We start from the raw sequence: 72,089 nt of genomic DNA on the forward strand, positions 1-72,089 counted from the left end.
ACTCAACATACGGCTGATAGAGGAGTCTGGATTCAAAGACACCCTGATTGTTTTGACACCCAAGCCTGTGTTTTCCTAGTATCTCATGCTGCCTCTCATAATTCACAAATTGTATACCATGGGATCAATAGCACTGTCTGCAATAACACAAGAGTCTAATTTGCATTTATTTGTTTATTATTTATTTACCCTCATTGCCTTTGGGACACAGCAGAACTTGCCTGATTAATTAAGGAGAGTTTAAGCATAGACCTGCTTCTCAGTTGCCCAGGGTGTGAATGGCCAAAGGTCTGAACTCTATTTGGATGGCTGGATGCCTTCTTTTCTGTAATTTGTAGCCAGGCTCTGTCCTTAATTAGAATGTCCCTGGGATTTTATGAGGAGGGAAAAATGCACTTGTGAGATTACAGATCAATAGCTCTTCCACAAGACATAGATATAGAGCAAGTAAGAGATTAGAAATTGCAATCCAGGCATGAAGGCACCTTGGAAAAACACATATTTTATCCCACCCACCCTTTGGGATCATTGAGTGTCACTGAAGCCAATACGTTAAAACTTAATATGTGAAGCTTAATGGGCAAAGCAGCATATTAACGGAGGAAAACGAGAGGCATTTCTTGACCTGGTAATTTGGAAGGAGAGTAGGTGAAGTGTGTAAATTAGAGAAAATTCAAAGGTGAGTCATTTTGGAAATGTATAGCAGGCATATATCACACTAACTGCAGCTTGGAATTGTGGATCTTACTTCTAAAATCCATTAGAGCGGGGCTTCCTAGCATTTTTACCATTTTAATACTTGCGTTGTTGTTTGCTTGATTTTGTCATATGTGGTCTATGTTTATTTAAAACTTCAAATGAATTAGAATGATTCTTTCTCTGAAGTTTTAATGATGTTCCCCTGAGGTAATTAGAGGCAGTCTGTGGTGGGAGGTGTCCCAGGGCTGGGAGTAATGGCATTATGGAAAAAAACCCACGTGCTACCTCTTTCCATTTTTAATTTAGAAGGAACAGCTGGACATGGTGTTTAAGTGCTGAGGATAAAAAGAAAGGAAACTCAGTGATTGAAAGGACTGGCCTGAAAAGAGTAGTAGAAAGAGTGGTTACCTTCAAGGTCCTTGCCCAAGTCGAAGTAGGAATTACCATTGTGATTGCAGGAAAGAAAAAGTCTATGGCATCTCATTAGGTCACGATTCCTATCGCTCTGCCAGTCTTAGGATGCTATCTCTAGGAGCTCATTCATTCAACAGCTGTTTGTTATGTTCCAGGCTCTGTGGTACTCAGTGGGCATTCAGCTGGGAGTCAGACAGGGTCCCTGCCCTCAAGAAACTGACATTCTGCTGGGTAGATTAACAACCAACAAATAAATAGAGTTTTATGTCAGCCGGTGCCAAGTGCTATTCAATAAAGAGGGAAAGAAACAGGATAAGGAAAACTTTTGAGGGAAGGGAGTTCCTGAGATGGTACTATTTGAATAAAGAATTGGTCTGTACCAAAAGTCAATGGAGTAAAAAATAACAAGTGCAGTGTGCTTGTGGACCTACATCATAGGATGGATAAGAGAGAGAGTTCATTAGAATTCATGTGAAGTCCAACAATGCCTTTGGCTGCAGTATGACATGGATATTCAGAAAAGACCCTTGAGTTCTCACTAAGGTCCCATTGCCAGAAAGCTACCATCTCCTTGCCTTGAAATGCTGTAGAGTTCAATAGCCTTGCTAATAATATGCATCAGGGATGATAAGGATCACTGAACAGTCCCAGTTTGGACACTGATTTAGTTTATCATTGCACCTGGTCCCCAGTGATGACAGGAACAGGCAAGGCAATTATCCAACGCCAGGGAAAAACAAATCAAGATGCTTGGACCACACAATATACCGTAGTCATTCTTTTTGACAGGTTGCCATGACGTGTTAAATAAAATTTCTCATCTACACATCTGAGGGTGAGAAGTGACGTGGCATAGAAGCTTCAGTGAGAAATCAACTGGCTATCTGGGGGAAGTTTTACGTTCAAGACAAAAATCAGTTGTTTACTAAAGCAAGCCATTATCCATCTGCTTTCTTATGTCTGAATCTTCTCTTATAGTCAGGTTTTGCCTGGGTTAGCATTTTTTTTCTTTTGTCTGTTAGAAGCAGAACCCACTCAAACAACTTTAGGAGGAACTTGAGAGATTTATTAGGGACATACAAGGCAATAGCAATGGAACCCAAGGAAGGAAGTCAGTCAGGGCTCACAAGATGCTGGAATCCCAACTAGAAAATCATAGAGAATGGAAGTTACTTTTCCTAGATCTCTGGGATCTCATAGTCTCTTGTCTTTGCCTCTCTCTGCTTCTTTTGTGGTTCTCTCTGAAGAGTGGCTTTCTAGGTTTCTCTGAGCACATGGTTGCTCTAGCTTCTGTCGGTACATTGCTTCCGTGTTCATTCTTAAAAAGAGACTCACTAGAACTAGTCCTATCCAATGAATAATTACATGTAAAAAGCAAGTTATAAATAAATATACATGGTGTAATCCCATTCTATAAACAGTTTCAGTACGTGTATGTATGCTTAGAAGAAAGGAAAGAAATGCATTAAAGTGTGTTTTTAATGGTTATCTCTATGTGATGGGATTATGTGTGATTTGAATTTTTTTTCATTGAGTATGCCTGTACTTTTCCATCATTACCATACAGTATTTTCGTAATTGTGAAAAATATTGAATAAAAAGATGAGGTTGAAATACATGTAGTAAATCCAGTGGTCTAGGACTAAACGGTGGGTCAGGCATCTGCCAGATCTATGGAGCAGGGAGGGGAGGGCTTGCCAACTGTACTGGGGAAGGTAGCAGGAAAGACTTCACACACAAAGAGGGACCGGCTCTTTATTTCTCCATTTATTTAATGGGTTTAAAGAAAATATCCTCAGATAGTTGTCAGTATCATTTTAGGAAGAGCATTTTCAAATAGTGATGACATGTTCACCAGGTCTTTGGATTTTCTTTTTCCTCTTGCTTTACTTGCATAGCTGTATGTTGTCTAAGATGCAGTCAGTCCTAAAGCACCCTATGTTGTAAGACTGAGCACTCCATAACATCCGGGTGATAACGCTGAGAGCCTGAGTTCCATCTGTTCTCTGACTTTCCTCGTTCTTGGAAGACATCAGAGTGATCTTGTTGGTTTCTCTCCCTCTACAAGATACCACATGAACAACCTGGTTCTTAGAGCCTTTCTCTAGCTCCGACCATCCATGGGGTCAAGGGCACATGGCTTAGCATAGCAAAGAAAACCCTCAGGTCCCCTGGCTCCTGCCTACTTTCCATCCCACCCCCACCCTCTCACTTCACCTACATCAACACTAAATTGCTTGCGGTTCTTTTAACACACCATAGCTTTTCACACTTACTTGCATTTGTATATGTGATGCCTTCCTTCTGGAATGTTCCTCTCCTCCCTTGTCTGCTTGGAAACCTTCTCTTCCTTCCTTCTGCTCAGATGTTACATTTTTGGATGGATTTCTTTGAAATCACAAATAGAAGCTACTCTCTGTGTACCTTTGTGCCTTCAGGCACCCCGATACTGCTTCTACACAGCCACATAGTAATGTCTTTGTTTACATGCCTATCTCTCCTCCTAGAGGGCAAGAACTATTTCTTTGTTTCTGAATCCTCAGTCTTAATACCTAATTGGCGCTCAATAAATGTGTCTTAAACAAATACATACATAATTCAAATCTGGGACTCCTGCAAAGATTGTGTATTAGAAGGTACAGAGGACTACAGGGAAAGGCAAGGGGTGGATAAGCTATGAGAGGCTTTACAGACATTATTTCCTTTAATTCCCAGAATAGCCATGTGAGATTTTCTTATTATTCATCCCATTCTACAGATTAGGAAACCATAGCTCAGAGAGGTTAAAAAACTTGCCCCAAGCCCTGCTTCTAGAAAGTGGCAGAACTGGGACTTAAACCTTATGCTCTTGTAACTGCAAAATCTGTGTGAATCTGAACCTTTGTCTGCTACTGATGAGCCACGTGATCTAAAGCAGTTCATCTCATGTTCATTATGGTCAGGTTTTCACATCCACCAAGCAAAACTAAACTCTACGGAATTAGTTCTCAAACCCTGGTTGCACATTAGAATCCCCTGAAAAGCTTTTATAAAATACTGCTGTGTAGCTCTCATAAAGAGAGATTGTGATATCATCGGTGTGGGTGTGGTGCCAGGACATCAGTATTTTTTCAAAGCTCCCCAGGTGATTCTAATGTGCAGCCAGAATTAAGAAGCATTGCCTTAGCTCAGTACTTCTTAAACTTTAATATGCATATAACTCATTTGGAGATCTTGTTAAATGAAGATTTTGATTCACTAGTTTGGAGGTGGGGCTCTAGATTCTGCAATTCCAACAGATTTTCCAACTGCACTTACGGTAGGGAGCCCTCATTCTATCTGACCAAATCTAGATTACCCAAACAAAGCTGCTATCACCAGCTTTACATAGTGAAATGCACCTTCTATTGTCCATTCAACCCAGCTTCTATGGACCTACAGTCTTTGACCTGGAGTGGCCCTGACCACCATCATCATTATAGCTAGGTGTAGTAATTGGCTGTAGTTCATCTCTTACTAGGTTCTCAGAGATTAGGAAGCAAAGTGGGAAAATACCTAGCTTGGGGCACAATTGAAATAGGACCATGGCTAGCAGTCAGGGCAGCAGATAGAATCAACCAAAATGCCAAGGAATTCAGAAGAAGGCACAATGGAGGCAATGGCAAGGCTGGTTGAGGTCTAGAAGCTAGTAGAGTAAAAGGTGTGGTAAGAGGGCAAAGGAAGGTGAAGGTAAGGGATAAGAGAGCTGTTAAAGTTTAACTAAGGGCTTTTAGGAAGAGACAAGATGGTGCCATGAGGCCAAGCTGTCAACAATCATTAATCAATCAATACTCAGCTGTTCACTATCTACTACCTACCAATCCTGAGCTGGGTGTGTGTTCTGTGGGAGGGTGTGTGTGGGATAAATGATTTGTGTAAATGTTTGTAAGTCAGAGAAGAAAACTGGCTTGCAAAGGCCCTACTTCCTTTGAGAGAGTGGACCCTCAGTTTCCAGTCAGTCCATGAAATCACTTCATAGTGAAGACCCACAGGTAATTTATTAGTGAAAAGTGTTACTCCTCAGTGGAGCAATTGCCTTGAACTGGATAGTCACATCCCTGCATGAGTGTGGTTGCAGTTGAGCACGTTTGGTGTTCATATTGCCAATGAGGGAGATTTGTTCCTTTATAGGGAAAAAGCAAGAAGCAAATTTAAAAGTGAATCAGACATTAGGGAGAGTTTCCTTCCCCTAAAGTTTGAAGAACCACTGATGGGCCACCGATGGGAGGAACTATTACAGATCCTTACTCTCTGCAAATTTCAAAGTTTTCTTTCAGGTTCAAATTCTGCTTGGCTCAGAAGCAGGGGAAGGCTCAGATGACCTCTCAGGGTGATCTTCCAGCTCCAAGTTTAGTTCTGTGTTAGTGGTTTGGAAAACCCAACACCTTAACTGCTCAGATATCCTAGACACTGAATGTTTTTCATAGATTTTGTAGCAGGAACACCCTACTTCTTTGTTTAGTCACTTGAAAAGGAGGATTAAAGACAAAAAAAAAAAAATCAGAGGCTTGCCACAAATAGATGAAACGGGGCTTGTTTTGTGAAACAGTGCCTCAAAATGTGCCGGTATTCCTTATGGAAACTGAACACAAAGGCAACTCTGCTTTGTTCAAATTCAGCAGCACCAGGACCCCTTGGCAGAAAGCCATACATATCACCCCTTGATTCAGGGATGTTTGTGCAAAATTTTTCTTGATGAGGCCTTGCTTCCTTCCGAGGAGCAAGCAGGGTAGAAATTCCTGATCTAGCTCCGTATCATCAGTAACCTGACCTGCAAGCTTGTACCTGAATACTGAGACCTTGGGGTTCACTGCTCAAATATAATACTTGGGAAAAAAAGAAAAGGAGTAAAGAGACTCTTCTTAACCTTTGCAAATGTCATGTACTATTTATATAACATTTACCACTTTTATTTTCTATAGCCCAGGATTTTGTGAGGAGAAAGGAACAGGCGTCTTAAGTTAAACTACATTCCTACAGGTTTTAAATTGCAGCTTCTCCTTTCTGAGGGCCCAGCTAATTGTATGGACATCATTCTTCAGGGTCTGATTGCCTCATAAACAACTTGAATTCTACTTTTTGGATAATTCCTGAAACTGGCTTTCTAATAGCTTCGGGAGAAAAAAATTTTTTTCTCCTAAATTAAGTAAATTACCAGTCCTAAAAGACAAGTTGCTATCTGTTAGATGGAAGTTTTAGAATTCTTTTAGTCTGTGTCATAATAAATACAACAAGTTTTTATTTCAAATTTAATCTTATTAAATAAAAATTCTCCTTTTACAAAGACTGGACGCAAATTAAGTTTCTATTGTCTTGCTTGTGTGACCAGTAGAGGCCTGAACTTGACTGAATGAGTTGCTACATGAAGGCTGGTAAGTAGTTAACAAATTCTAGAAAGGAAGAAGCCACAGTGTCTCAGTTTGACAACCTCACTAACTGTAGGTAGATAAGAAAAGCAAACAGAAGTTAATGCCACCCAGGGAAAAAGAAAACATGAACCTCTGGGAAATATGACAGAAAAGTGTATAAATGCTAAGGACTCACCAAAGGCATTTGTTTCAACTACAATGCAGGTGTCATAGACTTGATCTTTTAATGAAAGTAGACATTTTTAGACCAAGAGCTTCTAAATAGCTCAAGTGTTGGAGGGTTTTAGAACCAATACACTGTACCTTGTTTTAAAATGGCTGCCATGACTAAAAGCAGAGGTCGATGAGTGACAGTGCTCAGACCGTCTCTGACTCGAAAGTTCTATTTTGTCCCCCCCCCCACGTGTGTAGAAATGATCGCAACATCTTAAAATGAACATATTTCAAATAAAAATACAGATTTCTGGATTCTTTTGAAAAATGGGTAGGTTCTAAAAGAATTGGCCACGTCCCTATTTGGTCCTGATGGGCTGGTAGTGGGTAGAGGTTGCCCCTTAACTGGGTCTGAGACCCACTTTGCTCATGTATGTTGCCTCCTTGACCCCTCTAAGTATTTGGATTTTTTGACCAAAACCAAAGCCTGGGTGCCTCACTCTAGCCCAGGGATGGCAGCCTATGGCAGCAAGGCCCGAAGGTGCCACCCAAGACAAGTTGCCTCCATGTCTTTCATTCCCAGGTGAAGACAATTATTTTCTTTTTCTTCTTGAGGAGGCATTATAGCATCGATGAAGAAGCCCTGGATTGAGGGGTGGGGACTTGGCTCTAGTGATAATTTCTTTCATCTAACTGAGTGAATTCAGGAAAGTCACAATCTTTTAGAGTCTCAGTTTCTTCATTTGTGAAATGAAAGTTTCCTTGATTCATTTATTCATTCAACTAACAATTTAAGGAACCCCTGTTCTGCTCTATAGGTTTGAAGATGTACCAGAGTACTCAATTATAAAAAGAAACAAACTGATGTAAAGATGTGCTCCATGTCTGTGTCTAACACCTCTTTGAAAAGGCTGAAATTTTTAAAAATATTTTTCTAATGTTTATTTATTTTCAGAGAGAGAGCATGAGTATGGGAAGGGCAGAGAGAGAGAGAGAGAGAGAGAGAGAGAGAGAGTCCTAAGCAGGCTCCACACCGTCAGCACAGGGCCCCATGTGGGGCTTGATCTCATGAACCATGGGATCTTGATCCAAAATCAAGAATCAGATTCTCAGTCGACTGAGCCACCCAGTCTCTGAGTGGGTGCCTCTGAGAAGGCTGAATTTGAATGCCTGGTGGGTGTTCTCCCGCTGTTCCCTGCTGCTCCTGGGCAAGCAGCTCTCTATTACCTGTCAGGCCGGCAGTCATTTGAGTTAACGAATGACCTCATAGTCCAGGCCCCTTTCCTGCTAGGATGTTCTGTGTTTTTTCTCTCTTCTCCAACACTTGCCTCTCTTGCTACCTGGCCTCTCTCTTTTGTTCTCTCCCTGTTTGCATCTCCCCCAGCCTAAGGCTTGCCAGGGGCTTAGCTTTTAAAGTCTGCCATAGAATTTCTGGAGAGAGAATTCTTTTGGCTTCGTCCCTTTGTTGCTTTTCATCCTCACCTTGACAATAAGGACATGATTCTCAGTTTTACTCTGTAGTTTGGTTTACCGCACCCCCCCCCAAAAAAACCCTCTTCTTTGCAGCAGCTGTTCTTATTCTTCTAACCAGTTTTTAAAAGGCTTGAATTTGGAAATACGGTCGCTGTGCGCCTCTTCAGAGATTCATCCATAACTGTCAGAGCCTTTTCATTCCCTGTCTTTTGTATAGGTTTCTTTTATGAGCAGAGTAATTTGCATTTGTCTTTAATTCTTAATTTGTCTTTGCATTTACTGTGGATGTAACATGCAGCTGAATTTGCATTTTCTTTTCACTTCCCTTCTCATGGACTGGGGCTGTCTGAGGTGTAAACCATGGACACATTCAGGAGCATGTTTGCTAAGTGGCAAACTTGGCTGCGCTGGTTTTATCTTATTCTCCCCCTCCCCGTGTTCTGAGTTGTCTTATTATATTTAGATGCTCTAAAGTGTAACCAAACATAGCCGATGTTTTCCAAACCATTGGTTATTTAATCCCATTAACCTTTAAACTGCATTTGTACCCATCAGAAGAAGAAACCTTATGTATGAGGATCCTATTAGATTCTGAGTAAGGAAAGCTGGGGATTTAATTCTGTCCTCACCACTAACCATTTGGATACATTTCATGTAGCTTTCTGGTCCTCAGTTTCTTTGTCTGTGGAAGAGGAGTAATATTAGGTGTCTGGCTATTTCAGAGTTCTCCTAAGGTACACATGGTTGGATGGGTGTGGAACCTTTTGAGGACTGTCATATTCTAGACCCATATAAAGTGCAGTGCCTTGAGGACCCCAGAGAGCACTGCCCTTCGGCACTCTATTCAGCTTCTGCTTGGTTGATGATACAGCTTTGGCTCCATGGAGTTTCACCAACAATGGCCACTGTGTTTCAAATCATATCAAAGTTTCCCATTAGCAAAGGTAAAAGGACCAGGTTAAAATCCACCTACACCCTCACACTAGGGGCTTCTCTTCAGTGCTGTGAAATAACATTTAAACAGAAGGTTAATGCCTTACACTAAACCTGTAGTCCTAATGTGCCCACAAAAAGCATTAGTTCTAATTACTCTTCATAGAAAAGCAGAGACTAGAAGTGGCCCTATATATTCCAACATTCAATTAAAAGGTTGTTCTTGAGAAATAGGTTTTTTATAAAACTGTGTTGTAGAATGTGGAGAAAATTGTTAGTTGCTTCTATAGCACATTCTGTAACAATATGTAATTTTTTGCCTCTCTGAGAGAGAGGAGAGTTTTAAGTCAGTGTGAACTAATTGTAGGGTTTATAAAAGTAGTTTGCAACAAAGTCCAGCGATTCCTTCTCCCCACTTCCTTCATCAGAGCTTAATTACCAGAAGGCACTTGAGGTATTGGAGGGGTGTGTAGATTTCTTATAAAATGTACTAGGTCCCAGGGAAAGGGCCATCCCCTTAAACCACGAGCCTCTTCCCTCCTTGCCACCCACTCCTGCCCCAGAATTAGCTCTTTCTCTGTTGGAAATGTTTGAGACCTATGGAATTAATGGATTTATCTGAATCAGAGGGTTGGTTTGATAGGTTTGATAGAGAGTGGGACCGTTTATTCCCTGGCTAAGGATCCATTCCCCCTCAATTGTTCTTGTTACTCCTCTACTACTCTAGGAGCCCTTCTTTCTGGTTGAGGAAGAGGAGGGATCTCAGTTACTTCACAGAGATCTCTGCTCCAGCTGGTTCAAATGTGGACAATAAGGACTTTGGTGGGAATCTAACTCCACTGCTCTTGAGACATACCCCCAAACCCAGAGGCCAGATGCCAGAAAAGAAAGAGAAAAAGAACTCAGGTTGAGAGGTCAGAAAGGTGCAGAGGGAGGACATCACTAGGAAAAAAACAAAACAAAACAAACATGCAAATTTTAGATAAACCAAGGAAATGATTGCTTTTCTTGAAATGTTAGAATGAAAGGTTGGGTTCAGAGGGTTACCTTTTATTTTATAACCGATCAGCAATATTTCATTGTAGCAGGAATGTTCTTCACTACAATCTCTGTAGTTGCAAAAGACACTACTTTTCTCTTGGAGTTTACCAGAACTTTTTTGCCACTATTAACTCATAACTATGGATCAAAGCTAAGGAAATGGATTTATTGTCCTATTTACCCTTGCCCGAGTAGATGAAATGCAAACTTCATTTCAACTGATTTCCTTGGAAGCAGCTTCCCAATTTCTGTGGTTGGGAGGACAGGCCATTTCTTCTTTAAAACACGATGGGCTTCCATGGGGCAACTATCAATTCTCCTCTGACCTAATACCTCGCCTAGGGGAGGGTTACTTTCTCTCCAGATTGCTGACTGACTTCCTTCCTGTAGTGCTGGAAAGCCTTGTTCAAGGATCTCAAAGACTGGCTGCATCTCTTTCCTAATGAAGCACCCTTAGCTTGAAGCTGGGGGAGAAGGTCCATCTGGCTTCTGCCATATGTGTGTATGCTGTCAAACCAGTAAACACAGCAGAGTTTGCTGACAGTGAGGAGTTTCAGTTAGTCAGTCATAAATTAGAGATGAGATATGCTGTGTTCCTGCTGCTGCGAGCTTTCACACTCCAGAAAGGAATCCTTACTTACCTATCCCGAAGAAGAAGAAAATGTGGATCAAGGATGGCATCTGATGGGACACCCAGCATGTCCAATGCACATACACTATTCAGAGACCATGAGAATATGCACAGGATTAGGAAACCAAAATCATTTCCTGAGCACCTGATTTCTATCTGTTTTCGTACACAGTTGGTACATTGGCTCTTTTGTTTTAACACATGTATATCTAATTATGGGATTACCCCCCCTCCCCACTTGGGGTGGGTATTGGGGAACAATTCCTTGAAGAATCTTTAAAAACGCTCCTGTGCTGGGTGAACATATGTATAGTTTCCCCTCAAATGTGCCTTATTCTTGTCCGATAATCAGAGAGGGAGACAATAATTAAATTTTAATGCAGCTGTCTTTTTAAAGAGAAAAGTTCTTTCTGACTCCTAATGGCAAAATTTCATGAATATGATTTTAATGCTTTTAGACCAAAGGAGAGTTTACACTGAAGCTGCAAAGAAGCACAGCAAAACTATTTCTTTAAGACATACTTGTTTCATTTATGGGCTTGTGTTGAGGGGTGTTTTAATGCATTACATTTAAAACAGACCGTGATGTATTAGGCTATTTCAACATTTAAACCAGAATAGCTTCAGATAACATTGCTATTGGTATCTGAAGGTATTACCACAGGGAGGGTCATAATCTCTAAATCAGATTATCACACTTTTTATTCTGAGCACCCTTCTTACCAAAGCAGTCCTGTGACTGCCCCTCCCCCCAACCACATCTTCAAACCATCTCACTTTAAAAAAGAGTAAGATGTTAAGATACTTACAATGCTCTGAGAAGTGGAAAACTCATGGCCATCTATTTTATTTGATTAATTCAAAAATAGTCAGCCCCTGATCTCAACCATGTTTTGTTTCTTTGAGGTTGGGATTTAGGGCAGAGGAGGAAAGGTGTTGACAGATGGGGTAAGCAGAATAAGGAAGCTTCTAATTCATAATAAAAGGCTGTTTGGGAAAGAGGAGGGGAGGGGGCCAAGATTGTGGTTGGCAAGAAAAGGGGACTTTTATTGGTTTTATTCTATTCCTAGAAATAAACACTATAGGCCCTTTGAAATTCCCTGTCTGATACTTAGTATAAATAGGATTGACATATTTTTTTAGAAAATTTTCATATCTTGCATATGTAATTGGTTGTGGCCATTATTCAACAATACCCCGTATCGATATGTTGCTACAGTGGGTTGAATAGTGCCCCTTCAAAACTCTTGACTGCCTGGAGCCCCTAAATGCTGTCTCATTTAGAAATCGGGTTTTTGTGAATGTGATTAGTTGAGGACCAAGATGAAATCATTAGGGATTAGGGTGTGTCTAATCTTGTACTTACAATATTATAAAACTTGTCACATTTGGTTGTATTTATTTATTTATTTATTTAATTTTTAAGTAGGCTCTGTGCCTAACATGGGGCTTGAACTCATAACCCTGAGATTCAGAGTCATGTGCTCCACTGACTAAGCTAGCTGGGTGCCCCTGTAACTCTTTAATTAATTGCCTTCCCCATTAGAATATAGGCTTCAAGAGGTCAGGCATAACATCTAGTTTGACTCCATATTTTATCCCCATCACCTAACTTTGCGCCTGGTATTTTGTAGCTAATAAGTGCAAAATCAAATGCATAAACAAATGTAAATACATATGGATACACTGAGAAAGGTTCTTATTTGTTTTAGGCAGTCCATTTGAAGGGACTGTCCTCAAGGTGGCCTGGAATTCTCAGTCTCTTTCCAGAGTGAATACTTTTAAATAATTGTGCTCTCTTCAGATCAGAGACTCGCCCTGGGGCTCAATCTTCGGGACCCATTCTTCCCACCTGCCAATTTTTCCAATCACCAGGTCTTCAGGATACCTTTCCCAACCCTAACCTTGACCTGCATGACATTCTCTCTCCAGTGGCTATATGTCAGAATGTCTATGAAGCTTACATCAGAATGCCTATGTGAGCATTTCTTTTTTTTTTTTTAATTTTTTTTTTAATGTTTTATTTCTAAGAGAGAGAGAGACAGTGTGAGCAGGGGAGGGTCAGAGAGAGAGGGAGTCACAGATTGAAACAGGCTCCAGGCTCTGAGCTGGCAGTCAGCACAGAGCCCGAAACGGGGCTCGAACCCACGAACAGCGAGATCATGACCTAAGTGAAAGTCGGACGCTTAACCGACTAAGCCACCCAGGCGCCCCCCTATGTGAGCATTTCTAAAATATGCTTGTATAAACCTCTATTTTCCAAATTCTGATTTGGTAAGTTTGGGATGGGTCCGAGGCATTTATGTTTTATAAAATTCCCACAGATTATTCTGGTACACAACCTGGTCTTTCGTGGCTTCTAAATGTGTGATGTGACTACTAGGAAACCAAAAAGTGTGAAAGTCAAGTGGGAGAGGGCCTGAAGGAGAAAGATGTTGTCTGTAACTTCTGTCCACCAACTAAGCCCTGTGCCCTTAGTTGTCCCTATGGCACATTTAGGCATTCCTAAATGCTCTTCCAGGAATTATGGCTCTTCTTTTATTGCCTAATCCAGAGGAGTGACCTTACAGTGACTCTGTCAGAAGATTGTAAGGCCATGCAGACCAGGGCAGGAGATATTTGAGGTTAGTAGAACACTGTAGGGCTCTCTAAATTATAAACACGGCTAACCTCTTTTGGGTTTCATATGATGGGAAAGTTTTTCTCCCAGATGCCTAACTGAGGCTGGCTTCTGTCAGTCTGCAAGAAAGGGGCTCTGGCACTTTGCTGTGGTGTCACTAAGTGTTCCACTTTATGTAACACAGTCTTTAGAACATTACTCTTAAATATATGTTAGGGTTGGGCTATTTAAAGCTGAAGACTTATGCTGCTCAGACATGAAGCACAACACTCCAACATAGCTTTAAGTTATGCAAATTGTTTCTTCTCAGTTGCTGCAAGAAGCTTTGTTTTGTGATATTGGCCTAGGGCCAAACAGGTAGCGTGATATGAGTAGGCAGCCTTCCTACTACCTCTTAAATTGAAGGCTTCAGCCAGTGCTATTCTCAAACATCCAAACAGGGTAGAAACAAGTCTGAGTAAAGATGTGATGAGAGGCGGCATGGCCTGGTTACGTACAGCCAGAAGCTGACCAGGTCATAGGATGCCTGGGACTGAGGTTGGCTGTAGGACCAGAATGGCATCCACTGACTTCTCTGCCTCCCGGTTTCCACTTGGTCCAAGCTGGACAGGGCCATCCTTCTAAACCTAAAGATTTTCTTCTTAAAAGCTTTATTTTAACATTGGCATACATGAATAAATAACAAGCATCAATAGACATTACATATCTATAGCCTCATGTCAGCTGAGTCTCTTTTTCACTCAGAGATTTACTGTAACTCAGATCCTAATCTGTCCCAAGGCATGGAAATTCCAGAGTTCTTTCATGATTTCTATCAGTTCCACGCTCATCCCCTCATGTCTGTTTCGTCACCTCCATCTCTCTGGGTACAAACTCAGCCCAGTTTACGTAAGAAATCTACTTACTCTTAGCATTTTATACGCTTTGGTGGAATTTATTCATGCATATGGAGAGGAGACACTTCCTGCGAGGCATGGCCTCCTGCTACCCTCCTGGCTCCGTTCCCTTCCTCCCTCCTCTGCTCTCACCTCCTCTTTCTACACTCCCTGTGTTCCACTCCAAACCCCAAGTCATCCCTGTCATGCAGAGCAGTTTGGTCTCTGGGGCCAGTGGAGGGAGGTGGGGTTCGGCCTCTGTCCCTGAATCTGCAAGCCCAGCCTCGAACGACTTACTGCTTTTGTGATTCACCCTTCTTAGGGAGCAGTCTTGGTTATGGATGATTTTTTTTTTCTTCCTTGGTATATATTTGTTTGATATCTTACCATGAGGTAAGGTTTATCATGCATATGTATTCAGTGGAAGCTGTAGAAATTTTAGAATGTACAGGTGGGTTCTCCTGCAGGCAAGCTGTGTGATGTTATTAGCCCTAAGCTATATAAAACCAGCAAGACGTTGAAGCTTGAAACTGCACTATTTTGGTGCACGACAGAAAGCGATGTTGAGGAAGAGCGAGAGAAGAACTGGAGTCTTTAGGTATAGATATGCCACTTCCAAAGTGAAAGGTGGAAAAATATATAAACCACCCTATGAATATTAATAAGAATACTTTGTAAAGCACTCTGAGTTCTCAGAAGAAAGACACTACATAAGCACAAGCTTTACCTCATTAATCCTCACAGCATCCCTGTGAGAGGAGAGCCAAGGCAGATTATTCCATTTCAAAGACAAGGAAATGGAGGAAGGAGGAGACATGACTTGTCCCCAGCATCATCATTATCTCTGTTGCTGAGATCCTGCAGATCTCTCCTCTAAAACGTGTTCTCACACAGGCTAGCCTAACGGCTGTGTGCAATAAATCCTTTACTGCTGGACTCTGGTCACAATTTCACCTGGAAGGCAAGAGCCTGGGCCCTCCATCTCTTGCATCTCTCCCTCTTATTATGTCCAGCAAAGGATCAGGGTCTTAATAAGTACTTAATAAATGCTTGTGGATGGATGAGCAGTCACTGTGGTGTGGAAGTGACGGTGGTTTCACTAGCCTTCTTTTCTTTTCTTTTTTAATGTTTGTTTATTTTTGAGAGAGAGAGAAACAGAGCATGAGTGGAGGAGGGGCAGAGAGAGAGGGAGACACAGAATCTGAAGCAGGCTCCAGGCTCTGAGCTGTCAGCACAGAGCCTGATGGGGGACTCAAACCCACAAACTGTGAGTCACTAGCTGTATTTTCACTTTCCAGTTATTTTTCTTGTTCTTACTATGCTTTAAATAATTACAAGTAATACAAACAGTTTGCTTTTGTAAAAGAAAAAAAAAACTAAAGCATTCTAAGTTTTTTTTAAATGTTTATTTTTGAAGGAGAGAGAGAGAAACAGAGGGTGAGTCAGAGATAGGCAGAGAGTGAGTGAGACACAGAATCCAAAATGGGCTCCAGGCTCTGAGCTGTCAGATGTCACAAAGCCCAATGTGGGGCTTCAACTCAAGAACCACAAAATCATGACGTGAGTTGAAGTCGGACGCTTAACTGACTGAGCCACTCAGGCGCCCCTAAAACTAAGGCATTCTAGATGTTCCCTTTGTCTATCACCATCTTCCCAGATTTAATCAGTGACATATCATGGGATTAAGAATAGTTTTAGTAATATATTCTGGAAAAGTAACTATACATGCATAGTAGAAAATTTTAAAGGTTTTATAAGAGGATATTCTGTGAAAAATAATTATCTCTCTACCTTTTCCCAGGGCCACTTGGTCCCCCTTCCCAAAGACAATTGTTCTTACCAGTCTTGGGTCTTTCCAAGGATGCCTGTGCATATACAAGAATATATATGCATATAATTTTTTAACCTCAATGATAGTACATCCTAGACTTTGCATCATACTGTGCTCTTTTTGCTTAATAACATATCTTGGACATTGTTTCATACCAGTATTTATACTTGCACCATTCACAGTATTTCTTTGCATCATTTTACTGCTCTCATACTAATAAACAATAGGCTGTTTTCCATATTTTGCTTTTACGCACAATGTTAAAATAAGTGTTTTTCTACATATGTCATACTGCATATATGCAAATTCCTAGAAGTAGAATCACTGGTTTGAAGAATTTGTGCATTTAAAATTTTGATGAATATTGCTAATTGATCCCCATAGAAAAAAGTACTAATATACACATCCAACCACAATGGAAGAGAGCACCCTATATTTTAGAAAAGCCATATATAAGAGATGAAAACATGAAGGAGGTACAGAAATTAAACTGCAGCCTAGTAGCATGTTCCAGTGAAGATATTGATGGCTAACATTCATGTATAGAGCTTATTGTGTACCAGGCTCTGTTATGGGCTCTCAGATTCATTAACTCATAAAAGGTCTATAATTTTTAGGTGATTTTATTTGAAGGGGTGTTAACGTGGTACATTGCCTAATAGTTAAAGTAACCATATTTATTGGAAATCTCCTAAGTGTCAGATATAGAGATAAATGTAACAATTCTCTGTTATTTAATTCTATGAGGTAGGTATTATTATCCTAAATATTTTTTTGATGAGGACACTGAAATTCAGGTTAAGTAATTTGCCCAAGATGTGCTCTGGAATTAAAGAAGGCCTTTATAACTTTCTGCTATGCCACATGGGCTTGTGTGATTTAGATGACTAACAATACTCAATTAAGAATTGAAATGCATTTTCCTAAGGAAGAAGGTTATAAGTCCAATGGTATTGCAGAAGCATGTCCAAATATCTGTGTTTTGAACCTGTCCACAGAAATAGAAACCACCTGTTACCCAAAGGATATTTTCTGATGTAAAAATCTCAGCAATATTGCTGTTCTCTCCCATTTCGTGAGGGTCTGAGAGATAGATCTGTCATCACACATGATGACCCCACCTAAGAAGGAACAGATTTTAATCTCAGCATCATTTTAGAAATTGGCAACTTAAGGAAAAGGAACATAAGGGAGTGGAACACAAGTTTCATTTTCACATTAGGATACGCAGCTGAGCGGAGACACTATCAGTGACCAAAATTTGAGTCCTGCGGTTACTGCTGTGATGAAATCCTGTGGAAAAGGGAGTTTCACTTCCAGACACAGACTGACCACCAACAGAACCAAGAAAACCCAGGCAATCATCTGCTGGTTTTTCTCTACCAAAGAAAATTGGCTGTGGACCTTTTGCCAGAAGCCAGGGAGAGCAATGTAGACCTTCTATGAGTGTGTGTTCCAAAGACGGTGGTGCTGGAGCTTTGAGAGTACCTTTTTATTAGGGGTATCTTGCACAGTGCTCTTAATACTATTAGTTTAGTTCAATAGTTATGTACTGCGTTCTTGCCAACATGAGGATATCTCTGGGATGCATCAGCCGGAAGAGACAGGAAATGTAAATTCTTGTCTTTATGTACTATATGCAGAGGAACATTTAGTCTAATTGTGCAGCTAAAAACACATACACATGACAAGCCACAAGACATTCCTCCAACAAATGTTTGCTCAGAATCTACTATGTGAAAGGTACTAGGCCAGTTTCTCAGAATGCTAGGTTCACAGGAAAAGAGATACGGGTCGCTCCCCTCCTTATTTACAGTGTAGATGGGGAGACAGATGATTGAACAGTTACTCCAAGTGAGAATTACAGAAATAACTGCTACAGGTGTTCAGAGAGGTTATGTTATTCTGGGTTGGTGGAAGGAAGCTTTAAGTAGAGGGTAGATATGAAAGTCAAAATTGCATATTACCAAGTATCTTTATTATCTTTCTTCTGAGAGGAAGAAATTTTCTAGTAGAAGGTGGATATGGAATCATATGTGCTGCTGACCAAATATTTCCATCTTTCTTCTTTCTGGGCACATGGAGGATTAGACTTTCCCACCCTCTTTGAAGTTAGGCCTGGATGTTATAACTTGTTTTGGCCAAAACAAAAAACCCAGGCAAGATTGACATGTGTCACTTTTTAAATTTTTTTTTGCTTTTCATTTTAATTCCAATACAGGTGAAATACAGCATCACATTAGTTTCAAGTGTACAATACAGTAATTTGACAATTCTATACATTGTTCCATATGCATCATGATACGTGTACTCTTAATCCCCTTCACCTATTTCACCCACCACACCCTCCACTTCCCCTTTGTGGGAAGTATCAGTTTGTTCTTTCTCTCTAAGAGTCTGTTTTTTGTTTGCCTCTTTTTGCTTTGTTCATTTGTTTCTAAAATTCCACACATGAGTAAAATCATACGGTGTTTGTCTTTCTCTGATTGACTATGTCATTTAGCATGATATCCTCTAGATCCATCTATGTTGTTACAAATGGCAAGATTGTATTCTTTTCTATGGCTGAGTAATATTTTATATATATATATATATGTGGAGCCTGTATATATATATATATATATATATATACACATACATATATACATATATAAAAACACACACACATACCACTTCTTCTTTATATATTTGTCTATTGGTAGATACTTGGGCTGCTTCCATAGTTTGGCTATTGTAAATAATGCTGCAATAAATGTGGAGGTGCACCTATCTTTTCGAATTAGTGTTTTCATATTCTTTGGGCAAATAGTAGTGAAATTACTAGATCATATGATAATTCTATTTTTAATTTTTTGAGGAAACTCCATACTGCTTTTCACAGTGGCTACAATATGTGTCACTTCTTGCTGTAAGCTTTAGGAGCCTCATGCTATTAACCACACCTTGTCACACTGGTGTGCTGATCCTCACAGACACATGGGTTGAGAGAAAGCCTCTGTCAATCATGGTCCACAAAGGACCTCAGTAAGGTTCAATATGGGGTTTTAGTGCACTGAGATTCTGGCATCATGTGTTTCTGTAGCCATTTCTGACTACTCCATTCATTTACATTTTTTAAATAAAGATTTATTGAGAAATTCTAAGCATTATGTTAGATGCTAGGAATAAATCACAGAAAAATACATACAAAGTTTTTCCTTTTTTAAAAAATTTTAATGTTTACTTATTTTTGAGAGAGAGAATGTAAGCAGGGAAGGGGCAGAGAGAAAGAGGAAGACACAGAATCTGAAGCAGGCTCCAGGCTCTGAGCTGTCAACACAGAGCTCGATACAAGACTTGGACTCGCCAACCGCAAGATCATGACCTGAGCCGAAGTCGGATGCTTAACCGACTGAGCCACCCAGGCACCCCAGAGTTTCTTCTTCTTTTAAAGTTTATATTCTAGTTGCATAGAGGCTAGGAGATGGAGCTGCAGGCAAATAATAAACAATGGAACAAGTAAAAATGTAATTAGATTTCTATTATGATAATTCTTACTGTTGCTGAAGTAGAGAATGCCTTTTTTTAAAAAAAATTTTTCAGTGTTTTATTTATTTCTAGGAGAGAGAGACAGCGTGAGCAGGGGAGAGTCAGAGAGAGAGGGAATCACAGACTGAAACAGGCTCCAGGCTCTGAGCCGGCAGTCAGCACAGAGCCCGACGCGGGGCTCGAACCCACGAACCGCGAGATCATGACCTAAACGAAAGTCGGACGCTTAACCGACTAAGCCACCCAGGCGACCCCAGAATGCCTTTTTAATAGGGGATGTCTTAGACTGGCTAGTCAAAAAATACTCCTCTTAGAAAGTGATATTAGTAGCTAAAATCTGAAGGATGAGGAAGAATCAACATGAGAAAACCCAGCAGACAGTGTTCCTGAAAGAAAAAATAGCAAAAAAACAAAACAAAACAAAACAAAAAACTGAGGTCAAGAAGTTGGCTTATGTGGGCAATAAAAGAAGACCAGTATGGTTTAAACAGGGTGTTTATTGGAAGGTGAATGTGGTACCAGTTTAGATCAGAGAGTCAAGAGCCAGTGTGGTAGACTACAGTGAGAAGTTTTGAATTTTAGTTTAGGTAAAAATGGAGGTCATTGGTATATTTTATGCAAGAGACTGATGGCATTTATGTGTTAGAACGACCACTCTTCTCTGGGAGAAGGCTGAACATGGATGCAGGAAGGCCTTTTAGAGGACAGTTACAACATTTCAGAAAAGTGATGTTAGGGACTTGGTCTAGGGTGGCAGCAGTGGACATGGGAAGAATTGGGCATATTTGAGATATATTTTGCTGGTGTAATTCACAGGATTTGCTGATGGATTGAATGTGGGTAGATATTAAGATGGTGGCTAAGTTTTTGGTTTGAGTTAAATAAATAGTATCATTTACCAAGATAGGGAGAATTGGAGTAGAAACAAGAAGGAAATGGGAGAGGAGAATTAAGAGTTCTGTTTAGATAACTGTAATGTGCATAATACATATCCAAGTTAGGATACTAAGACAGAGCCTGAGATTAAAGTGGATGTTAAGCCTGGAGGGAAAATAAGGAGTCCCCAGCAAACAGATAGCATCTAAAGTCATGTGTATAGATAAGATCATCTAGGGAATGTTTGTGGACAGCTCTAGAAGAAGAGCCTAAGATTGAACCCATTTGCACTACCAAATTTAGAAGCCAAATAGAAGAGTCATGACAGAAGACTAGGAATGAGTTACCCATGGGGTAAGAAAAAAAGTGGCAGTGTGGAATGCTAGAAGCCAAGAGAAGAAAAGTTAAGAAGGGAGGAATGGTTAGACATATTGACTGCTACTGAGAGTTTGGTGAGATGAGAAGACAGATCTTTTCATTGATTTTGGCACAGAGCTGATTCTTAGTAAATTGAAAAGAGCAAATTCAGTGGAGCTGGATGTGAGATTGCAAGGGGTTGAAGAGGGAATGAATACGAAGTGAAAAAGTAGAGAAGCTGTACGTACAGAAGTTGTAAAAGCCAGCAAGGAAATGGTCTGATTGATAGATGGTGGGTAGATGAGGTGCATGTGGCTCAGTGGAGATTTTTTTAAAATTTATTTTTACTGATAAGAAATTCTAAAGCATGTTGTATGGTAATGGGGATGATTCAGGGGAGGGAAGGGAAGTGGGGGAGGGAAGGGAAAGAAAAGAAAGGAGAAAGTACAAAGTGCTTGGAAGCATGTAGAGTTATGAACACCAGTAGAAAAGAAGGCATTGACTTCGACCTCAGTGGGTGATTAGAATTTGTGTGGGCAGAGAGAGGTGGAAACACCATTAGCACAGGTGTATTTGTGGTATTTAAGATGATATTTTGGTGAAAAAAAATTAGTAGGATTGATTGATTAAAGCCATGGCTTTATTAGAGAAATAGTACAACTAAAATCGGAAATAACTAATACAACCATGGACTTGGAAAGGAAGTTTACTTTGCAGGAAGCTGTGCTACCACTGCCTTGACAGGCATCTATCCGGCCTCTGCTCAAGGTGAGGGTGGATGGCAAAGACACTTCTATCTGAACGAGTTTGGGAATTCATTATTTAGGCCATGAGAGGCTAGAGTGCATTTTAGAGCAGGGAAGCTCGATGAAAACAATATTTTAAGCAGCTTACCAAGGAAGGAGCATTTAGGAGGACTGAAGCAGGAAGGTTGTGGAGGTGGAAAGGCCAGGTGGGAGGTCTGTGGGACAGAGGCCAACAGTGTGGTGTGCTGGGATTGGATTGCAGAGGAAGGGAGGCAACATGGTGGATAACATTAAAGGCTGTAAAAGGAACCATTTAAGATGGTTGATATCTGTGAGGAAGTGTGAGGAAGGGGTGAGGGCATATATTTTTAAGCTTGGAGAGGTTGTGAACAAAACAGGGTAAGTTAGAGATACGGAACTGAGCGTTGGGGGTAATTCTCTTGTGACTGATTTTTGAGCCAGTGAAATTAGAAGAATTTGTAGAGAGAAAGTATGGGGAGAGGAAAGCAGGGCAGAGAGAAGAAAGAAGACAAATAGAGCAATGGAATAGAGAATAGAGTTTCAAGAAGAAAGCGTTCCTTGGGATCAGATACAACAAAGAGGTGATTCAGTTGGTGTTGATGATCACTAATGCTGTACCTGCTTAGCTTCTGAAGTGCTTTCACAGTGTTCCATTTCATTTACAAGTTTTAGGACTTCTTAGTAATTCTCAGAGGTAGGGAGAAGTTCAGTACTCTCACGGTCGGAAAATAGACTTGCTGAATGACGGTCGCATGATAGCTTCCTAGAGCTATGGGTCTCAAAGTGAGGTCCCTGGTGCAGTGACGGCAGCCTCACCTGGAAACTTGTATACGCAGATTGTTAGACCTCAATCCACACCTACTGTGTCAGACACAATGGGGCTGGGGCCCAGCAAGCAGTGCTCTAACAGGCTTTCCAGGAAATTCTGATGCACACTAAACTTGGGAACCACCATCTTCTATATAACAAGCACATGGCAGAAGGAAGCCAGATGCCACCGGGTTAAGGAGTGAACGGGAAGTAAGCAAGGAAAGCAGCTGCAGTGGTTACTTTCCCCAGTGAGGTCTGACCTCATTTCCTCTGCTTGTGGTTGGAGGGTGCTCATTTAGGACCTCTGGACTCTGCTTTTTCAGCACTATCTTGACTTCCATTTGACCATAAATTGCTTTGTTAATGTATTTGTTCAGTGCAATTGTATTTGTGGGAGTAGGGATGTTTTAATTAAAAATCAGAGTTTATTAGTGTAAGGAAGAAATATATATATATATATATATATATATATATATATATATATATATATGTTCTCACAGTGCTTAACATAGTGATCCATACTCCATGATTTCTTAGTAGAGACTCATTAACATCTTTGTGCATCTGTAGACTACAATGTCCAGGCATGATCGTGCTATAGCTATTTAGGAGAAACATGAAAACGGACTGACAGAGCAGTCTGAAGCGATAAGGGCCTAAACAAGGATGCGATCTGGTCTTGGGGATGTTTGATGGTCTTGAGGATCTTTGGGGAAAGTTGAAAATTAGGGCCTTTGAGAGCTGGTTAATAAGAGGTGACTGTCTGTTTGGCACAGGTTAGTGAATTAGCATAGTGCTAGTTCAAGAAGAGGAATTAAGAAAACTTTTCCCTTTAACAATTTGGTGTTCTCTAAAGAAGAGGATAAGCATGACTTTTGACTTAGATGACTGGCTACTGATCCACTGAGCCCCATGTCCTTGGCCTTGACCTTTCCTCCTTGGCATCAATGTACTTTCTAACTTTCCTGGCTCCAGGCACTAGCTGGGAAGCTCCTTACCTCTTTAGCGTCTAACATGTCTGTGTTCTTCTCTCTCCATATGGACAAAATTCTTCATCACTTAGGCTTAATGTCTTTGGGTGTTGTGTGTGGCTCAAGGAAGGAAGTAAACAGATTCTGAAGGTCCTACGTCTGTGTATCAGTTGTTTTTCCTTCTTCTATTTTGGTCGGGCATGTCTTCCATAGTCCAAAGGGTCAGTCAGAGTAGGAAATACCACATTTCCTAGTCCTCAAATAACTCCTGCCTGAAAGAATTCTTGATTGACTTTATAGAAAAAAAAAAAAAAACCTCAAAAATGCTTTTGGCAATCTGCAATAGGACAGATGGAAATATGCCTGGCAGGGTTTGATGTTCTAGGATGAAGTTTCCATCATCTTTTGTCTAGTCACAGAAGGTACTTTGGAGTAAGGAAAGTAAAACTGAGTTTGATGTGGGCTCATTTGGCTGGATATATGCTAGTCGGACATGTACATGTTTGGCATGGGTGTCTAGTGTTTTCTGCAGTGAATGGGGAACTGAGTGAGCATTTGATGAAGAAAACATAAGACCTCAACAATTGCAGCCATGGAAAGAAAACATTAAAATAGGAAATTAAAATCCACACATGTGTCTGTACGTATCTGTATGTGTAGACAAAAACATGTTTACAGGCCAGACTAGACCAAACCTAAAGAGAGATCTAGGTCAGATCAACCAAGCAATTGAATACAATTGGCAGGTTTACTGAGCTTAGGGGCTGAGTGAAGGTGTTCTGCAGTTTGTATTTTTGATGTGTGTTGTTAATTAATTAAATACATGCAGACTTCCTGTGAAGTAAGTCAGTGTTCCTCATTTCACGTGTGAGGAAACAAGGGCAGAAAGGATAAATAACTTGCCATTTTGCCAACGAGTAGCATCATCCTCGCCATATTGCTAGAATTTCCAGTGGGGTTTCAAAGAAAGACCTTAATTTCAAATTAGTCTGGGTTCATGTAAGACCACTTAAAAATGAAATTTTCATGTCTGGGAAGTCACTCACTTGGTCCTGCCTCAGAGGTAGATAATGGTCAGTAAGAGTCTATTTGGAAGGTGTGGGGATTTTAAGTGCTTCTCATGGTGACTTAAATTAGCACTTGTCTTGCCTTCTTAGTATAAATTTGCCATCCCTGAGTGCCACTTATGTGCTATACAGAACAAAGAGCAAGCTTGCTGGAAAATTAATTAATTCAATAATTGGTGGCAAAGGACCTTGAAAGTTTGCCAGACCCGCAGCCCAGTGTGATTTGTAGCAACAGAACAAAAAAATACCTGAGGAATGAGTTTCATGTTTCTTTTTTGGGTACAGTAATAATCAGTAACAAGGGAAAGGGGCCAGTGAAAGTAAATATTATGGATTCAGTTATCCTCTTACATGATGGGAGTTTTCCGTGTAGAGTAACCCCCTACACAAGATGGGGCACTTAGCGTGCTGGTAGAGGAACAAAGTAAACAGATTGTTACAGGACAGCTAACTGGGCTTTGGAAGCCTGAATCAATCTGCATAGATTAGTGAGGTCAGTGTGCCTCCTTAAGCCAACTGTGTAGAGAGGGCTCAGAAACCATAGAGTCTGCAGATGGAAACAGGATTTAGGAAACATCCAGGATTTGGAAGGGTAAGATGTTACCTATAGGGAGTGGTGGTGGGATGGCTGGGAAGGAGGGGAATGAAAGTCTGGTATTAGGTTAGAGAGAGGTCCTCCTGGAAGATAGGAATGTTTATGCTAGTGGGCAGTAGAAGGTTCCAGTCATGTGCTTCATTCCATAATCTGTAAATAGGTTATTACCCTTACATTTTGCCAGTGGGAAAGGGAACTAATTAATTAGAGGAACAGGGGATCTTACAGTATTGGGACACTTTGAATTTCAACGGAGAAGTTGTCAAAAGTGTTTCAGAATGAGTCAGAAGGAGCTAAATGTTTAGGGGTGCATGGTTTGCAAGTGTATGATTCATAAGGGGAATTTTGTGTGCTAAAAATGTCATTGAGTAAGTGGGCTTTTCATTTTTTTTTAGTAGCAAAACTCTAGTATGGTGTTATTATATTCAGGGAGCTATGGTTTAAAAATCTGAAACTTAAAAAACTTTGTAGATAAATTTTAATATGGTAATTTCTTATAATGACCTTTCTTAAATGAATCTTGATAAAAATGTCAGCAGGTGTTGAATGGCTGCGTAAAAAACATTATGTCAAGTTCTTAAGGGACTTCAGAAAGAATATTTATAAATATAAATATAAAGATATATTTAAAATATATCAAGATATATCAAGGATATATGAAAATACCCAAAGACTCTTTCTTTCTCTAAACTCTTTCTGGGGGTCTGTTTTATGGGAATAATCCAAATACGGAAAAGGTTAAGATGCAAAGATATTGATTAACATATTATTTACAATAGTGAAATAGGAAAAAATTCGAAATTACAACAATATCCATTTGATAAAGCATGCTATTTATGTTTAAATAACTTTATAAAATGATGATAATATAGGCTATATGAGGAATATGGAAAAAAGCATATAAACTTATGTTATTTGGAAAGATTAAAATAACTAACATTTACTTAGCATCTATTAGGTATTATCTCTGTTTTAAGTCCTTTACATGTTTAACTCACTTGATTATCACAACAATCTTAAATGGTGAGTACTATTATCACCCTCATTTTGCAAATGGAAGAACTGAGAAGGTTATATAATTTTCCAAGTTTACACAGCTAGAAAGAAGTAGAGCCAACTGGCCCCAAAGATAGGTATGAAACTATCTACCGTATAATTAAAACTATTTTATAAAGCATATATGAAGAGAGAATATGTTGATTTTCAAAAGTGAAAACACTTCTTCTATATAACCATATTTCTGCAGGATGGTGAGCTTCCGTGATGGTCTACTTAACTAGCTACATAAATGAACATGATCTTATTAAGGCTCAAAGTACTGAATGGGATGTGTGGCTCCTTTTGGGAACACCTGCAGTTCTTTTCCTGGCATGCGGGTAACCTACAGAGATAGTGTTAGCTATAGCTTACCATTTCTTTTCTCTCTCATGAGACCGGAAGAGGTGGCTGATGTTGGTGTGGATAGAGCCAAGTACAACTCTGCCAGGTGGTACTAGCCTTGGAGCACATTGTGGATCCTTAATTTCAGACTCATCTGAGACTATCTTATAATATTATTATGTGACATTTGATTGCTATTTACAGTTCACCCATCATTTTCATCATCTCATTTGATCTTCACAAAAAGATTACCTTTATTTTGCAGATGAAGAAAGTGAGATTCAAAGAGAACTCAAATTGCAAAGCCTGAATCTAAACCCTACTATTCTACTCTTTTACAGAAAGATATGCATATACACCTATAACCTCATATATATGCATATACACCTATAACCTCATAGTCCTCTATGCATGTATGTATCTGTCATCTATCTCAATTCTCTGTAACTTGCTCTTCTCACTTAATGCTATATCATATACATCTCTCCAAACTAAGATGTGACTCTGACTTGTTCTTTGAGTCGCTGCATAATAACCTGCCCTATATGGATGCACTTAGTCTATTCAACCATTCTATTCTTATGGACGTGAAGATGGTTGCAAGTTTTTGCCGTCACAAACACAACTGCAGTAAACATCCTAGTATATGTGTCCTCATGTACTGGTACTTTAATTTTTACAGGATTGATTCCCAGAAGTCAAATTGCTGAGTCAAAGGATATGTGCTTTTAAAATTTTAATATATCGTGTCAGATTCCTCTTCAAAAGGCTGGGTCAAACACTTTTCCACCATGATGTCTGGAAGTGCCTGCTTGTCTGTACCCTCATCAGCCCTGTGAGTTGTCACTCTAGTCTCTTACAGAAGAAACCCTGACTATAAATCTAGGCCTCTGTCTTTTCAGTTAAGATGTTCAAATAACAGAGACTTTGGTCAGATTTTTAAGGAATAATTATCTTTAGGAGATTATTCACAATCTAATAGACTTGGAGTCTGTTAGGAGGCTGCTTTTGGCCTCAGCCATTGCTTTGTTATACATACAACATATCAATAAATAATAACCATTATGGTCGAACATTAGAGTTGACAGTATAGTAACTTATGAACAAATCTCCTCATTAGCAGCACTATTATTTTGGTGTTTGCAGCAATCTAGTAGTCACAGCTAAGTTGAAACAAGAGCCATTATGTATGTAAGACATTTTTAGCTCATTTACTCTGAACTCGCTTTGCATACAAGAGCACTTGGCCCGCGCCATATGGTGTAATGTCAGAACAAGATGCAATTGGAAGTGAAGAGGAATAGGACCTCTTTGACGTGAGAGTGCATTATCATGTACTTGGACTCTTGTGGCTTTAGAACTGAGTTAACAATTGTTTCTGAATAGATTCAGATTTTAATTCCATCTGATCGACCCACATATTTTCTTGCTGTTGAAATGGAGGAGCTACTATCCTAATATATTTACTTATGTAGGTCTGTGTTTGTTGATTACTCGAGAGATAGAATGGTGACATTTTATCACTGGACTTATTTTCCCTTTTTACAAATTCTTGTCACTATCTCACAAGCTGAGGTTGGGGAGTTCATTACTTTGAGTGCCAGATTGGGTAGCCTTCAGCTGGCTGGCAACCATTTCCTTTTTTTTTCTAGTAATGGCGCCTTGATTTTACCCTGGGGAACTTCCCTGTGCAGAACCTCCCCCCTTCACTCCAAGGATGAGGCTCACATGCTACAAGCACCAACATCCACCCCACATCTAGTGTACCCTCCCTTAGCGCATGGTTTGTCCAGGGAGGAGCATGTAACCTGGTCCAGAACAATGACACTCCATTCTGTGACACTTGTTCGGATTAGTGGGAAGAGACAATCCCTCTCTGCAGTGATCACTTGCTCTGAGCTGAGGTAAGCCTGAAATACAAATCTCTGAGAGGATGGAGTACACCTGAGAATGAAGCCAACTCAGGGGTCTGCCAAGAGGTGGAGTGAACTTGAGTCCTGAGGATATATTTGAGCTTCTGGTTCGGGGTTCTGTGGACTTTACCATTTTGTTGGCCAATAGTTTCCCTCCCTTTCCTTATTTTTAACTTTATCCCCTTTGAGTTGAACAATGCTTTTTCTTCTATCCAGTTACATCGTAACTGATTTAGGTTTCTAAATTGTTTTGAGTTTTCTACTGCATTACATGTTTTGTTTTGTTTTGTTTTGTCTTGTTTTGAGAAAGAGAGTGAAAGAAAGAGCACATATAGGGGAAGAGGGAGAGGAAGAGAGAGAATCCCAACAGGCTCCACGCTGGGCGTGGACACAGGGCTTGATCTCACTAGTGTGAGATCATGACCTGAGCCAAAATGAGGAGTCAGATGCTTGACTGACTAAACCACCTAGGCACCTCACCTAAGATATTTTAAAGTGACTTCTAATGCAAAGTATTAATTAGATTAAGAAAGGAAACATAGATGCTGAGAGATGAGCTTCTCTTTGGCAGCTCCACAAATATAAAAAGTTAGTTTCTCTGGTTTTTCTAGTCAGTTTGTTCAGAATGTTTTTAGGTCAGGTGTTGGCATTTGAGTTTCCTTCCTCCTTGCTCAAAGTTAACAATTTTATGGACTTTTTAAATGTTTTTTGTTCTTCAGATAATAGCAGACAGAAGCTTATTACCCCAGCATGTTAAAGATTGCCCTGGGGGCTGAGAATACAGCAAAAGCTACTGTTAGTGCTAACTGCAGCCAGGTTCCTCCTTTGGGGGCCGTTTATGTGAATCACAAATGATTTCTTAGCTTGTGTTTTCCTGGCTTTTATTCCAGGCACCTAAGGCAGCTTTCGAAATTGATATTCTTTCCTCTGAGCTGAGATAGATCATATGCTAACTGTCATATGAGAGCCAATAACGGTGTTTAATTGTTTTAGAAATAAGTATAAAGGTGGGTAGGGAAACACAGCATGTTTTCCCCCAAACAGAACTGGGGGAGAGCAAGTCATCCTGTGTTTAAAGCCCAATCTGAGAAATATTTTTCTCAACAAAAGGATGTGCAAAACAAAACGAACAGTTCTCCAACAGTCTCAGAGTGGCCAAACATGGGGGCAAGGCTGGGAGTCCCCTGAAGTAGGGACATGCAGACAAGAACAGCACTGGAGGAAGAGACACACTGAAAGAGGGGTCTTTCCTTAGTTGAAACTCTGTTAAAAAGAAATTACTGGAAGAAGCAAACATTCTTAGAGATACCATTGCTATAAACTTCACACTCAAATTATGTCCCATGCGAGGTAAAAAGAAAGACTAAAAATTATCTGGAATTAACCATAAGGGAACTTGCATGAGGAAATGACACCCCAAAGCCTAGGACACAGGCGTGACAAGGATAGTGTGGAGCACACAGAATATGGTGGGCAGCGTAAGGTGAGATCTAGACAGGAACTTTAGAGTAGACACATTTCTCTCATCCCTGCCTGGCTGAGTCTCCACCAATTCCTTTTTGTTGTTGTTGTTGTTAAATAATTTTTGTTTAACATTTGTTTATTTTTTGAGAGACAGAAACAGAGCATGAGTGAGGGAGGGGCAGGGAGAGGGAGACACAGAAATTGAAGAAGGCTCCAGTCTCCAAGCTGTCAGTACAGAGCCCGATGCGGGGCTTGAACCCACGAACCTTGGGATGGTGACATTCGCCGAAGTCGGACGCTCCACTGACTGAGCCACCCGAGCACCCCAGAATCTTCACCAATTTGTAATGAGTGGAGTTGAAGAAATAATATTTGTAGATGAGTCCTAGTGGCCATATACTGTCAGTTAGTCCAAAGTCAGATGAATTTTATGTTTGCTTTGTATAATTTTTGCTTATGTTACATGTATATAGAGCACGGCTCATGATTCTCATTCCACAGAAAGAAGTCTATCATTGTAGGTAACCATTTGTAATCTTCATGAAGTCTTCAGCCTAGTGCGCCTCTTCTAAGTGATGGCCAGTATGGATGGACAGGAGGAGTGTGTCCTTGGTGAAATCATGCTCTCGTTGGGGTGAATTCCATTATACTCTGCTCTCTGGCCCATCCTCCCGCGCAATGTATTCAAGGAGGTTTGAGGCTTCCAGCCGTACTTTTTCTCCCCAAAGCCACAGACCTAGGCATATGCCATGCCAGCCCTGCGGATACTCTTTTAAAATAGCTTAACTTATTGGTGCAAGGAAGTCCCCCCAGTGGTATCTCTGCATCTCACCTGCTCATCTGGGTATGTTCTTTTTTTTTTTTTCCTTCGATTTTTTTTTTGTGGTAAAATACACAGACCATAAAATTTACCATGTTAACCAATTTTAAGTGTTCAGTTCAGTGATATTTAATATATTCATCGTGTTGTGCAATCATCACCACTATCTGTAAGTAGCTCTTTTTATCTTGTAAAACTGAAACTGCTTACCCATCAAACAATAACTCCCCATTTCTCCCTCCCTCCAGCTCCTGGCAACTACCATTCTACTTTCTGTCTCTATGATTTTTTTGTTTGGCTCTTCTCTTTATAACATTTTAGCTGGTCAGGGAAACTGGGAGGTGGGGCAAGGTGGTCAAAATAAGGAACTGTCGGATATACAACGAGGAAGGATGGGACCTGTACTCTGTTAAGCATCCAGCAGAATTAATTATAGGATCTTGCACAAGTTCCTTAACCACATTGTCCTCGGTTTCCTCATTTGTAAAATGGGGATAATAACAACATGTTGCCACATATGACTTTTATGATGAAGAAAGTATTGTACATGTAAAATATACAGAGCAGTACCTGGCATATACTAAGTAAGCACTAAATAAATTTTAGTGATAGCGATGATAATGGTCTCTCATTAGGATAATTAACATCAGTTGATTCAGCCAAGTGAAACAGAATATGAAGTTATAGCTGACAGTGGGGCTAGAAATTCAGTTGTAAAGATGGTTTGGTTGTTCAAATGGCATGTACACTATTTCATGTTTACGCCAGCTCATTCACATTGTGTAGACTTGCAATGTTATTTTCTGTTGAAAGCAACCTATGACAATGTGAAGGATACAAACAAATCAACATTTCTCACGTGGGAGGAAACCCATATGTCTATCACTGAGGTCAACGATCATGTTAGCGACCATACTATTAGGTGAAAAGTTTCTCTGGCTATTACCAGAGAAAGTATCCAAGGAGCTATGATAAAACTGCTGTTAGAAAAATTGACATTTTCTGTGCATATGACATCACTGCTTACAACTTGGGCTTTGAAGAGTTCAAGAGATGATATGGCTTGAGATTGAAAGGCCAAACTGAGCCTGTACTTACTTATGCCCCACTTGTGCTTTGCAGACAGTGGCTAGAGCATTTTTTAATTCCACTCCTACCTTGATGCTGTTATTTGTTTCCATGACACTAGTTCTGGGAATGGCACCAGGCACATTCAGCATCTGCAAGTGATGGATTAGATAGTAATTGATGTGTGTTACGAAACTCACATCTGGGCCTTCCACCAACTGAGAGTCAGTTTGATTTGATCTGGCAAAAGGAGTTTCAAAGCATTTGGTTTTTAAATTATAGTGATTTATTGAAAAGTGCCTCTTAAGATGACTATCAGCTGGTAGCAGGTTGAGTTCCCAGAAAAAATGTGCTTTCTTTGTCCTGATTTCCCCAAATGGCAAACCCACTAGAGCACCCCTCTTCAACATGGCCTCCTGGGGCTATCTCTTCCTGTTGTTGAATATGCTGCCTACAGATAGGATTGCTGATGCTAAGATTGTAGAACACTATGCTGTAAGTTTATTTTGTTTCCTGGATAATACTTGGATTACCAAAACTGTGGGAAGAAAGTACTCTGATGATAAAGATGGAATTTTTAAAATCTTCATAAATTTATGTGAACAGGTTGTTTTTTTTTTCAATTCAAAATAGCATTTGCCCTACAAAAATTGTCATGCCTTAAATTCTGTTTTCCTACATTTCTCTCATTCTGTCATGTTATCTTCCTAGTATACAACCTATAAGCATTGACTATCTTTCTTCTCACTCAATCCCTCCTTCCCTAGCAAAACCTGCAGAAATCTATCAGCCATTTATTCATGATTTTAGATTTTGCCTTCGTATGGTTAAGTTTCTGTCCATATTTGACCTTTTCTGGGTATTTTCACTTTAGGCTTTTTATTTTTGGTTGGGAAATGAAAGGTTCTTCTCTGTTAAAGGAATTTCAAGCATCATTGAGCAGCAAGACAGTCTTTCTGGAACTGGGTAAGACAGGTTTTTGATATTCTAGATCTTGTAAGACAGATGCTGGAGGTAAACCTGATTTAATCACACTGGAGGCATCTGAAAGAGAACCATCAGGAATCACCTTCTGCTCAGCTATGGCTGCTGGAAGCTTGGATCAGATGAGGAATGACATGTTTTGGTCATTAGATATATCTCCTATGTAAATTCCCAGGGACGTGCTTCTCAGACCTTAATGTGCATATGAATCACCAGGTACCTTGTTCAAATACTGAGTTAGTAGATTTGGCATTGGATCTGAGATTCTACATATCTGGATTCATCCCATGTGATGCTAGTGTGGTTGGTCCCTAGGCCATACCATTAGAGTAGCAAGGGTGTGGAGGGTTCTACTTTTGCAAATCTTCTTCGTTGTCTCTTCTTGATCTTATTCTCCTTTTCCTGAGATTAAGTTTATATAGGTATACATTATGGCATCTTTAATGTTATTGTTACTAGTAATTGTAACATTCCAAAAAATAATTCCTTTAAAATAATCAAATAGCAAATGGAAAATTATTCATTCAGAAAATATTTATTAAACACTCACAATGTGTATTTTTCTACATACTGAGCATATAGGAATGAACAAGACAAAACCCTGTTTTCATGGAACTTTTGTTATACGTGGATAAGTAAACAACTACCAACCAGTAAATAAATATATACAGCATACCAGATGAAGGTAGTGCTATGCAGAAAAATAGGTGAGGATGAGGAATAGAGAGTGAGGGGGAAGGGTGGGGAAGATGTAGGTCCATGGTAGGGTTATTTCCCTCCTCTTCAAACTACAACAAAGCTTAAACTATTAAATTAATTATTAAACACACTCATTATGTAATTCAAATACTGGGAACCCAAGGAAAGATTTACTGAATGAAAACAGAAAGTTGTATTTTCTCACTGCCAAAAAATCTGAGTTTGCAAATCTCAGAATTAGCATATATCAAATTGCATGGTTGTCCCTAGGAGTAAACCACCTGACATGTATGAACTCTTCCAGGCTACTAGGGCACCACTTTATATTTTCCCATCAGTACTTCTAAGTAGTCTAGAACATTAATGACTTCAGAAAAGAAATCAACAAACTTTAAAAAAAAAAAAAGGCTTAATATCAAGAACCTACTTAGAATAGAACCACATGAATATAGTCAACCGACCTTTGACAAAGGAAGAGTAAAGCAAATATAGTTGTCTTCTTCTTCTTCTTCTTTTAGAGTTTATTTCTTTATTATTTTTAATGTTTTTAAAGAATTTATTGTCATGTTAGCTAACATACAGTGTATACAGTGTAGTCCTGGCTTTGGGAAGAGATTCCCATGACTCATCACTTACATACAACACGCAATGCTCATCCGAACAAGTGCCCTCCTCAGTGCCCACCACCCATTTTCCCTGTCCTCCACCCCTCCCACCCCATCAATCCTCAATTTATTCTCTGTATTTAAGAGTGAGCAAAGATAGTCTTCTAACAAATGGCACTGAAACAACTAGACATCCACGTGCAAAAAAACAAATCGACACATAAACCTTACACTACTTCACAAAAATTAACTCAGCATGGTTCATAGATCTAAATGTAAGATGCAAAATTGTGAAAGTCCTAGAGGGTAACATTGGAGACAATCTAGATGAGACTGGACTTTATGTATAATACCAAAGGTATGATCCATGAAATATATAACTGATAAGCTGGATTTCATTAAAATGAAAGCCTTGTGCTCCATAAAAGACAATGTTTAGAGATTGGGAAGACAATCCACAGACTGGGAGAAAATAGTGCAAAAGACACATCTGATAAAGCACTGTTATCCAAAATATACAAAGAACCCTTAAAGCTCAGCAAATAGAAAACAAACAACCTGATTAAAAATTGACCCAATAAGGGATGCCTGGGTGCTTAGTTGGTTAGGCATCTGCCTTTGTCTCAGGTCATGATCTCATGGTTTGTGAGTTCGATCTCCACGTTGGGCTCTATACTAACAGCTCAGAGCCTAGAGCCTGCTTCAGATTCTGTGTCTCCCTTTCACTCTGCCCCTTCCCCACTTACACTCTGTCTCTCTTTCTCTCTCTCAAAAGTAGATAAGCATTAAAAAATGAAAAAATAAATTGGGTCAAAAATCTTAACACTTCACCAAAGGAGATATATAGGTGGTAAATAAATAAACAAAAAATGCTTCACATCATATGCAAATTAAAACACTGTGATACCACTATGTACTTATCAAAATGGCCAAAATCCAGACCACTGACCATACCAAATGCTAGTGAGGATATAGAACAAAAGGAACTCTCAGTCACTGCTGAGGAGATTGCAAAATGGTACAGTTGCTTTGGAAGGCAGTGTGGGGGCTTCTTACAAAATGAAACATATTCTTGCCACTGAATCCAACAATCATGAACCCTAAGATATACTGTGGACTCTGAATGACTGTGGTGTGTGTGTGTGTGTGTGTGTGTGTGTGTGTGTGTGTAGGTCTATCAGTCTGGTGGAAGGTGTTGGTAATGGGGGAAGCTATGTAAGTGTGGGGACAGGGGTACACAGGAAATCTCTAGATCTCTTTTCAGTTTTGCTGTGAAGCCAAAACTGCTCTAAAAAAAGACCCTATTTCATCCCTTTCCTCACTTCACTGATTAGAGGGTCTGACATACCCATATGTTGCTTTCAGTATACCTAACAAGCCCCACCTCCTCATTTTACAGATGAAGATCCTGAGGTGAAAAGGGTGGGAACTTAATGACCACAACTCCACTGGTGATCTGTGGGAGCTGGGACCCTGAAAGTCTCTCTAAATTAGCAGCTTCCTGGTCTCCTCTCTGCACTGTTGCCTCTGGCAAGGCGTGCTTCAATAGATAGAATTGCATAGAGTTTTAAATACAATGCTCTTAAGACCTTTCAGGGAAAAGATCAAACAAGTATGCTAATTCAGCCCTCCCCCTCCTTTTTTCTCTCCAAGACTCTGATCAAATAGTGTGGATTCCTAGCCTGCCTGTACAGGGTTTATGCCAGAGCATCTGTACTTGGTTGGTGCCAAGCTCAGGAAATACCAACAACAACAACAACAACAACAACAACAACAACAATAAATCGGCATCTTTTAAGTTAATATCATTTTTTGAAAACTAGAATTGATGATGGTGCGATATGGCCAGTATGTCTGGTCAAAACACAAGAATCCCTTCAGAGAAAAACAGCTGGTACTATAAAGCACACTTTTGAAAAAGAAAATAAAAAGAATGAAGTCACTTCTGAGCAATTTTTCCGTGGCAAGAATACTCAATTTGTGTCATCACTCTAAAAATTAGCAAATCGAGAATGCTTGTTTACATTTAGAAACCAGAACCGATGATACTGACATGAAATGAGCACTTTGGGCGCAGGTTCTTGAATGGGTGGGTTGCTGGAGCGCTGGTGATCCCAGTGTGAGCTTTCTGCCCTTGGGCTGTCCAATTACACTGGCAAATAAGATAGGTAAGAAGCAAGCAAAAACCATCTGGGCAATATGTCTTCCTAATTTAAGGTTGGTTTTTGTTTGTTTTGTGATTCTAACCGTTAGTTTTACCTTTATTTGATCCTTCAGCTAGGGAACTTGAACTGGTTTGAGTTTATCTTTGTTTGAAGTCTATGTATGTACAACAAAGAAAATTAATGTAGAGAGTATTTCCTGTTGCTGAAGGTTTCTCTTTCCTTCCTTCCTTCCTTCCTTCCTTCCTTCCTTCCTTCCTTCCTTCCTTCCTTCCTTCCTTCTTTCTTTCTTTCTTTCTTTCTTTCTTTCTTTCTTTCTTTCTTTCTTTCTTTCTTTCCTTTTCTTTCTTTCTTTCTTTCTTTCTTTCTTTCTTTCTTTCTTTCTTTCTTTCTTTCCTTTCAACAGCAAATCTCTCTTGTAACTATTCACTGATCATTTCAGAAGCATCATGTGAATTATACCAATGGTAATTCTTTTAGAAAGATAAAATTTTTAGGTTTTTGCCAATTGAAGTATTCAGTGTAAAAACAGATTTCTCCAAATGTAGCAAATTGTTGGTTCATTTACTAACCATGTTTGTTTCATGTATTTGCATTTGCCAGACAAACACTGAGAATATATATTTTAATTTTATTGCAAAACTACCATTTCAAGGCATACCGTGAAATTATAATTTATGTTCCTGAGATTTTTGTAGTTTTAGAATGATCATTTCAATTTAGCCCTGGGTACCTTATACCATTATGCTAGGAACACTTCCAGTTTAAACATATATAATTTATTTTTAACAGATTTTGCTTGGAGTACACAAATGAAATGTAACAGTCATTACAGAGATTGTCTTAGTTCATTTCCTAAACATGAATCCATGTCCTCCATTTCCCTTATTCTGTGCCTGACTCCCTGGCTGGGCTTCTATTCTCTGCTTTGATGCAAATTGCAAGTGGAAGGGGACTCTGAGCATGAAGTCCCTTTTAGGGGACGTTCTTGGCAAATGGGATGTGTGCATCACTCAGATATTCTGTATTTTTAGATAGTTCTTTCTGAAAAATCCAATTTAAAAATTGATCTTTTCTCCATTCCTAGCCACCTTACCCATGGAATCTGTCTTTACTTTCCAAGCCCCCAGACAGACAGCCTTGATCTTGAGACTTTTTCTTTTTGGAAGATGAGGATTCTATTTTTTGAAGTTATTTTACCTTTATTCAGAAAAAGTTATTCAAACTCAACTTCTAACGAGAGTCCTCTTTCTCTCTCAAGCAGCACAGATCAAACAAAGGCGGAGGTTCTGCGTGCCACGGCTCCATGGGTTTGCAGCAAGAATCACACACAGCATTGACTCTATAAATTTAAATAATGTAAAAACATTTTGTGATAGGCTTTGTATTGAACCTATGCCTAGCAAGTTTTGTCCTCTCAGTATTTCCACTGGGTTTGGATTACCTTTGCGCACCGAATCTTTGTGGCTTCCTATGTATGGTCAAACTTAGTATAGCTGGTATACAGAATATTTCCTTTTTTCTCTGCTTAGAAGAATGTTTGAGGAAGGTCTCACAGTGTAAAGCTGTTTGTTGCATGGACAGATTTTATGCCATTTGAAACTGGAATTATGTAAAGCAGTTATCGGGAGTGTAACTGAGTGTTTGGACTCAGCAAAGAGGCGGGGCTTGCAAATTAGGTTTTCATCAGAAGGGAATAAAAGTGTCCAAGGGATTAAGGTAGCAGAGTACGCTTTGCAGATTTGTATGCACCATGTACTGAGCTTTCAGAAGATGCCATAAGGACTTGTAGAACTTCCCTGGCAGAAGCTGAAAAAATAAAAATGAATTCTGTGAGTGTTACGGGTTGTTAGGTGATTTTGCTTCAGGCTATCAAATAAAAATGGCACATGTCATTAGCCTTATGGAGACAGAGTTTTAAATATCTTTTTTTCAAAATTATGTTCTCTTGTAATTTATTCTGCGGTCCTTTTTATTTGTCTCATATTTCTGAAAGAGGTCTGTGACTGGGGTGGGGGGGTGCCCAAGGGATCATCCCTCTTATAATCTGACATGTTGAATTTTGTATAATCCTCATATTTTTTTCCTTTGATATTGGATACTGTCCAACTGCTGAATTAATTCTACTGTTAAAAAAAAACAAATCAAAACAAAAGTCTCCTTAAGAGAGCAAAACCCTTAAATACGGCTGTGTGTCTTTGCAAAGCAAAAGCCTGAGTGTCAGATTTGAAGAACTACAAATATTTAGCACAAGATGAGATGCTCTGGCCTCTTCAGGGATGACATTTTGATGGTGCTTTCAGCTTTTGTTCATGCACACGGCCTCTATTATCTTGGATATTCCCTCTACAGAGGAGAAAGATGAAGTGTATCTTCACATGGAGGCACATGTGTAATAAGAAGGTGGAAATGACTTCAGTGCATAAAGGTCTGCCAAGCACTGGCCTGCAGGCTCTCATTACATAGAGGTTGGAGGAGAGCAATAAAAAGATCAAATTCAGCAGAGATAAACGGCATGCGTCATCTTAACTGATCGATAACCAGCTTCTGAGAGTAACCAATGTCAGCTGATCTGGGTCCGTCTCCCCTAGACACTCCAAGGAGTGAAGATCACATCCATTTTGAGCTGAGAGGACTTTAAAGCCAGAAAAACCTATAGGGATGCAGGCATGCTGTGATGATTTCTCTATAACATTTTGAGGTTTGCTGTGCTGATAGAAATAGAATAATTTCACCAAGACAAGCAGTGTGAATTAAAAAAAAAAAAGAAGATAAATTATGCCATTATTGCCACATTTTTCACAGCCACCCTACTAAACACTGACATTTTAAGAGAAGTTTATATAAAGAGGAACATTATTTTTGATACAATCCTGAACTTGTGTGTTACTAAATACTGGAGAACAGTCTGAGCATGTTCTGACTAGAACAAAGTCTTAGAGGTGGCTTCCAGTCAAGCATAGCTACATATTTCATTTAGACATTTCTAGAATGAAACGAGAGAGAAGTTTTAAGAGGCCTTAAACCCTATCTCCCCACCCGCTCAAGTATAAATTTAGATAAGTGTAATGTACAGAAAATAAGCATCCAAATAGACTCATTTGATTATATGGCTTTTCTGTCTAGGAATTATGGAAACAAGATGCTTTATTTGATCTTGGGTTATAATATTACTGAAAGTTTTTGCTAAGGTTAATAAAAAGGAAATTCAATAGATACATTAAAATGTCTGAAACAGGCTTGTGAGTTAGGACACTGAGCTCACTGCACTTAAAGCTTGGAAGTCAGAACTCTGACGCCACTCAGCAGTGTGTGTGTGTGTGTGTGTGTGTGTGTGTGTGTGTGTGTGTGTGAAGTGGGAAGTTGCTCCAGGAAATCTCTTTTGCTCAATATTTTAGAGCATGTTGCTTCAGAGAAGCACCTTTTCATTGGCATTTAAACTCTTTTATTATTACAAGTTGGTGTAAGAATGACCATTTTCTTTTCTGGAGACTATTTACTACCATTCTCATTAATATTTAAACATTGGGAAGCAAGGAAGGCCTATTAAGGTCATCTCAAGGATTGTTTCAAAATCTGTGACAATTTGAATCAAAATTTCCTCTGAGAAAACTTGGAAAACCTGTCTAGCTAGAAAGCTTTTCTTCTTCCTTCCCCACCCCTTCCTAAAGTTCTTCTGAATTGTGAGCCCAGGGCAAGTTTAATTATAATTAGTTAATGTCAGTTAATTAGGTAATGTTCATATAGTGCTTTGAAGATGAAAAGTGTTTTAGAAATGCTAAGTGCTATCATAATTAATATTAGCAAAGGGGGAAAAGTCAGCATGGTGAACACTTTTGGAAGCTGCAGAATTTGAACGTGAGATGCTTGGTGCCACCATCTCATCTGTTCCTGACAGAAGGGGAAGCAGCCTTTTGTCTTTATTGTTTGGGTGTCCAGAGCTCCTATCCTCTGTCTTTCCCTGTCCAAATATGTATACTTGAAAACATACTCACACACAAGTCTGCTCACACACATAGCTCGCTTTCAATGTGAAGTAGGCTCATGTGTATTTCTGAACTCGAAGATATTTGATAGGTTCCAACTCCTAAATGTTTTCTTTAATCTCTCTTATTCCATATTTCAGAAGAAAACAATAGAAAATTAACAAGAACAGAAAGGACCACTGTTCTTTAGATTATGTAATTTATTGAAGGAAATGAACCTGCCAAGTAAAAGGTTGCATCTTCTACTTTCAGACATAGGGTATCATAGGTTATAACTGAGATGCAAATTTTGGAGGCACATGGCTCCTAAGTTTTAAAATACAAGGCTGTCCTGTGTACTTGCAGAACAGAAAGCATTTGTGGGTCATGCCACATCTGGATGGGACTTCACTCGACTTGTTCTTAGGTGTGCTGATAGCTGATATATGATCAATATATGTTGTGACACACAGGTGGAGGGAAGCAGGCCCTGGCCTGAGCTAAGCCCAGGTGAGGATGGAGGTAGCTATTTGGACAGTAGTGCTAATTGGAGGCAGTGCCTTTCTCCAGTCTGTCCTCCAAACAGAAATCCCATTTCTTGTAGATTTAATTTTGATGAGGATTATAATAAATAATACAGTAAGGCTTGGGATATTGGAATGAAATAAATCAGTATATGGCGATCAAGACTTTAAAGGGTGGAAAGAAGACATTAAGGATCAACATTGCCATCTCACAGTGGGCTTCTACAAAGGAAGTGTAGATGTTTGAGTGATTCAAGTTCACGGAAAGTCATATGGGAAACTCTCACTACATGATTCCTTACTTCTTTCTTTAGCACACTGATTCCTTGCTTGCTTTCCTTAATATAAATTGTTTAGGTGGCAATAATACCAGGAAAATGGCATAGATGTATCTTGGACTTGAGTTAAATTATTCCCAAGCGTCCAAATTGGTTTCTTACTGTTTGGTGGAGTAATTTGTGCATCTCACTAAAGGGCTAATGAACACTTCACTTTGGCGCTTGGAAATAGACACATTCAGATCATGTTAATCAAACATAATTAACTTTCAAGGAAGGAGGCTGGAAGAATGGGCCAAAACAAATATGCTGAAATAGAACAGAGATGAATGCAAAGTCCTACGGTTAAAAAATATCAACTTCACATACATAGAACAGCTATGTGGTTTATTAAAACAAAGTAAGACAAAACAGTATCCACACAGCATTAAAGGCTTTAGTTGACTAAAAGCTCCACATGCATGCAGCAATGTGACCAGAATGCGAAACAGTCAGGATACCTCAGTGTCACAGAGCAAGTGTCCAGCACCGAGGCTATAGGAGGGCTGCTCTGGTGAGACCACATCTCTAGAAACAAGTTTTCCTGGTCTTTGAGTTTTTAGAATGCTTGAGTGTCTTTCAGAAGAATAGTTGAACTGGGAAAGATTTAGCCTAGAAACGTAAAGTATCTAGAAATAGGATGCTGTTTTATTTATTTATGTTTTTTATTTTAATCTTTTAAGAGAGGCATTGAGAACATGAGCAGGAGAAAGGGCCAGAAGGAGAGAGAGAGAATCTCAAGCAGGCTCCATGCTCAGCATGGAGTCTGACTCACAACTAGATCTCACAGCCCTGGGATCATGACCTGAGCTGAAATCAAGAGCCAAACACCCAACCGATTGAACCACCTGGGAGCTCTGATAGGATAGCATTTTAAATTTTTTAAAAATTGGGGGCGGGGCATCTGGGTGTTCAGTTGGTTAAGCATCTGACTTTGACTCGGGTCGTGATCTCATGGTTTGTGAGATCAAGCCCCACATCCGTGGGCTCCAGCCCCACTATGGTCTCCACTCTGACAGTACAGAGCCTGCCTGGGGTTATGTCTCTCCGTCTCTCCCTGCCCCTTGCTCACCAGCACCCTCTCTCTCTCAAAAATAAATAAAAACATAAATAAACTGTTTCAAAAAGTTTTTTTAAATATTATAAAGCCTAACATCTGGAGCTGAGATTAGGCCCAGAATGACTATGGCCAAGGAAGAAATGACCATGCAAGCTTATGTTTCTGGACCTTAAATCCTTCCATACATCAACCCAGACCTTCTCCCTCATGCTATTCCTCACTGCTCCTTTATCAGAATCCTTTGCCATCTGCCCTGGCTTGCCTCACGGTTCCCCAAATGCACCTTCTCAGTTCCCTGGAAAGCTTTCCCTCCCATTTATGTTGTCCCTCCTGCTTTTCTGCCCAGTTGAATCCTTCAAAGTCTTGCCCAGTCTTTCTCAATCTTGGCTACATATTAGAATTACCTAGAGAGCTTTTAAAAATCCTATGCCTGGGCTCTCCTTCCAGAGATTCTAATGTAATTGGTTTGGGGTGGAGCCCAGGCATCAGTATTATTTTAAAGATCTCCAGGTGATTTTAATGGGAACCTGGTGTTAAGGACCACCCGTTGAGTCCCAGCTGGACTTTGGTGATGCATTGCTCTTTTTCACTTATTCCTCTGAACTCCTGCTGAGAAACTCACGTGCAGTTAATATTATGTCTGATTTAATTCATGCAACAAGAAAACCCCACCTGCTTTCTATTGTTAATCATCTTTCAGGGTGCATACGTCTCACTTCTTTAGCTGAACCCTCAGACCTTTGGACGTGTCTTCTATTCCATGCTCCTTTCTGTCCAGTACAATACACAGCACAATACCTTACCCGTGGGAGTGTGCATAGATGAGTTTTTCTTTATTCTAGAAAATCAATAAATATCTCTTGCTTAATTAGCAAATAAAATATGATGTTTGATAGTTGATGCTAAAGTTACACAAATCATTATATCCAGAGCTGTCTATGAGAAAAGAGTGGGCCATGGGGCACCTGGGCATCTCAGTCTGTTAAGCATCCGGATTCAGCTCAGGTCATGATCTCGTGGCTCATGAGCTGTGCCAACAGCTCAGAACCTGGAGCCTGCTTTGCATTCTGTGTCTCCATCCTGCTCTGCCCACCTGCTCCCTCCTGCCACTTGTGTGCTCTCTCTCTCTCTCTCAAAAATACATAAAAACATTTTTTAAAAATGTAAGGAAAAGAATGGGCCATGAAAGTTTAGCTAAACTATTGGGTGAGGACACAACAAGATAGGAAATAAAGAGTACTTTGGTTGCCTTCATTTTTGCAGTAGATACAACAGAGTAACTGTGATAGCTCACCAAATGTACCACCTGAAAGACACAGAGTAACTGGGAATGGCCCACCCTAGAATGGCTTAGCATGACTTTACTTCTGGGTAGTTGGGTCAAGAGGCTGGGACAGGGCCAGATTATTTCTGGCTGATGGGGCTATCTCTGCTTTCTTTATTATCTGAGGGAGGGTGGCATTTTGAATTGTTGTACTGAATTTTGATTTATTCCTACAGGTGGATTTGTGCAAGCCAGAACAGGAACTAATGCCAAGAGACTGATGGAGTAACTAAGCTGTTAATAAATTCCAGTGCCACTGAATAATAATACTTTGTATTTATATAGCGTCTTTCTTGGAGGAGCTCAAAGTACTTTATGGGCTCTGAAAGTTAATCAAGTTGGGAATTTTTCAATCACTGTGGAAGTGAGATCCAGAGCTCCAAACCCCCAAGCTGTAAAACTTGCTTTCCTTATTTTATGCATGTGGACCCTGTTAGATGGGGGACCTAAAGAAGCCTGAGGCTCTTTGGCCTTGGAGACATTGTAACATGAAGTGAACTGAAATTCATTTCTAGCCAGCTAGAATAAGATGAGCATCCAAACAATGTTTAAAATATTTTAACAAAAACATTGAAAAACATCATATGCAGCTGTCTGGCATTACTTTGTCATCATGACAATCGCTGAAATATAGTGATCCCTGTGTTTGTGTTAGTTATTATAGGAATAATTGTGAGGAAGAAGAGTACATTTTACTTTAATTTTGTTTGTTGGAATTTTCTTGTTTCTCTTTATTCTAATATGTGTCATCTCTGAGTAATAAAAAGGAATGGGGAAGTAGAAAATACTTCCCTGCGCTAAGCTATGGCATGAGATAATTTTATTTCAGACTTTTGGCTAATAATGAGATTCATGCAAATGATCCATGTCATCAAAGACTACTGACATGAACTTAATCTTCAAATTTGACCTGTGGGCTGTTGCAGCCCTTGCTTTGGAACCGCTTCCTTAACATTTGGACTTGGAAGTTTTATTGTGGAGCTGGATTTTGTTTCGGCAACCACTTTTTTTTTTCTGGGGTCCTCGGGTCTTGAAACGAGTTACATGTAGCAAGGTTTTATGTATCTCCTAAAGAGCCAGATGGAATTGACTTTGAGCATCTGCCATATTGTAGTGGAGTAGGTCTTCCAAAATTAGAATATCAGCTCTTCATCCAAAGAGACTTTGTAATTCCAAGTATAGTGCAATGAAAATCACTGGGCTCAGTAAGCATTGGTTGATTGGTTTTCTTAATACAGGATTTTCCAGAGTGAGATGAGTAGCATTGTGATGGTCAAAATGATTTTAGATGGGGCTGGAGCCCTACATTTCCTAAAGTGGAATCACATAGAAAGTTATTCTTTTCCCAATTCTCCTTCCATTTTTTGGATTATAGAAAGAAGTCAGGCTTAGCTGGGTACTGGCATGACTTTAACACCACTACCTTTGAAACAAAAACAGTGAGCCTCAGCCTTTCCACTAGCATGTAGAGAGAATTTATTGTAACATTGTTTAATATAACATTGTTTGGTCTTTGGTATAACTTATACTGGTTTTCCACTTTTGGTAATGATATAAGGTATCTTTTAAATAAATTGAGGTAGAAAAAAATGAAGATATTTAAAGAAAATATTAAACAACTGCACAGGTGGTATGTATATGTTACAAAAATTAGTTTATAAAACTGACTAAATTCCCTTACCATTTGGGTTTATTGCTAAATCTAACACCTGCTTTCATTTTCTCTTATTTTTTTTTTATCAGAGTTGCATATTACTTTTTAAATGTGAGTTTGACTTCTTACTATCCCTAAATTATGTCTATATAAATGGCAAAAACCACTATTTTCCACTAATTTGCTACTAATTGTCTAGGTAAAAAGGTATCCTTTTCTGAGTAAAGGTTCTAGGACAGATTTAAGCACCTACTTATGTAATGGATAAACTTGTCACTTCTACATTTAGAATAATACTATCTGTGTACCATTTTAAGGAGACTTGGGAAAATAATCATTCTGTGTTCTATGATTCAGATGAGGAATCATGGTTGAGAAAGGTTTTGAAGTTGTTCGTCAAGTCAAACTTACTAGCTTAATTATCTCTGCTTTGAGAACATTCAGCCATGTAAATAAAGGAAAGAAATATCAGGAAGAGGTAAGAAAGAAAAGGGCAGAAGTGGAGAGAAGGAAGTTGAAATAGCGGGGAGGGATAAAAAGTGAAAGAGGAATCCCACAGGATCAGAGGAGGGAAATAGCAATGTAAAAACATATTGTGAATTAATATGTTTGTTTATGGAATATTTGGTGTCAACAAAACTATTTTTTAGTATGTTGAAAAACAGATAATTTATGCCCTGAGAATGTTTGCTCAAAGGAAGGCAGATTTGGGCTCAAATAATGTTACCTGCAATGAGCTCTGTGATCTTGGGCAAGTCATGGAACTGATCCTGTGAAGTGCAATTTTAGCATCCACCTTACGGGATTGCTGCGTGGATTAACTGATAGCCGATTGTGAAGGGCAAGCAGGAACTCTCCTGCAACACAGCTAACAAGTACGTTGTAGAGCTGGGATCACCAACCCCGAAAACAAAGGAGGAAAAATATTTTGTTTTGTTTTGTTTGTTTGTTTTTTACAAGACCAACAAATAGTCTGAAGGAATGTGAGTCCCTTTGCTCTTTTCCTTAGCAGCCCTCAATGTTTCATGCTGGTGATGCTCGCTCTCTGGCTGCAGTATCACCGGGAACTTATGGCACCAGGCTCTGGAATCTGCTTCTGGCCACCAACAAGAGATTGACGTTAGGCGTACACTGAATTGGGGTGGGGTCATTTGGACAGTTGCTCCAAAGTCTATAGCCTGTCAGTGAACGTGAAAGTGAAGCAAGCAGAGTGCTTCCCTGAGCTAAACCCATGGCAGAAGGGAATTTTATTTCAGACATCCTTTTTGCCTTATTTTCCTCTTCTGCAGGATGCCTCCTCTTCAGGATCTGTGTCTTATACCTCCTCCCTGTTATCGCTCAGCCTTCACCCTCACATCAAAACACCCTCAAGAAAGCAGCTATTTAGACTTTGTGTGAAATCAAGTTAACAGTTTTACCTTTCCCAGGTGTGTTTGCCATTTGAGGTTTTTATGGCAAGTTGTGGAAACCTGCTCCTGTTAACGGGATTACAGACAATTCCAGAATTCTCAGGAAAAGGGCCCGTGGGAGCAGGGTCTTATAGGCAGAACCCTGGAAGTGAGCCACGTCCTCATGACTCATGGGCTCGCTCTGTGGGCCTGTCCCTACAGTCCTTAAGCCAGTGGTTCCCAGAGCAGTCTTCATTTAAATATCCTACTCTGTGTATCAGTTTTCCAGGTTTGCTGGGTTTGGTTTGGGAAACGTAATTATGTCTGTTGTATAGCAGACACTTAATTCTCATTTTAATGGAGTTGTTCATTAGCAATGTATATAGGCAGCATACCCAGGTGTTTTATCTGTTGGTGCTAAGTTGACCCTCTATCCTTCCTAGGGTATCAATGGTTGCTGACCCTGTTTAAGTCTCCATGATTAGGGCATTGTACCCTGTTAAGCAGGTTCATAGCAGGCTCGAGCCCATGTAGTAATATTATCTGTCTCTTTATCTATGTATCTATCTATCTTTCTAGCACCTATCTCTCTATGTATCCAACTATCTATTATGAAGAAAATAGAGGGAGAGAACAGAAGGTTTTCACACATTTTCTTTAGACAGGCCAAGATTTTGGATAGCTCTTCTTACCATGTCCCTTCAAGAGGCTGGGCTTAATAACATTTAGGACAAAATGTGAAACCCCACCTCTTTCCACAATGCTGCATGGTAGAAGGGCCTCTTGAGATTTGCTCTTGTAGGCTGCTAGCATTTCGTTTTGATGTTATTGCTGCTGTTCTGGGTTTTAAATATTTTAATGAAAATTTTTATTGTGTTTGTGGACTGGCTTTTAGCAAAGGCTACAGTTTAAGAAATTCTCATAAATGAAGGAACGATGTGTATAAAGAGAATTAAAACTGAAACCTGGTTCACTCACACTTACAGAGAATTTCATAAAACACGAGAGAATCTGATGTTGTTTTAGAAAGTGACGTGCATGACTGGGTCCTGGAGAACTAGATTAGGGCCCTCTTTCAGAACCATTACAGACCACAAAGTCCGTTATTTTCTGAGTTGGTTTGGTGAGCATTTGACGGTCTCCTCCTGTCAAGTGGATCGTTATTGTTGTAATGGGGTCTGCGTGTTTCAGAGCACTGCCCGGTGATACAAAGTACAAAGAAAATGAAGAAAGTGATGTCCTACCTAGAAAACCTCGCCTTGTGTAACTATCTCCGTCCGCTGGCAAATAAGTGATGAAATCTTATCCACAAGAATTCTGTGTTTATAAATGTTATGAATAGGTCTAAATATCTAAGCCTGTGTATAAAATATTTCCAATGAGCAATAGAGCTCATTTTGTGAACTGCTCCCCTTCCTCCCACCTCTGGGTGTGATGCCTTAGGGCCTTTCCATAAAAAATGATTTTATGCAATCCGGCTTGGTGGTTTTCACATGCTTTAAAAATGCATTCTCTTTTGGTGCCATGGTGCCAGGAGCATCGTAGGATTGTGTGGGCCTGTCCCTCCCTTCCAAATGTCCGAAGACAAAATGGAAAATAATTATGAAACATGCTGGTGCCGGTCATTTCCGTGTTTGCTCTCAGACCTATTCCTTGCCCTTCTCAGGCTCTGCTCCACATAGTCAGGCTCAGCCAGTGAGAGGTAGTAGGGGCAAGAGATTAGATGGTGGGAGGAAGGCAGAGACTTGGGTGTTCTGTGCACTTTCTGTCTCAGGTGGCACCTCCGGCAGTGTTTCCAGCCCCCCCACAGCCCCACTCTTTGTGACCCTGGCTTGCCCCCCCCCCCCCGCCCCCGACAGGGTTGTCTAAACCCAGCTGTACCCAGGCTGCCCCAGCCTCTGGCACCTGGTAGCACCACTTCCTCCTGCCTTCTTCTTCCCATTTGTAGTAAAAAAACCAAAAAAACAAAAAAACCAACCTTTATTTTTTGATTATACATATTGCATGATCATTCTCCAAAAAAACACAAAGCTATAAAAAGAAATATGTTGAATTACCTGAAATCCCACTATCCAACAATAACCATAATCAACATATTAGTGTGTTTCCTTCCTGTATTTTTCTGCTATAAATACATATACACTGGGAATGTTTTTGGAAACATCTACTGGATGCTATTAGTGGCTTCTCGGGGCTATAATTTGTGGATGAGCTTCTGTGATAAAAGCTTTTGCTATCAGAACATCAGTCCAGTTCTCAGGATGATGGGCACAAATACCCAGATATGGCAAGTTGTGGACATGGCCCCCTGACCATGTACCAGAATACACAGATGCGCGCGCACACACTCCCACATGCACACACCAGCACCAGCAAACCCAGTTGTCCCGAAGGCACTCCAGGGTAAACCGCACGTGCATATTGCCCACTGCAGGTAGGTGCCAACTGGCTTCAAAGATTTCTTTCCAAAGGGAAGCAGGCTTGTGCAGCAGGTCTAGGAAGCCCACAAACAAGTGTGTTCCTTGAGCAGAGTAACAGCAATAGCAAACCCTGTGTTTGCACATGAGGTGCTTTTTTTCCCGATGAGCTCCAAGGTGTTCCGGCTTTATCCACCTCATTGTTTTTTCATCCCCGTGAGGCAGTGGGGAGGCTGTTTTTATTCCTTCTTTGTAAATGAGGAATCTGGGACCAGTAAGGTAACCACGGGCCCAACATCCCCTGGTGCTTTCTACCTCTGAGAAGTTTATGATTTCTCAACCGCAGCCCTGGGCCGCGATCCCAGAGATTCTGATTCCGCAAGCTCTGCTGAGGGCCCAAATAATCTGCGTTCTCCCAAAGCCCCTCAGGTGTTTCTGTGTAGCTGAGCTTGGGAAGTGTTGCAGAGGGAACCGTGTTCTAGCCACCCTCTTGTTTACACTCATGTGGTGCGTGCTAGGAGCTAGTCTTTGTGAAATGGTTTTCACGTTCTTTACAATGTCGGTCATTTCATCTTAAAGTGGCTACATTGGGGGTATGCGGACCTTTCTTGGTCGTGATTGGTCTTCTTCCTGCTCCTGGTTTTCTGTACTGTGGCCTTGCTTCGTGTTTTGGAACCAGAAGGTGGGCTCATACCTGTGATGATCTAGCGAGTTCTGAGCAACACTGCGAAAGGGTCAGAGCGCCTCCCTGGGTCCCTCCCTTCCTCTTTCGGGCCCTGCTGGCCCTGCTGTCACAAAACTCCCCACTGTGCCCTCCCTGGCTTGTCCTCTCTGAGAGTACGAATTGATTCTAACTGATAAAAGGATACAAAATGTCTGACTTTCCCTTTTCTTTAAAATTCTTTAGTCCCAGGCCTGATTTCCTCAGTGGCTGAGTGGTTAGCCACTCTGAATTAATCTGTCCGCGGAAGAAAAGTGGATGTAGGAGACATCTATTGCTGCAAATAAACTAACCCGATACTGAGTGGCTCAAAACAACAAACATTTAATTATCTCACGGTTTCTTTGGGTCAAGAATTTTGGAAGAGTTTAGTTCGGTGATTCTGGCTTGGGTCTTTTATGACACTGCAGTCGATTATCATCTAAAGGACCAGTGTCCAAGTGGCTCACTCATGTGGCTTTGAGTGGAGCCTCAGCTCCTCTCTTTTTCCACAGAGCTGCCTGAGTGCCCCCTTGGCATGGCAGCCGGCTTCTCTCAGAGTGGGTGATAGAAAAGAGGGCAATACAGTCAATGCAATTGGACAGGATAGGTGGTAGCCACACTTGTGGGAATGTAGCATAATGTATAAACTTGTCAAGTCACTGAGTTGTACACCTAAAACTGTTACACTGTAGTCAACTATGCTCAAATAATAATAAAACAAAACAAAAGGAGGGTAAGGAAGAAGCCACACCTCCTTCCATGTCCTAATCTCAGATGCCATAAAGTATCACTACCGCTTCTACCACATTCTTTAACTAGACCTGTCACTAAATACAGTCTGCACTTAAGCAAAGGGGGATTAAGTTGCACCTTTTGAAGGGAGGAAAATCAAAGAGCTGATGGAGTATTTTAAAGCTATCACACTGGGTAACCCTTTAATGTGCTAACCCCTTCCAGATACCATATTTGCATATTAAAAAGTCTTCAAGCTGTTCAATGCTTAATAAATGCTAGAACTCCCTTCTCAGACCTACTGACTTTAAAGAAGGAATAATGGGTACATTTCAGTCTCTGGTTCATTTTTTAATACCCTCCCCTGTTTGTGATGTACACACACACACACACACACACACGCACGCACGCACATACGCACGCACACACACATGCAATCACTTGCTAGTTCTGGATCTGGTCCACATCTGGTGAGTCATCTGACCGCTGTTGCAAGCAAAACTTTCTCTCCCACAGGGCCTTCCCCACCTCCACTCCCAGTCAGGCTCTGGTCTCTCTGGTTTCTGACTTTTATTTTGAATACTTCATCCCCATAATCCTATGCTTTGTCCTCAGTTCGGCCTTGAAGAAAAGCAGAGCAAGAATTGGAATGACATTTGTAGGGAGGAGGAAAATCTTTTCCTTCCGCCTATGTATTCAGGAGTTGTGATATCCCTATATCCTAGCAACAGTCTTGGAGGTGAGGCAATGCTTTGTGAGAATCAAAGCAAGTCTGACTGTAGCAGCGTGAGTATTGAAAAGGCCTTTGAAAGATGAAAAAACTGCCAATTATATGTCTTTGAATTGGATTCCATCCAAGCCCTCCCTGAAGGAATCCCATTTACCTGGTGTCTGAGCAGGGACAGGAAGGGAGGAAGGAAGCCTGGAACCAGGCATGGAGTGCCTTAGTGCATGAAGCAATTCCTCTTGACACAGAATGATACCTGTTTCCCAGGTTAGGTTAGTGAAATGTGACGGATGGCTAAACCAAAAATTATGGCTTTGTCACGCTGCATGCAGGACATCACGAGTTAAAGACTTGTAAATCACCTGCAAATATGCCCTTAATCAATGGTAAAGAGGAGTAGGAATGCTTCTCCGTGTAGGTCAAATATGCAAAGGAAATTGCTCTAGGAGGAGACTCATGTTCCAAACCCTCCTCTCTGTGTCTAGCCTAAGGAAGACCTGCTTTTGGAAGTCTTTTGGAATGAAGACCTCATTATTATAAAAGATATGGAAACAGTGTTGCTGATTGTAAAGCGGCATGCTTTTATGTCTTCCTTGGGACATGGATGGAATCTTACTTGGTTTGTTATTTCATTTGGGTGTGTTTATGAGGGATGTTAATTAGGAGGAGCAGGTGGCACTGTGTAGATTTGATATAAAGCATCCTTTTCTGAGTGGTTACTGAGTGCCAGGCATCAAAGCAAGGCTTGTTACTTGCATTATTTTATTTAACCATTATAACAACCCAGAGAGATTGTGTATTATTAGCTTTATTTTTTTTATAGATGAAAAATTTGTTTCAGGAGGGTCAGGTAACTTGCCCATGGTCACACAGCTAGTAAACAGCCAAACCAAACTTAAATTCAGATCTGGGGGCTTCTAGCGCTGTGCGAACTCTACTTTGCCTTAACAGATATAACTGTTACTTGAAGTGAGTGGGTTACCAAAATCTCCCACTTCCCATGTGGCACAATTTTAGGGTTTTCTGGAAAGCAGTGAAATGACTTGTTGCCTTTCCTCAGCACCTTAATCTGTAAAATGGGCTAATGGCTAGATTAATGTGGGGATCAAATGAGATATGTTAAAGTATTTCTTAAGCTGGAAAGTACAAGTTAAATACAAAGCATTATGCTCCCACTTCATTTAACTTGCTCCAAGAGTCGTCAGATTAGCTGAAGGATATGTAGTAGCTTCTGGATGTGTCCAAAGCCTTTTATTAAAAATGAAAGTTGCAGAGTTTAGGCGTTAATGGGATTTCTACCTAGTGCTCTTGAGAACTGGAGCATAATGAGTATCAGGGCAGACTGAAATTGTCACAGCAAAAAAGGTAACATTGTTTGCATGAGTTCTATGCACTCACACTTTTGAAGTTGAGCTATGTGAGTTGTAAATCACCACCTTTATAGAAGATAAGCGGTTGCCCATTTTCAAATACTAAAATCTAAAAGAGGCAAAGGAAAACATGTTAAAATTATTACTTAGTGCAAAATGCAGGAATGACCCTGAGTTTCAAGTACAAAAGAAAAACAACCTGAGCTCTTCTCCCATATAAATTCAGGTGGGAAAGAGCCATATACAATGAAGTAATTGAATAAATAACATGGGATATTTATAAGATGAAATTTCTCTTCCTAGAGAGACGGTCCTGAATGCAAAATGTAAAATATTTATCTTCTTGCTATTCACCATTGTCTATTTTAAATAAGGTTGTCTAGTTCATTAATAATGAAGAAGACAGCAGAACACCATCATTCTTGAGACGATTGTGCAAATTTATAATAATTTATCATTTCTAGGTGCTTACTTTCATAGATTAGTTTTCTGGGCATCCAGAACTGCAAAATAGAGGCCATCAAAGTTGTTCTTACTTAATGGCTTCAGAAATCCTGCAGTGCACAGAGAGGAGCTTCCTGTGATGCAATATATTGAAGAGGGGCTGGGTGAGAAAACTTGAATTTGGGTTTATTTTGGTGTCCAACATGCAAAAGTCCCCAGTCCACTGCCTCCTACCGCATCTTTTTTTTAAAAGGAGATACCTGAAGCCTAAATGAACAAGCAGGAGCTGCGGCTAGAAGCCTGGGCCTCTGTTTCTTAAAGCTCACTTTTGTTCAGCCCTAGCGTGCCCCGCACCAAGCCATTGCACGCATAGCGTGGTTACACAGAGAGGCTGCTCTCCCTGCCTCTGCTCTGCTTTCTGGTCAGAGCTGGGGTATGGAAGGAATGGTGGGTGTGCGGAAGTCAGGACACACTGGGAGTCAGCCTTGTGAACGATTTCAAAACCCCGTAAGCCCTTTTCCAGCCCACAACATTTGCATTGGCTCCACTCCCTGCCCACCTAATCATCTTACTCCCCACCAGACAACACGTACGGAAGCCGGCAGCCATCGCCTCAATTTCCCCAAAGCCCACGGTGCCTGTAAAGCCAAGGGAAAGCAGGGAGAAAGGCTGAGCACTCTCGGCTTAGTTTCTTCTTAGAATTGGCCCAAGTTTCTTCTCTTTTCTCCAGATTGCTTGCAGTCTCTCCAGTCACCTGAGTTTATTTTCGAGGCTGGTGCGGATGGTGGAGCATAGATACGCAGAGCTGTGTGCCCACGTGTAACTGCAGGGGCCAAGATGGTGATGTAAGATAGCTGGATGCTCCCAGAACCAGACAGATGGTTGTAAACAAAGTGCAAAGTGAGGCTGAGAGTGGCTCCCAGCAAGGGAAAAAAGGTGCAGGTAACGCACAGGACCGGCTGAATCTCTAATCTCATCTCTAATGCTATTTTATTTTTTAAAAAAATTTAATGTTTATTATTTTTGAGACATAGAGAGACAGAGAGCAAGCAGGGGAGGAGCAGAGAGAGAGGGAGACCCAGAATCACAAGCAGGCTCCAGGATCTGAGCTGCCAGCACAGAGCCTGAGGCGGGGCTCAAACCCACAGACCGGAGACCATGACCTGAGCTGAAGTCGGCCGCTTAACTGACTGAGCCACCCAGGCACCCCGCTCTTCTTTTAATTCAATGCCATATTGTTTGCCCCTAGATCAGACTGGCTGCTTTGGGCTTGGAGCACAAACATGTTCCAAACATTGTGCTAGGTGCTGGAAAAAACACTCAAGGGTAAGACATGTTCCCTTAACCTCCAAAGGTCATCACCTTCCTCAGCATCACCTGGAGACCTGATAAAATCCAGACACCTGAGCTTCACTCTGAACCTCTGAAAGAGGCTGAATCAGGATCGCTGGGGGTTAGGCTCAGGGATCTGCTATTAAAACAAGCCTCCCAGGTTAATTTCCCTAATGTTTGAGAGAAGGCAAGCAAGAGAGTCTTGAATTAGAGGTGGAGGGACGCTCGTGTGTCCTAGCTGGGGAAAAAAAGCCCTGATGGCTCTTGATAGACTCTTTGGGACAGAATCTTTGACTTCGGAGTTGCAGGGGCTTGGGGGTGACTGGCTGGGATTCCGTAGGTGTGAGGGAAAAATAATGAGAACCATTTAGAAAACTTTCATTAACTTAGGTACTAAAATCAAGTTAAAGTCAGATCGAGAAATATTTGCTGATACCTACTGTGGTCACAGTGATTTGGGGGATGAAGACGTCCAAGGTAAGTTCCTGCCTTCCATTTAGCCGTAGACATAAGACTTACCATGCAAGCCAAAGGATGAAAAATAAGTAAAACTTTAGGGAGGTGGCAGTATGGGGGACATCATCCTGTATGGGGTAGGGATATTTAAATGTGCCCCTGAGACTCCTGGGGAATGATGTCAGCATCATCAAAGGTCGCTCTTTCTTGTCCCGCTTTTTTTTTTTTTTTTTAACAACTTATTAGGCATCCATCTATGAACAAAAGTGGTTCTGTGAGAGTTGTAGAATCACCATTTACACAGGAGGACTCCTTGGAGGAGTGCTGCCCACTCATCTGTGCCTCTGGCCCTTGGTTTGGGCCCTTGGACCAAGGAGGAGCCAGCAAACTGGCCCCAACCCCTTTCTGCTGCAGCTGGGGAACCCAGCATAACCATGGAGAGAGACTTTGTAGACATCCAGCCTCCTGGAGGGGAGAATCCAGCACTCTGCTGGAGAATCCTGGGAGAGAAGGCAAGGTGAGGTGGGGTGGATGAGGATACTCACTGATGGGGACATGGCTGTTTTTTTGAAGGTTCATGGAATAAAATGAGTACTCCTAGAATTTCTACTGGTGAAAGAGGAAGGCTTCGACTTATAGGTATTGGTCTCCTTTTATCCTCAATGAGTTTGATGTTATTGATCTTCCCACTTCCCAGATGAGAAAATTGAAGCACAGGGAAGTTAAGTCAGTTGCCCAACGTTGTATAGCAAAGAAGCAGTAGATCCAGGATCTGAACTCTACAGTCTGTTTCTGGGGCTTTGGCAGTGTGTATGCAGTCTGTCTCCCCGTTCTGGGAGCTGGCTGAAAGATGTGCACTGTCCACATGGCTGTCCTCTCGGTCCCTTCTAGGCTTCTGCAGAAAAACCTCATGATGGGATCCACAGGAGGGAAGGGAGAGCTGTAACCCATAGGAAAGTGCACCATATGAAGGAAAGCATAAGCGAAGCTAAGAGAGCTACACTAAGTTGAGACTTTTACAGAGTCAAGAAAGATCTCACAACACACTCTGGGTCATTTCTTCTCTGTCCAGAGGTGAAAGGCAAGCTGTGACCTTTCTTGGCACTCAAGTTTGCCTTTGTATCGGTGCCAGTGAGCTTTCCTTTGGGTGCCCATTTTTCTGCTGGCGTCAGCAGTTCAGGGTAGGAACAGAGAAGCATGGTCAGTTTTACTCAGGATCAGGGGTTGGCAATGGGGGCAATGTAGCTGGAAAAGGTAAAACATTTGAGGAATCCCAGGGCAAGAACATAGCTGCAATGCCTGATCTTGACATTGGATGTGGAGAAAAGTGAAGTTGGTAGACTAAGATGGTTGCACAGACCGTGTCAGATGGAGGACAAACAGCATCAGAATGGCAAGCGTCCAGTCTTGGAGGTACTGGCCACAGCAAGGCTTGTGAATGGCCGAAGTAGCCCAAGGGAACGCTAGGAGCTTATCAGTGAGGAACTGAAAGATGAAGGGGTGAAGGAATCATTATGTGAGTGCCGAGGTCACGAGCATGTTGGCAGCGTTGGAGGAACCCAGTGCTGAGGACTTCTGGAAGTGTCCTGGAGTGCGTGGAAGGCAGTGTGATCTGAGTGAGATGTTCTAAATTATATCAGATCTCACACAAAGCAAGCTGTGACCTGGGGGCAACTATTAAACGGTGGTAGTAAGAGGCAGGAAACCCTACTGATTAGGGAAGGGTTTACAGAAGAGGTGAGCCTTGAGCTGAGTCTGAAAGCAGGAGAGAGTCTTGGTGGGCTGGTGGAAGAGGAGGGCTACAGAGTGATGGGAGCAGAACTGAGGAGGCAAAGCATGAGATGAGCTGTAGGGGGGGGCTGCTTCAAACTCACTTCAATATAGAATAGTTGTGCAAATGGGTAGATGACTTATTAATACAAGTTGCACTGGGGCTTACTTTAATGGTATAGCCTCTTGGCCCCAGTAACTTTTGAAGGGCAGTGCATTATGTCAAACAAACACTGTAGCTGCAGAAAGAGGCTAGTTTTTTTTTAATGTTTTATTTATTTCTAGGGGAGAGAGAGAGAGACAGCGTGAGCAGGGAAGGGTCAGAGAGAAGGAGTCACAGACTGAAACAGGCTCCAGGCTCTGAGCTGGCAGTCAGCACAGAGCCCGACGCGGGGCTCGAACCCACGAACCGCGAGATCATGACCTAAGCGAAAGTCGGACACTTAACCGACTAAGCCACCCAGGCGCCCTGAAAGAGGCTAGTTTTTTAGAAAATTCCCCTCTGAAGCTCTGAGACTGGCAAATATATTACTACATGGCAATAGGGAAATGTTTACAGATCTTTGTCTCTCTCTTATTGCCAAGATATTCATTTATTATTCTTGAGAGGAGAGATTTTTGAAACTTCGTGATCCAGAAAATTAACTTTTCTGTCCTGATCAGTAACGTTGGACAAACACCTCTATCCCAGGACCTACTAGGGTATTCTGGCATATTTTGGGTGTGGACATCTGAAGGAGCCTAGGTATTAGAGACATCTTCTCGGAATATGTCTTGAAATCTTTTTGAGTCTTAAGTCATTTCTAATGAATTCCTAGTAGCTACTGTTTGCTAATATTTTGTGGGTTTGGTGAAAACTGAGCTGTATTTAACTTTTTCTATGTTTATTTATTTTTGAGAGAGAGAACAAACAAGCAGGGGAGGGGCAGGGAGAGAGGGAGACAGAGAATCCGAAGGAGTCTCCAGGCTCTTATCTGTCAGCATAGAGCCCAACGCTGGGCTTAAGCCCATGAACCAAGAGATCATGACCCGAGCCCAAGTCCAACCCTTATCCCACTGAGCCACCCAGGAGCCTGGAGCTGTATTTAAGTGGAGACAGAGAGAGCACACTCGTGAGAGCACGCATGCCTGAACACGACACGCCTGCCCTTTGTCTAGAGTAGACACCGGTCCTGCTCAAAGCTACTGTTCCTTGGGGCGCCTGGGTGGCTTAGTCGGTTGGGCGTCCGACTTTCGCTTGGGTCATGATCTCGCGGTTCGTGGGTTCGGGCCCCGCGTCGGGCTCTGTGCTGACTGCCAGCTCAGAGCCTGGAGCCTGTTTCAGTCTGTGACTCCCTCTCTCTCTGGCCCTCCCCTGCTCACGCTGTCTCTCTCTCTCTCTCTCCTAGAAATAAATAAAATATTAAAAAATATATATATATATAAAAAAAAAGCTACTGTTCCTTGAGATGCTGATGGGTATAAATAATTATACCAGATATTATACCAGTTACTGCATCCAGAAAAACTGGGTCCTAGTGTTCTGTGATGTGTGGGTTAGAAAGTTGGCTTAGAGAACTTGCTTGAAAAGAGTTTTTTAAAACGGAATGAAAAGGCTTTAATATTTTGGAGAGAAAAGAAAAGGTGACTTTTGTATGCTTCTTAATGCATATGTGCAGCTTTGAATGGATTTATTATAGAACTCAAGAACAGAAGATTAAGAAATTAAGGATCATGATGCTTAAAATAGATACCACATTTTTTTTTCTCACTTTAAGCAAAGCAATCTGCTAGGCAGGTGAGATTTCTGAAATGATAACAATAAAATATCCAGAAGCCTTGGAGGCTATTCCTCTACCAGTAATATTTCCAAATGGACTTTTGATGAATATTTTAACTGTTATTATAGCTGGACATAGATAAGAAGAACTGGGGAAAACAAGCTCCGGATGCCCTTCAGGTGGCCAAAGTATGCTAAGTATACAGAACTGTGATGCATTTGAAGATGTTCTTAATCTCCTACAAAATCACAGCATTACCTAATTCTCTGCTTTCTTTATCAGATTGCAGATTTGTCTTTTGTTTTTGGAATTGGTGACAGCTAGGAGGGAAAAAAATAATCACCCTGGGTATTTTTATAAGCTGTATCATTGTGTTTCTTCTCTCATCAGATAACTTTCTTCCATTTGCTATTACTGCCATTAAACCATAAACACACACAGAAGGTTCAGCCTCAACTACAGTCCCGGTGAGACCTGTATGCACAGTTGAAAAAGTGTAATCATGACTATATGTATATTGTGTCTGAAACTGATCCTTAATAAATGTAGAGACTCCGTTTCTCAGGAGGAGGTAATGTGTCACCTCTTGGAAGTCCGGTAGGACTGTTTCCATGCCTCTGCCTCAGATTGTATTTATGTCCATTTCTTTTCTTCCATATGGTAACTTCCTTAAAGGCAACAGCTTTCTGTCTTCTTCAACATCTTCAGCTGAACCTTGCCGTTAGCAACAGCTAATACATGCTTCTTTAATGAAGGGAAGATACAGATATAAGGAGAAAATCATGGTTGCTTTTTAAAAAGCACATGGTTTTATTTGAGGATATGAAAACCCCACTGTCTCTAAATACATTTTCTCTAACTTGAAATTTCTTCATTTCGTTTTCACTGTCTTGGGGTTAACTAAAAAAAGAAAAACAAATCCAAAAGTTTCAGTTAAAACCAGTCTTGTGGGCATGGGACACAGGTACACAGGTAGACATGTTTTGAATGGGAAAGGCTGGTGGGAAGGAGGTGAAGTTGGAGTGCAACTGGCCGGGACAGTCCTAAGTGGAGGGCACTGGGAGAAGAGACTGCTGAGAGTTGGTAAGATAGTAGCAAAAGAGGTATATTTTGCATGTTTCTTAAGATTCCCAGCATGAGAGATGAGTAACTAGAAAATTTCGCCTGTTAGGAATTGCAAGGCAGTCTGGGCCTGCCCACCGAACTGCCGTCCCCCAACATAGACCCCTAGTGCATTCATCCACCTCTGTGTGTCCCCCGTGAAGGCCCTCAGCAGAACTGTAGGTGGCTGTCATCAGGCGGGGTGAACTATCACCTGTGAGGACATCCCTCCTTTCCAGATCAGCAAGACTTGATTCTGTACAGAGGAGGAATTTCGAAAAAGCATTCACTTCCTTTAAAATCCTCCAAAAGGAAACCAACTTGACAATAAACTATTAAAAAAATAAAGTAATAAAATAAAATATCTTTTGATGAAAAAAAAATCCTCCCAAAGGCTTCAGCAGGATGTAAATCCAGAGAGTGATCCTGAGGGAGCTTAACAATCCTAGAACTTTCCAAGAGGAAGGAAACTGGCAACAGTCACAGGCAATGCCTCCCAAGACACCTCCCACTGCATCCTCAGGACCCCCTCCCCCTACTTCTCCGGCGCCTTTCTTCAGGGCCCTTTGTACACAGTTAACAAGGGACTCAATACAAAGGGCTGTCAGTGATTGCTTCTCCTTTCGCCCTTCAGAATCCCTCCCTAACTGGGAAGGTCTGGGGTCACACAAATCCGATGCTGTTAGATAGCATGTTTTAGGACAGACATGTCGATCAAAGATACAATAGCCTTTGGCCAATAAATATTTTTATGAGTTCTGATACAAGGTATGGAAATCAAAAGTTGGTCCAAAAATAGCCCTGTTCCCTTTTGATGGAGGAAGTGGGAGGAGCAATCAAGAAGGTGGGCCAGAGAGAGTGGGAGGCCCGGGGACCCAGGCTCTATTTCAGGGTCTGTCAACATTCCCATTCCTGAGACCTCAGGTGACTGTAATTAAAGGTAACTATAAACATGTAGCCTCTGAATTGAGAGTTCTCACCTGGAAACTTATTTTGATGGTATTCTGCAGTTATTTTTTGAAGATGGAGAAGGATGTACTCCCCTCCCCAGGCATGTTAAAATTAGAAAAGAAACATAGGATGCCTACTTCATTTGGCTATTTTTGAGAGACCTCTGAAATAAGATAATGTAATGTGGGCTTGGAAGCAAAACTTCTTCTATTTCCACAGCTCCCTTTTATTTTTAAATACTGTCTTAATTTACATCTTCTTCTTTGCCTTCCAGAATGTGTGTGTGCTTGTGTGTATAAAATATATTATTCTTTATATCAATCCTCTCTCCACCTCCTCGCAGACCAAACATTTGTTCCTATCTGCAAGGCAGTGTGCTTTGGGCTCAGAAAAACAAAGAATAATAAAATATTTTCTGTCCTTAAGAGAAAATTTCTTTTCTCTTGGAGAAACATTGTTTGTTTCTTTCTCTTTCTTTCTTTTTAAAAATTAAGACAAAGTTGATAACCTCATGTAAGTTTTTTTTTTTTTAATGTGTTATTTATTTCTGAGAGAGAGAGAAAAAGACAGTGTGAGCAGGGGAGGGTCAGAGAGAGAGGGAGACACAGAATATGAAACAGGCTCCAGGCTCTGAGCTGACAGTCAGCACAGAGCCCGACGCGGAACTCAAACCCACAAACGGTGAGATCACGACCTGAGCCAAAGTCAGAGGCCCAGCTGACTGAGCCACCCAGGCGCTCCTCCTCATGTAAGTTTCAGGTGTACTCGTAATTCGACACCTGCATGTGCTACAAAGTGACCACTAAAAGTCTACCTACCATTCATCATCATATAACTGACCCCTTAACCCATTTGGTGTCCCCCACTCCCTTCCCCTCCAGTAACTATCAATTTGTTCTCTGTAGCTATGAGACTATTTTTATGTTGTTTCGTTTGTTCATTTGTTGTATTTTCTTAGATCCACATATGCGTAAAATCAAATGATTTTTGTCTCCCTCCAGCTAACTTATTTCACTTTGCACAATACCCTTAAGTTCCATCCATGTTGACACAAATAGCAAGATTTCATTCTTATTCAGAGCTGAGTAGTACTCCATTGTATATATAAAGCACATCCTCTTTATCCACTTATCTCCTGATGGACACGTAGGCGATTTTTGTATCTTGGCTATTCTAAATAATGCTACAATAAACATACAGGCACATATATCTTTTTGAATTAGTGTTTTTATATTCTTTAGACAAGTACCCAGGAACGGACTAGTTGGATCATAAGGTAGATCTATTCTTAATATTTTGGGGAAACTCCATACCATATTCCATAGTGGTTGCACCAGTTTATATTCCCTCCAACAGCATGTTCTCTTTGCTACACATCCTCTTCAACACTTGTTATTTCTTGCATTTTGATACCAGCCATTCTAACAGATGTGAGATGATATCTCATTTTAGTTTTGATTTGCATTTCCATACTAAATGTATTTTTAATGTTTACTTTTTTATTTTGGAGGAGGATAGAAAGAGATGGAGGGATGAAGGGAAAGAGAGAGAGAATCCCAAGCAGCCTCCATGCTCAGCATGGAGCCTGACATGGGGCTCAATCTCATGACCTGAGATCATGACATGAGCTGAAATCAAGAGTCAGATGCTCAACCGACTGAACCACCCAGGTCCCCCTGCATTTCCCTAATAATTAGTGATGTTGAACATCTTTTCAAAATGTGCCTGTTGGCCATCTGCATAAGATGTTGGAAGAATGTTCAGATTCTCTGCCCATTTATAGTTATAACTTATCAGTTTCTGTCCATATATAATATATATAGTTGTCTGTTTCCTTATTAACTTGTATGAGTTTTTTAAAATATATTTTGGATATTAATCCCTTATTGGATATGTGGTTGGCAAATATCTTTTCTCATTCAGTAGGTTACCTTTTCATTTTGATGGTTTCCTCTGCTGTGTGAAGCTTTTTAGTTTCATGTAGCCCCGTTTGTTTGTTCTTGCTTTTCCCTTGCTTTTGGAAATAGATCCACAAACTCCTTGCTAGACTGATGTCAAGGAGCTAACTACCTAAATTTTCTTCTAGGAATTTTATAGTTGCAGGTCTTACATTCAAGTCTTTTATCCATTTGGGTTAATTTTTGTGTATGGTATAAGAGAGTGGTCTAGTTTTATTCTTTGCTTGAAGCTGTCCAGTTTTCCCAGCACTGGTCTGAAGAGTCTGTTCTTTCTCTGTTGTATGTGCTTGGCTCATTTGTTGCAAATTAATTGTTAATATGTGTGTAGGTTTATTTCTGGGCTCTCATTTCTGTTCTATTGATCTATGTATCTGTGTTTTACACCAATACCATACTGTTTTGATTATTATAGTAATACAGTAATTAATTAATTAATTAATTAATATAGTAACTACAAAGAAGTGCAGTTTGAAACCAGGGGGTATAAGTACCTCCAGCTTTGCTTTTCTTTCTCAGGATTGCTTTGGCCATTCAGGATCTTCTGTAGTTTTATATAAATTTTAGAATTATTTTTTGTAGTTCTGTGAAAAATGTCATTGGTATTTTGATAAGGATTGCATTGAATCTGTAGACTTCTTTGGGTAGTATAGACATTTTAACAATATTAATTCTTCTAGTCCATGAGTGTGGAATCTTTCAGTTTATTTGTGTCATCTTCAATTTTTGTCATCAATATCTCATAGTTCTCAGTTTATAGGTCTTTAACCTTTTTGGTTGAATTTATTCCTTGGTATTTAATTCTTTTTAATGCAATTATAAATGAGATTGTTTTCTTACTTTTTCTGATAGTTTGTTGTTATTGTATAGAAATGCCACAGATTTCTGTATATTTATCTTGTATCCTGTAACTTTAGGTTTTTGTTTGTTTTTGATAGAGATATTAGGGTTTTATACATATAATATGTCATCTGCAAATAGTGACAGTTTTACTTCATTCTTTTCAATTTGGAATAATTTTATTTTTCTTACCTTATTGCTGTGACTAGGATTTCCAATAATACATTGAATAAAAGAGGCAAGGGTAGACATTTTTGCTTTCTTCTTGATCTTAGAGAAAAAACTTTCAGCTTTTTAGCATTAAGTATGATATTAGCTGTGGGTTTGTCATAAATGGCCTGTATTATGTTGAGGAACGTTCCCTCTATACCCACTTTGTTGAGAGTTTTTAATCATAAACGGGTGTTGAATTTTGTCAAATGCTTTTTCTGAAATAATGAGTCAATCATATGATTTTTATTTTTTATTTTGTTAATGTGTTGTATCATGTTGATTGATTTGTGGATGGTGAACCATCGTTGCATACTTGAAATAAATCCCACTTTCCCACTTGTTTATGCTATATGATCCTTTTAATGTATTGTTGAATTCAGTTAGCTAATATTTTGTTGAGGATATTTGCATCTATGTTTATTAAAGATATTGGCCTATAATTTTCTTTATTTTTTGTGGTAACCTTGTCTGGTTTTGGTATCAGATAATACCAGTCTTGTAAAAATAAGTTGGGAGCACTCCCTTCTCTTCAGTTTTTTTGGAAGTTTGAGGATAGGTGTTAAATCTGAATGTTTGGTAGAATTCACCAGTTAAATTGTCTGGTTATGGGATTTGATTTTTGACTATTGATTCAATATCCTTACTAGAAATTGGTCTATTCAGATGTTCCATTTCTTCAGTCTTGGATGATTTTGTATTTCCAGGAATGTATCCATTTCTTCTAGGTTTTCTAACTTGTTGATTCATAGTAGTTTCTTATGATGCATTGTATTTCTGTGGTATCAGTTGTAACTTTTCTCCTCTTTCCTTTCATATTTTATTTACTTGATCCCTCTCTTTTTTTTTCTTGGTTGGTCTAGCTAATGCTTTGTTAATTAGGTATATCTTTTTAAAGAAATCGAAAGTTTCATTGATCTTTTCTATCATTTTTTCAGTCTCTATTTTATTTATTTCTGTTCTGATCTTTATTGTTTCCTTCCATCTACTAACTTCAAGTTTCATTGGTTCTTCTATTTCTAGTTCCTTCAAGTGTAAAGTTTGGTTGTTTGAGATTTTCTTGTTTCTTGAGGTAGGCCTGTATTGCTATGAACTCCCCTTTTAGAACTGCTTTTGCTGCCGTTTTGTATGATATATTTTAGGTTCATTTGCTCTGGGTATTTTTAAAATTTATTCTTTGATTTCTTCAGTGACTTATTGATTGTTTCAGTGGCATGTTGTTTAATGTTCACATTTTTGTGGTTTTCCAGTTTTCTTCATATAATTGACTTCTAGTTTCATACCATTGTGTTCAGAAAAGATGCTTGATATGATTTCAGTCTTCTTGAGACTTGTTTTGTGGCATGATGTGATCTATCCTGGAGAATATTCCACATGTACTTGAGAAAAATGTGTATTCTGTTGTTTTTGGATGGAATGTTCTGAGTATATCTGTTAAACCCATGTGGTATAGTGTCATTTAAAGCCAATATTTTCTTACTATTTTACTGTATATCCAGTGATGTAAAATGGGCTGTTAAAGTCCCCTATTATTATTGTATTGCTGTCAATTTTTAGTTCTGTTAATATCAGCTTTATATATTTTGGTGCTCTATGTTGGGTGCATAGTTACTTATAAATTTTATATCTTCTTTCTGATTGACTCCTTTATCATTAGGTAATGCCCTTCTTTGTCTTTCATTAATCTTTGTTTTAAAATTATTTTTTGGGCATGAGTATAGCTATATCAGCTTTCTTTTTTTCTTTTTTACATTTGCTTGGAATATTTTTCTCCATTCCTCCCCTTTTTATTTGTATGTGTCATTATTTCTGAAGTAAGTCTTGAAGGCAGTACATGTGTCTTCTTTTAAAATCCATTCAGCCACTCTGTGCCTTTTGATTGGAAAATTTATTCCATTTACATATAAAGTAATTATTGATACATATGTTATTGCCTTTTTGTTATTTGTTTTCTGGATGTTTTTGTAGTTCTTCTCTGTTCCTTTCTTCTCTTTCTCCCTTTCCTTGTCGCTTAATGGCTTTCTTTATTGTCATGTTTAGATTTTCCCTTTTACTTTTGTTTATTTACTATGAGTATGACTATGCTTTGTGGTTACTGTGAATTTCATGTATAATATTTTAAGGAAATAACAGTAAGTTTTAAGTTGGTAGAAACTTAAATATAAATACACTCCAAAAATGGTACATTTTTACTCCCTACTAAACCACATTTTACATTTTTGATGTGAAAGTTCACATCTTATTTTCATCATTCCTTACCTAATTATTGTAGTTTTAGTTGATTTTACTACAATTAGTTTTTAACCTTTATATTATATTTGCTTTATAAGTGATTGATTCACTACCTTTTGTATGTATTTACCTTTTCCTGTCAGATTTTTACTTTCATATGTTCACATGTTATTAATTAACTAATTTCTTTTCAGCCTGAAGAAATCAATTTACAATTTCCTGTAAGGCTGGTTTCATGGTGTTGAACTCTAGTTTTTGTGATTTTGAGAAAGTATCTCTTTTTAAATTCTGAATGATAACCTTGCCATGTAGAGAATTTGTGGTTGGAAATGTTTTCCTTTCAGGATGTTAACCTTAAAAATAAAATGCCAGTTATTTTTCCAACAAAAGTGGATTTAATAGGAAATAGCAAAGAATTGCAATCTGGGACAAGGAAGCTACTGTAAAAGCATTGGCAAGTCCAGAAAACAAAGGAGAGCTATTTTTTTTAGAAAACAAAGAAAGAAGTAAAGAGGGCTATTATAAACTGGGGGTTGGAAGTATGATGGTTTTTAAATAAAATTTTTATTTTTATTTAAGTTAGTTAATATGCACATACATATCATTTTAGGTTTAAGTGTACAGTACAGTGATTCAAGAATTTCATACATCATCTGGTGCTCATCATGACAACTACACTGTTTAATCCTCATCATCTATTTAACACAGCCCCCTATTCCCTCCCCTCTGGTAACCATCTGTTTATTCTCTGTAATTAAGAGTTTGTTTCTTGGTTGGTCTATTTGGCTGAGTTGTGACAGTCTCTCATTGTCTAAGCTATTTCTTCCTCCTACTGGGATAGTAAATTAGTAGCTAAAGCAGTATAGACTTGAAAGATACATCTCTAACTGTTGTGCTTGCAATTCAAATGTTGCTGCATGGGGCTCAGATGTGCTCTCTCTCCCTACCTGGGCCAGGTGTTCAAGGGGTGTTGACTTTGTGAGCTGTGTGTGCCTGCCTGCTGTCATGGGGCCACAGCTATGGTGCTGGCATGGGTGAGGCTGTCATTTGGCCTGGTCCCTGTGGACTGCAATGGCATGGAGTGTGAAAGACCCTTGGCAAGGTGGATCCTCTCATAACAGCAAGCTAGAAGAAGAGTTCCAAAAGGATGCCCACCAGCACTGGCACCAGCAAGTTAGAATGAGATTGTAATACTGGCCCCCATTAGTGTCTCTATCCCTGGATGGAGTGTCAACAAGTTCCTCCCTCTCTGGCAGACACATCAAGATTAGTGTGTGTCCTTCACATATGTCTAGGCATTTTTCAATCTGTTGCTTCTGTGTTGGGTCCTGGGGTGAGGGAGTCTGTGTGTGAGCCCTTTAAGAGGGGGTTCTTGTTCCCTACAGTTCTATGGTTTTCTTGGACAACTTCATTGGGTTTCAAAGGCAGGTGTTTTGCGGTCTTGTCTCCTCTGTAGGATCTAGGTGTTAGGATGTTTGATGTGGAACATCTCACATCTCAGGAAAAAATGCCATATTTTTCAGATCCATCCCAGCTGTGGATCACGGAGCCTTGTGTGTGTGTGTGTGTGTGTGTGTGTCTGTTTTCATGAGACAATGTCTCTGCTTCTCCTACCTGTTGTGATGCTGAGCTTTTATCCTTTCTTGTGGAGGCTGTGTTCATAGATTTTCAGGTCTTTTTCAGAGGAAATTGTTCCATATGTAGTTGTGAATTTGTTGTGTCTGTGGGAGGAGGTGAGTTCAGGATCTTCCTACGCCACCATCTTGAGCAACCCCTCTGACTGTTTTATTTTTCTATGTTAAATTTTAACCTCCTTGAAAGTAAAAGCTGGCATTATAGCCATAAATGTACTTAACAAAAACAAAACACAACACAGTCTCATAAAAGACTTATGTCTTAAAAATGATGACTTTCTTTGATATCATTATGTTTTTTTCTTCAACATTCCTTCTGTTAAGCCTGACTGCACTGTGGAAGAGATCCTACACTAAGGTGTGCTAGGCAATGTAAAGATATCGCAACGATGTTCACATTCTCATCTCTGGTACCTGTGAATATGCTACGTTACTTGGCAAAGAGGAATTAAGGTTGTTAATCACCTGACCTTATAATAAGGAGATTATTCTGTTTTACTGGGTGGGTCCCTTGTAATCACAAAGGTCTTTATGAGCGAAATAGGGAGGCAAAAGAGAAAGAGAGATGTGATATGAGGACATAAACCTCCATTGCTGGCTTTGAAGATGAAGAAAGGGACCACAAACCAAGGAATATGAGTGGCTTCCAGAAGGTAGAAAAGGCAAGGAAATGGATTCTCCCTTACAGCCTCCAGAGAGGAATGCAACCCTGTCAGCATGTTGATTTTAGTAGAGTGAGACCCATTTTGGACTTACGACTTCCGGGATAGTAAGGTCATAATTTTATTGTTTCAGTCATTAATCTTGTGGTAATACATTGCAGCAACAGAAAACTAATATACAACGTGAACACAAAATAGGTCATCCCAATAGATTACTAGTTAATTCCCTTCCTGGCTGATTGGATGCCTCAAATTGCTTGAATTTCCTGAGGGCATTTTCATTAGCCTTCATTCCTCTTCTTTCCATTTCAAACTGTACGCCATGGACTTTCTTTTAATTTCCCTGTATCTTCTATTTTCTTCTCTAAAATTACCTAAGCTTCATTGTTTAGGGCTTCTTCCTACAGATGAGAACACCTCTGATAATAACTATCAAAGATGATGTTTTAGAAATGGGAAAATTGAGTTATGTTCTATATGGTCCATATCAATCAGAATCCAATATAAAGATATACAACATGTAATTGTTTGAACAAGGAAAGTTACATATAAAGAGTTATTAGCTATATTAAGAGACTTGGAGTTTTAAGGAATTAGAAAAACTAGAGGATGCTAGAGAATATAGAAAAAGCACATATAAGGAGCATGCACTACCTTGGGCTTAGATAGAGCACCAGAGAAAAAATGTCCTTAGGGCTAAGATCCAGGTCTTGCTGGAGGGAATGCTTGTGGCTCATTGGATATTATTTGTTGTGCCTTGCTGGTGGAACTTGCTGAAAATCTGTCCTTTGGAATGTTTCAGAAGCCTAACTTCTGGAATGCCAAGGAAAGTCTCACAGGAAAGTGTCTTGCTAGAGCCTTTGTACTGTGAAATCACCCAAGGAGGGTGGTGGGGTAAGCTGTCGGCCACTGACTGATGCTGGCCTTTCTGCACATAGGATCTGGATGCTGGAGAAACTGTTTATGCTACAGGGTCAGGGTGTTGGAGAAGCCATGTATGTTGGATCCGTAATCAGGAAGAAAGATCCCTTTCTCAGGCAGTGTCTCTCCAGCACCTTCTACTGACAGAGCTTAATATCATGCTTGCTGACAGAGGAAAATATTTACAGGGCTCATCTTCATTTACAGAGCAGTCAATGAAGAGTAAATTTGGAATTCAGAGGCAATAACTTGATAACTGGCAAATGGTCCCAAAGGGGATAGAACATAGGACAATGGTTCTCAAAGTGTGATCTGTGGATCACTGGGTTCCCCAAGTATCTTTCAGGGCATCTATGAGGTCAAACCTATTTTTGTGATAATATTAAATTATTTTTTGCCTATTAACTTTATTGGCACTCGTGGTACCAAAAAAATGGTAGTAAAACTGCTGACACCTTAGCCAAAAATAAAGCAGGGGTATCAAACTGTACTAATAGTCGTTGCATTCTTTACTACCATTCATGTGATATATAAATAAATAACTTCTTTTAAAATTTCCTTGATGAAACAATGGAAATGATAACTTATTGAAATTTCAAACCTGAATACACATTTTTTTTTAATATTCTACATGATGGAATAGGAAGAATATATAAAGTAACTCGCCTGTGTATCCAGTTACAACAATTGCTCTGAGGAAAAGCAACTGTACAGTTGTTTGAGTTGCAAGCTGTACTGGCTACTTTTTATCATAGGATGATATTTTAGATTGAAAGCCTGATAAACTATGGTTAAGCAGATTTGGATATTTAATACACATTTTCTTAAAAACAAACAAAATAAGGGATGCCTGGGTGAGTCAGTTGGTTAAGTGTCCGACTTTGGCTCACGTCACGATCTCACAGTTCGTGGGTTCGAGCCCTTCATCAGGCTCTGTGCTGACAGCTACCTCAGAGACTGGAGCCTGCTTCAGATTCTGTGTCTTCCTCTCTCTCTGACCCTCCCTTGCTCGTGCTGTCTCTCTCTCTCTCTCTCTTTCTCTCTCAGAAATAAATAAATCATTTTTAAAAAATGAACAAAATGAACCTCTCAATCCAAATAAACCTGAACATGTGTTGCCAATGATAAATTTCAAGCTTTCAAGTGGAAATTTGAATTTTGGAAAACTTGTATCTCCCATCAAGAGCTTGACAGCACTCTAATCCTTAAAGACTTCTCTGACGAGCTTAGCAGCAATATCACTAATATGATTTTTTGATATTATGTAATGAAATGTGTCAACATTTAGAAGATCTGATAACCCAGCGAATTAGTATTTTCTAGATAACCAATGCATTCTGTCACAAAATCATTCATGGATCAAAGATCCATTTAAAGTGTAATATATAGATCAATGGATTTTAATGCATCATAAGACAAAATGGTCATTGATACTGTTTCAGATTCCATATTGTAGCTAACCTGTAAGACACTAATAGGAATTGAGTTTTGGGTAGTATCAGAGAATTTCCAGTTATCTGAAAAAGATATCAGAAATCTCATCCCTTTTCCAACCTATGTGAGGCTGGATTTTCTTCTTATACTCCAACCAACATATCACAACAGACTGTACAGAAGCAGGTATGAGAATCCAGCTGTCTTCTCTTAAGTCAAAGACATTAAAGTTATTTGCCAAGATGCAAAATAATGTCACTCTGCTCACTAAATTTTTTGTTTTAGGACAATGTGGTTATTTTTAATAAAATATTTTATCTATGATAATGTATAATTTATTATTTTATACTTATTACTAAATATATAAATGATTCTCTGTAAAAATTTGAATATAGTAAGTGTTAATATTAGAACTCACAAGCACAAAAGTTCTCTGGGGCACCCAATAATTTTTAAAGATTATAAAGGGGTTCCAAGGACCAAAGCTTGAGAATTACTGACATAGGAAAATAAATGGGTAGAAATTGTAGATTTTAGTTTAAGGTAGGAAGTACTATCTGAAGTTAGAGCTGTCACAATCCCACTAGTAATTAAAACAAAAGTAAGTTAATATACCAGATAGAAATTAATTGTTGCCCCTCACATTGGCAACATTTAAAAAAAATCTGATAGTATCAAGTTTGGTGAGAATGTGTGAGATTAATGTAAACTCTCATTTATTGCTGGTGTAAGTTTGAGTGGAATAATCACTGGGGACAGCAAATTGACACTCTCTTGTTTGATTGAAAATGTATTTTACAATCGGGCAATTCTACTTTTCATTATAGGTTTTTGAGAATCTTTCACCATTGTACTCAAGGATGAAATGGGCACAGATGCCTGTTGTTAGCCCTTTTTTTGGTAATAGAAAACACACTAATTCAAAGCAGCACCATTATATAACAGGGTCCCATATAACTGTTAAAGTGAATGTGCTAACTCTTCAAATGTATTTCCGGATCTTTAAAACATAATACTGAGTGAAAACAGCAAATTACAGAGTGACATATATGGTACCGTATCATTTATGTACATTATAAAAGCTACACTCAAAAATATCTATGTGTAAAGTTGAATGATGTGAAATTGCATTCTATAGGTCAAAAACAGTTGAGGATTAGCAAATTCATATTATTTAAATGAAGTTTAAGAAAGTATAAGAAGTGTAAGAAACTTAGGAATTGATCATACTACATTCTTCTGTGCAAGGAGATATAGACTGGCCAATGGCAAGGGACTTCAACTTTATCTGTAATTACTTTCTTTTATAATAATGAAAAAAGATAAAATATTAAAATGAAAATTCTAAATGGTAGGAATTTGGGCGTTTATTTTACTATGATATCTCAAGGAATTATTTCTTCTGACTGGAAATGTCTCAAAGGGGATGAAATGAGTCAGGAGACAGCCTGTTTCCTTTACTGCAGTGTTCAGGATATTGTAGGGGACATTCAAACACCCAGTTCAGGGGCTTCTGGAAAACCCACTGCCTTTACTCAAAGGCATAAATGTGATTGGAACTGCTTCTAGCTCCGTGGCAGCCTGCTGTGGTAGGGAAGAGACATGAGAACTGTGACTTTCTTCAGAACTCCTATCAATCCCAATACCTAATTAGGCTCCTAGATGGCTGACTTCTGGTGCTTAGTGAAGGAAGATTTTTACCTAGCAGAATATTCACTTCAGCAGACCTGAAAATACTGACTTCATCCAGCCCCTCTAAGCGGGTCCATTTGGATATTTTCCACCAGCACTGTGAAAGTTAGAATGGCCTATTAGACACAGACAAAACAAAGTCGAGATGTATAAATTGTAGTTAATAGGCAGCATGTAACCTAATGTATAATAAGCATCTTCTTTGGATGGTATTTTCTTTTTTCTTTATTTCTGAACTGCCTTCAAAGTAGAACTTTTAGTGGGAGCTTCACAAGATTGAAAACAAATGACACAATCAGTTAGTATTTCAGTCTTTTATGCAGATACTACTTGCAGAGCTCTGGATGGAGAGAAAGGAAGATCTGACCAGGACCTTAAGAGAATCTCAGTC

The 72,089-nt window shown here is 39.9% G+C and overlaps 1 long non-coding RNA gene across 1 annotated transcript; it reads left to right on the plus strand.

Moving 5' to 3' along the window:
• Positions 1–24,955: 24,955 nt before the first annotated feature.
• On the plus strand, positions 24,956–43,993 carry LOC120240012. Its single transcript, XR_005530560.1, has 3 exons — positions 24,956–25,025; positions 27,091–27,243; positions 43,490–43,993. It is a non-coding gene; the product is annotated as an uncharacterized LOC120240012 (long non-coding RNA).
• The last annotated feature ends 28,096 nt before the right edge of the window (positions 43,994–72,089 follow it).

Source organism: Hyaena hyaena, unplaced genomic scaffold (genome assembly GCF_003009895.1).
Source record: "Hyaena hyaena isolate Hyena2069 unplaced genomic scaffold, ASM300989v1 scaffold_246, whole genome shotgun sequence".
NCBI lineage: Eukaryota > Metazoa > Chordata > Mammalia > Carnivora > Hyaenidae > Hyaena > Hyaena hyaena.